This window comes from Heteronotia binoei, chromosome 6 (genome assembly GCF_032191835.1).
Source record: "Heteronotia binoei isolate CCM8104 ecotype False Entrance Well chromosome 6, APGP_CSIRO_Hbin_v1, whole genome shotgun sequence".
NCBI lineage: Eukaryota > Metazoa > Chordata > Lepidosauria > Squamata > Gekkonidae > Heteronotia > Heteronotia binoei.
In genome coordinates this window covers 54,330,780-54,402,868 of record NC_083228.1, presented here as the reverse complement: position 1 = coordinate 54,402,868, position 72,089 = coordinate 54,330,780, and the positions used below count along the sequence as shown (strand labels likewise).

General features: G+C 41.5%; 1 protein-coding gene across 1 annotated transcript; it reads left to right on the top strand.

The window, feature by feature from the left end:
• The first annotated feature begins 14,444 nt into the window (after nucleotides 1–14,444).
• On the top strand, nucleotides 14,445–65,750 carry DMBT1 (deleted in malignant brain tumors 1). Its single transcript, XM_060242665.1, has 10 exons — nucleotides 14,445–14,499; nucleotides 31,268–31,459; nucleotides 33,908–33,931; nucleotides 35,487–35,798; nucleotides 41,242–41,562; nucleotides 41,935–42,243; nucleotides 45,659–45,970; nucleotides 57,544–57,861; nucleotides 59,295–59,603; nucleotides 65,677–65,750. Exons 1-10 carry the CDS (start codon nucleotides 14,445–14,447, stop codon nucleotides 65,748–65,750), a joined length of 2,226 nt encoding a protein of 741 aa, XP_060098648.1.
• The last annotated feature ends 6,339 nt before the right edge of the window (nucleotides 65,751–72,089 follow it).

The following is a 72,089-nucleotide window of genomic DNA, read 5'->3' as shown; positions in this document are numbered from 1 at the left end:
TGGGTGGACTTGGGGCGATGTCATTTCCTTCATTTTCTCTAGGAGTTCTCCTAGATCAATGAACTTTGGAGATTGAGGGAATTCCTAGGCTACTTCCAGGTGGAGAAGTTGCTGGTGACACATCTGGGTGATGCTTTAGGAATTCCTCCAGTCTCTATGGTAAAGACAAAGCTCTATGGTGAAGAATATTTTGAAGACCAGTGTCACCATCTACACTGTAACACCTTCCCCCCAATTTCTTCTCTCACCATTAAAATTAAAAGGGCAAGCCTGACTGAGGGTGGGGTTAGGAGGTTTCCTGCTGTCACCAGGTAAATAGGAAGCCTTTTTACAAATATAGAATAGCAGATTATTATTTATTATATTTTATCCTCCAGTAATGAAAATGTCTTGGGCTGTCTCTGTTATACTAATAGGCAAAGCCTTCCATTTCTGTTCAGATTGGTCAGGCAAATAAAAGAAAAGGAGGGAGTATTCAGGAGGACATACTTTTTAAAAAAGAGTCCCCTATTATTTTGCATTTGCTTACTTCAGTTAATAATCCCACCCACATTCTACACCTGTTAGGTACTGCCAATACTCTGGCAGCCCTTTCCTTCTCCCCCTACTCCCTCTCTATGGTGGCAGTGGCAGTTTCTCTCAATTTCCCATCTTCTTTTTCTTGGCAGCAGCTGTGTCCACAGGTCAGTCAGTCAGTCAGTTTATTGCGGCTCTAGGCCAATCACGTCCACAGGTCTATTTCTTTTACTCCAGATTTTCTTCTCGCCCATGCACTGGACATGGCTAGGTTAGGATGCCTAGTATGAGTTATATGGGTATATGTAGTCCCAGGAATTCTGAAAAAAAGACATCCTAGTGTTTTTAGTGCTTGGTAGAACAAACTACGTTTCAATCTTCTAGGAATCAGAGAAAGGATACAAAACCAGGGATGGGGGGTGGGGTGGGGGGAGGGGTGTTCAGATTGCATCCACCTATCCCATTTTTCCTCATATTGTGCTTCTTATGATCAAGCAACTGGTGGTAGCCATTCAGACTTTGCCTCATAGGTTTCCTCTGTTCTGGGGTGAGTGTCTTTTTTATCAGGTGCTGAAGTATTTGAACATTTCAGCAGCCTCATTTGCTCTGCCTCTCTTCCTTGGAATATGTGGGGAAAGTGCAAAATCCTTACATGCAGATTTATATGAGAGTAGCCCTATTGGCTTTTGTACATTTGGTCTTGTGTCACTCACGGAAGGCTCTCAAACAGCAACTCTGAAGCAGAAAAGATAATTTGTTTGCTCAATCACTTGACCCCTGACATTTAAAACTGAAAACATTGAAAGAATGTAACAATGTAACAAAAAGGAGGGTTTCCCCCACAGGGGAGAAAGGTGTAAAGGGTCAGGAGAGAATCTGGTTGATGAGAGTGTAAAGCCAAAGGAGGACATGATCCTGGCATTTTCAGGCTGTAGAGGAAAGGAAGAGAGACACAGAGAGAAGACCAGACACGCACGCACACACATACACTCAAAGGAAGATGCACCCAATGTGAATGATTGCTTGTTTCTACGCAGACATTTTCCATTGTTGAAACGTTTCTCCATTGGGATGGGAATTAAAAAAAATAAATCCAAACCTATTTCTCTTAGGGGGGCGTGCAAAGTGCTAGAGAAACCAGTTTTATTAGGAACAGGGGGGGAACTGGGGAGGAAATAAAATGGCTGTGAGATGTTTATGAAGTTGTTAGAACACAAGAAAAAAACACAATAACTTCAGGTAATACTTGTAGATTTTTTAAGACAATGTGAAAGAGCCCAGTTGTGTGAGAAAAAAAGCAGAGGCTACCACAACCACTGTCAAGTAAGAGGAGAGGGAGAAAGAAACAGCCAGCCAGTTTGTCACCAGAGTAGCAGTAGGCTAGTAGGAGTTCTTTGTGGCCTTAGTGACGTAAGCATCAGAAGCACTAACTTCACATTTTTATTTATTTATTTGATTTGATTTATATCCTGCCCTCCCCACCGAGGCGGGCTCAGGGTGGCTTACAACATGAAATTCTAAAAATAAGATTAATAAATATTAAAATACATTAAATAATTTACAACAGCTAAAACAATAAAACAAAAATGATCTAACAGTGTGGTGCACCAATTTTAATTGGTGATATTATTTCTCCATCAGTTATCTAAACTTTCTTTGAATGGCCAGTCAAAGCCATAAGAATTCACCTTTAAATAGTTGATCCTAGATCATGAACAAAGTCAGAAATTAATGTTTAGTTGAATAACACTGTTGTTTTCATCCATAAATTAGCACTCTCATGTTCTGGAGGATTCATGGACATATGCATCAGCAGAGTCTACATGCAGCGCTTGGGCTATAGTACATGGGATTTTCATCTCTATCATCCAGACTCTTCCTGTACATGTGAAATTACTTCAGACTGCATTTGCTGCAGGATACCATTTTATGGTTGTGGCACAGTGAGACAAGTAAGAAATGAAGAGGGTTTAAAGTTTGAAACAAAAACATGCCCTGGCTCTTTGGGACACATCTGGCTTCCTCTCCACTATGGATAAAAACACTATGAGGTGACATAGGGAAATGTACATTCCTTATTTCACTCCCACACTCCACTGGAGTTCCTTTCCAACCCCTTCCACCTTGTGCCTTACTTACTGTTAAGAGAAACATCAGCATTGAGCAGGGTTTCAAATCCTGATTGGGGGAGCCCAAGGTAAGGTTGAAGTCACCCTCAACATTTACCTTAACTATAGCTGAATCAGGGAGAAGAAGTTTGTCCTGGAAGGGTGGAAGGAATGTGAGTTCCCCTAACTGTCTTCTGATTTACATGGCTTCAGTTCAGAGGGAGGCAGCATTATGTCTGCAAGAGCCCTGAGTATGCTGTGCATTTTTAAAAATAACAAATGCAATCTTTTTGCGCTACATTTATTTTGTTTGGGTAGAAGGCAAATAATACAGTTTTAACATTTTAAAACCATGAGTTGTATTAAAGAAATCTATATAACTCTAAATTCTATTAGAACGATTTAGAAACTATCATTATATTAGTCTAGTACAATGTAAAAGTTATTTACCTGGCAACATAATACTGATATGCTTTTGTTTTTTTTTTTCCTTGTCCTTTAGCAGAAGAGTAATGGCACTATGATCTATTCCAATGTACTCATGGCATCTGCCTCTGGTTATATCATTACAAGAGACCCAGATGTTGAAATTCATGTTTCATGTGAAATGAATAATGATATTGTTGTTGAGTCAAAATATGTTGCCAAACATTCCACTGACATCACTCAAGTAGCACAAGGAAATTTTGACATTACTATGTCAATATTTAAATCACCATTCTATGATCGCCGAATTCAGAGCAGTCCATACAAGGTTCCTCTCAATAGCTACTTGTATTTCCAAGTCATTCTGAACTGTACTGATACAAACTTGAAATTATTTGTTGATACGTGTGTGGCATCTCCAGATCGCTACTTTGAAACTGTGACCTATGATTTGATCAGGAATGGGTGAGTATGCTGCATCATATTTCTTAAGAAAACTATATTTCTAAGGAAAATTATAGAGACCCGTTTTTGATCCAAAGTATTTGGTATTTAAATAAATGATAAATATGGTATATAGTAGGACAATTCACATCCAAATATTCCTAAACAAAGGGAGGAAAGTTCATGGATGCACTTTGTGGTTGCAATTGAATGGCTTGATCTATTATGTGGATTCATATATCAGTAGTCCTGTCAGATGTCCTTTTAATGTTTTATTTACTTATTTAGCCCACCTTCTTACTGATTCTCCAATTAGATTTCACAAGTTAAAATCAATGTAATAAGAGTATAATAAAAGTGTATTACAAAATTCAAACCTTTTGGAAAATGCAATAAAACAATAAGAAATATACAACAATGCTACAAAAGTGGATTCCATGATCGAAGAAACAATAGTATAAGGTATACAAGCAAAGCAATGAAAGCTGCCATAAAGTCCTTTGATTTCCAGTGCCATTTCTTGGCCTATAGTGATTGCATTGCTTTACTACCCTGGGATCTTCATAACAGGAAAGGGTGAAGTAGAAGGTTGCACTACCCAAGTCCTTCCTATATTTCCTGGAGCAATATTCCTGCAGTCTATGTAACAGTCCTCCTTTCTACTTCTTCTCTGGCCTAGTTGTGGAGCCACTATTTATGCTTCTTCTCCACCCCCACCAATCAGCCCCTGCCCCTATGACCTGAGCCATTATCCTTACCCCAGTCACTTCCTCCATCCTTGCTGGCCTTCCCCCTTTCTCTCACTGGCCAGTTCCTGGAAGGCCTTTAAGGTTGCCAGGTCCTACCTGGTTCTCGTTGGGGAAGTTCTCTCATGTGTCCAAAGCGCATGGTGCAATGATGTCACCAGGAAGTGACATCATCATGCTGGGCATGTACCAGGGATGCTCTAGGGTTTGGGTAAAAACCCTCTATGGTACCATAGAGTTTTTACCCAAATGCTAGAGTACCCCCTTTGTGATATGCCCGGGATGATGATATCACTTCCGAGTGATGTCATTGTGTTGGGCATGATGCAGGCAGGTTGGGGGGCTTCCAAACTGGGGGAAACCCTGCCCCCAATTGGAGCCTGAAAAAGAAAAACTGAGTAGCACAAAACACATATATTCTTAAGGATACAGTACCAATTGCCAAACAAGATCGCCAAGAAATCAATATCATAGAAAAGTCCTGTGTATAGGAAATAAAGTCCTCAATATCCATCGTTCTGATGTGAATCCAGGGAAAATAGCCACCAATGTAGCAAAAAGTTAGTCCACAATACCGGTTTCGGCCATCCCTTTTTCAATTGTAGACCTTTACACCAACCAATGAGTCATGGCTTCTCTGTCATAATGCAAGGACTCAATAATAGTTAAAATTTCCACAACACCACCATTACAAACCCACAACGACAGCACGGCATTCCAATAATACTCACCAATATCAACCATTATTTGTAAGCGGGGAATCCAGTACAAAACTTAAACAGGCACTGCCTTCTAACATTCATATTACTGGTAATGTCCCTTCCCTTTGCTAGGTGGTATCTAGCAAGTTAATTAATTACAGCTGTTACAATTCATTTAAAGGTACATAGAAGACAATTTAAAAAACAATCATGGTTATACAGGTAATTTATATATAGTGTATATACATTTGCGATTCACATTAAGAATAATGTATCCATTCATTCATAGTTCACAGAAATACAGACCAGTCTGGACTCTGGTTTAGTCCCATTGGTGCCATAGTTTTTAATGTGTAAATCCAGTAACATTCACATTTAAAAGGTATTCCTTTTATGTGTTTTGTGCTACTCAATTTCTGTTGTTTTTTCTAATTCATCCTGAGTATCCATTGTTTGTACTATTCCCAGTGGGAGCCTGACAGGCCTAGATGCCTTCAGCCAGCCCTTCCCTACCTATTTCCTCCCATATTCTTGCATGGCTGTGCTCCTTTTCCTTGTCACATCTGGGCTATCATGATTAGGCTGTTGCTGGCTGTCTCCATACTTGCTGGCTGGAATGATGGCCTCTAAGGCTCACCTTTCCCTGGAATTATCTTTGTTTTTCTGCTGCTTGGAGATGACATTAGCAGGTCCATGCCCTGCTGCTGCAGCTATCTGCTGCCTTGGATCATATCCTGGGAGTTCTGGCCAAGCAGATGGTATTTATCAGAGTTCTAAGGGAGGTGGGAGGGTCCCAGTCAGCGCCTGCAACACTGGAGAAGTCCTTGGTTTTGCCACAGGAGCATTGGCTAAAGGTAGGCCAGGTGCTGGCCTGTGACAGCTACCTAAAGACAGTCAGTGTGGTGTATTGACTAAGAGTGGTGCACTCTAATCTGGAGAATCAGGTTTGATTCCCTACTCCTCCGCATGAAGTCAGCTTGGTGACCTTTGGTCAGTTACAGTTCTCTTAGAACTTTCTCAGCCCCATGTACCTCACAGGGTGTCTATTGTGGGGAGAGGGGAGGGAAGGCGATTGTAAGCCACTCCTTCAGGTAAAGAAAGGTAGAGTATGAAAATTTAGAACTCTTCAAAAATTTATATGGCATTAATTTAATGGGGGGGGGGTTTCCCCTCCAGTTTCTCTTTTTTTTTCTTCCTTGTGCTCTTGGCTTTCAAGTTGCTGCCATGGCAGTGGGAATTTTTCTGTCTAGCCAGCTGCAGACTCCCTTCCCCCCACCTTACAGGGTGGAAGTACATAAAGCATAATCCTCAGGGAGTGATGTTCCAGGAAGGAAGTACTGAGGAAATTCAACAAATGCAGAATTAAAGCAAATGATCCAAATCAAAGCCATACCAATTCGACTGCTGGGAAACTATGGAGTGAAAACAGAATGTAAAAACGGCCAAAGACAGACATTCCATTTAAGGAAATAACAAACATACATAGAGTGATATAGTGCCCTCCCCCCCCCCTCCAGTGTCCAGGCAGGCTGAATTGCTCACTCCAGTAGTTTTAATAGCCAACCTGTTTGTTTAGATTTCAGATTTTTCTGCAATCCTGGGGCATTTTCCAGATTCAAAGAAAGATTTCTTCTATCTGTTTACATCTCCAGTCTCTGAGGCATGTGTGATTTCTTTCTTTCCAGATGTCCACGAGATTCTACTTATCAAACTCTAAATCCACCAAGAGACAATATTGCTCGCTTCAAAGTCAAGGCCTTCAAGTTTATTTTTAGTAATAACAACACAGTTTACTTGAAATGCTGGGTTGAAGTTTGCAGATTATATGATTATGCATCCCACTGCTACCAGGGGTGCTCACACAGGAAAAAGAGGGAAGCAGGTGCACTCCAGAACCAGCTGGCTGTAACTGTGGGACCACTTCAACTTCAAACAGAAGATTGAAAACATGGTAATTTCTTGTTACTTTCTCTTGCTGTGACAATAATTAAAATTGGTGCCCCATCCAGAACACTTCCAGTTTCGAGGCTGTGTACCTAGTATTGGGATTGGATTTTGTTTGGGATTCTGTCATGTACTTCTCTCCCTGCTGTCTCTGTGCATAAGTTGAGAGAGGGTAGTGTTGATGATCCCTCAGCTGGTTCGTGCCTCCATGGCAACCATGGGCCTGTCTCAAGTAATAACATTGTTCAGGTCACACTCGTGATCTAATATTTTGTTTTGAGGAAAAGGAAATGGATGGCAGTTCCTTTGTCATAGGCAGATCACTGTTTGCTCAGGTTTTATTATATTATTTATTAAAAACATTTGTAAGCCACATTTTCTTTCTTGTGGAGCTCAAACTGTCTTAGAGATGAGATGTATAGAATAAAATAGGTGAAAAATATAAAACCCAAAATTTAAACTCACAATTCAGGACTACTATTAACTTAACCAAATAAAGTTTTAAAGAAAACCATCTGCAACTGCTTCCTAAAGATTGAAAATGATGGAGCCAGGTGCATATCCCTGGGGAGGTTGTTTCATAATTGTGGGGCTGCTACTGAAAAGGCCCTCTTTCATGTAGCTATCAAATAAGGTTCTTTAATTGATGAGACAGTCATAAAGGTCTCTCGCTGTGATCTTAATTTCTGCGCAGAAGCATATGAGAGAGTCCTGCAGATACCCTGGTCCCAGGCCACATAGAGCTTTAAAGGTCAAAAATAACACCTCTGATTGGGCTTTGGAGTGGATGGTAGCCAGTGTAATTATTGTAATATTGGGGTCACATGCTCCCAATACTTTGGCTCAAATAGTAGTCCAGCTACAGTGTTCTGCACTAGCTGCAAACTCTGAACACTCTTCAAGGTAGCACCAGGTAGAGTGCAAGCCAGTAGTCTACTTTGAGGATAACTAAGGCATAGATCACTGTGGATAGATCTGACTGAGCCAGGAATGGATGCAGTGGATACAGTAGCACTCTTAACCACCATACCAACCTGATTTTCTAAGGTAACTGCTGTGTCAATCAGCACTCCCAAGATGTGAATCTGACTTTTCAAGGGAAGTATAACCTCATCCAAAACAGGAGAGATCTGCAGCCCCAGATCTGTCTTTATACTACACCTCTGTTGTGTCAGGAGTACATTTCAGTTTGTTCTCCCTCATCTAGCCCATCACTCACTCCAAGCACCAGTTCAGATCATCAACAGCATTCTTGGAATTAGGTGGAAAAGATAGGTAGAGCTGGGTAACATCCACATATTGGTGACACTGGTGACCTCTTTCAGGGCCTCACATAGATGTTAAATAGCATTGGGATAAGACTGAAGCCTGTGGAACCCCACAGGTCAACAGCCATGACGCAGAGCAGGAATCCCCCAGCACCACCCTCTGGAACTGTCTTCCCAGTAGGACTTGAACCACCATAACACAGTGCCCCTCAGTTCCAATCATCGCTCTAAGCTGTTGCCATCAAATAATGAACAGACATCTGTGAGAAGATAGTCCAGGTAGCAGACTTGAAGATAGTCCAGGTAGCAGACTTCACAATGCCAATAAATATGTATGTAGATATCAACAAATCATTCCAAACTGTCTTTTTTTTTTTTAATTTACAGAATTGGAGAAGCGTGCAACTCTCACAACAGATGAAGCCATCAGTTCATTTGCTGTTACTACTCTTCTTTTGGCACAATTGTCTTTGTTCTATCTGGCTTTCTTTTGAGCAGTAAATTGTTTGTGGGGGGCATTACCAGATATATACTGATATCAATAGGTCATTGCCATGACCAAGCTATAGCACTTCATTTTGCACTTCCTGCACAAAATCTCAAATTGTAGTTATTGAATATGTCTTCGAAAGTGATTGGTTTCTTCCAAGAAAGATGCCTGAAATTCATGTCCCAATTGTCACAGTATTGGGACATGAACATTTACTCTAATCAAAATAATCAATTTTCCAGTCAGGTTAGTTAGTTGCATTTTGCCTAACTTCTCTTGTGCCTGTCTATATAATTAGATTTAACTGCCACATGGCACATATTCTCATGTGATAGCCATTCTGTAAAAATGCAAACAACAGGCATCAGATATCCATGGTGACCATGTGGTAAACTGCCATGGTTTATTTGTTTCTCAGTAAGAACATATATGGAATGACCTTTTACAATAAATCGTTAACCTTATTCCAGCAGGGATAATTTCCAGTGTTGTGGGTTCTGTACAATTCTTTGACTAGCATGCAATGCCTGTCAGAAATGGGTGGGTGTTTACTTGCAATAAAATGTTTATTTGCAATAAAATTTCTTCAATCTTGCAAATGAATACTCTGTGGTATTTTTTCATTAACTTATCAGCAAACACAACTAATGTTATAAATGTGAATGATAAATGGGGAAAAGTTTTGGATGAAGCGCTTGTCACTTTTGCCTTCTTCTAGTATACCATGCCAAACCTAGGCATTTTGATTTGTATTATTTAAAATATTCTCACTTTCCTAAAATACATTCCTCTCCATTTGAGTCAGAGCTGAAATCTCACAATGTAAGTTAGAACCATTTCTCGTGTCAACACTGAACTTTGGATTTATGAATTAGTAATATGCTCCTATATAGCTGCAACCAATTTCCACATACTACGGATAAGAAAGGAGAACTTTTAATTGTAAAGTAGACCTTCCAAAGAGGCTTGATCTCAGAAGAATCTCCCTGTTTATCAGTGAAGCTGGATCTAATACCAGCAGGAATTCTGAGGAGCACCATGTTACTGTGGTTGCTGCTGTATAATGGGCTGAACGTTACCATGACTACTTCTTCCCAAGAATTTAAAGTGACCTGAAAACTTTAGTAATACTCAATTCACCATGAGACTACAGATACATGCCCTCCACATAGCAAGAGGTGCTGTACACTCAATTGATAATCAAAACAGCAAAACCCTAAGCTGAACAACTTCAAGTTTGTGCATGTGATAGGGCTGCCAAGTCCCTGCTAAGGGCAGGGGCAATCCCCCACCCCAGTTCCTATTAGACGATGAGAGAAAATGATATTTACAAAATCCCTGTTGGTCAATAATATGCCAATTCCAGGGAAACTTGGAAGTGACGTCAGTCTCTCTAGGAATTGCCAGAAACTCTATGGTTTCACAACAGAGTTTTTGGCAGTTTTTAGAAAGGTGTAACATTACTTCCAGGTATGTCATGTTGTCGCCAATAGCCCCTCATGTCCCTGCCCCCCATTCCCGCACTGGTTGCCAGCCTGTGCCTAGAAACCCTAGTATGTGAACCTCAGACGTATATTTCCAGTTTCTTCATGAACTTCCATGCAAATATATACTAACAGAATTCATTAAAAACCCAGAGTTCCATTTGGACACTAAATTAGAATACTTGATTGTTAACACAACAGGTAACCAAAAATTATGTTTAATACTATTTAACCTATTTAACCTGTTTAATACTATTTAACTATATATTCAAATATATTAGAAGTAGGAAACCAGCCAGGGAAGCAGTGGGGCCCTTGGATGACCATGGGGTAAAAGGATTACTGAAGGAGGATGGGGAAATGGCTGAGAAGCTGAATGCATTTTTTGCCTCCGTCTTCACCGTGGAAGATGAGAAGTGTTTGCCCGCCCCAGAACCACTAATATTGGAAGGGGTGTTGAAAGACCTGAGTCAGATTGAGGTGACAAAAGAGGAGGTCCTACAACTGATAGACAAATTAAAAACTAATAAGTCACCGGGTCCGGATGGCATACATCCGAGAGTTCTGAAAGAACTCAAAGTTGAACTTGTGGATCTTCTAACAAAAATCTGTAATCTTTCATTGAAATCTGCCTCTGTTCCTGAGGACTGGAAGGTAGCAAATGTCACCCCCATCTTTAAAAAGGGTTCCAGAGGAGATCCAGGAAATTACAGGCCAGTCAGTCTGACTTCAATACCGGGAAAGTTGGTAGAAACCATTATCAAGGACAGAATGAGTAGGCACATTGATGAACACGGGTTATTGAGGAAGACTCAGCATGGGTTCTGTAAGGGAAGATCTTGCCTCACTAACCTGTTACATTTCTTTGAGGGGGTAAACAAACTTGTGGACAAAGGAGACCCGATAGATGTTGTTTACCTTGACTTCCAGAAAGCTTTTGATAAAGTTCCTCATCAAAGGCTCCTTAGAAAGCTTGAGAGTCATGGAGTAAAAGGACAGGTCCTCTTGTGGATCAAAAACTGGCTGAGTAATAGGAAGCAGAGAGTGAGTATAAATGGGCAGTCTTCGCAGTGGAGGACGGTAAGCAGTGGGGTGCCGCAGGGCTCGGTACTGGGTCCCATGCTCTTTAACTTGTTCATAAATGATTTAGAGTTGGGAGTGAGCAGTGAAGTGGCCAAATTTGCGGATGACACTAAATTGTTCAGGGTGGTGAGAACCAGAGAGGATTGTGAGGAACTCCAAAGGGATCTGTTGAGGCTGGGTGAGTGGGCGTCAACGTGGCAGATGCGGTTCAATGTGGCCAAGTGCAAAGTAATGCACATTGGGGCCAAGAATCCCAGCTATAAATACAAGTTGATGGGGTGTGAACTGGCAGAGACTGACCAAGAGAGAGATCTTGGGGTCGTGGTAGATAATTCACTGAAAATGTCAAGGCAGTGTGCGTTTGCAATAAAAAAGGCCAACGCCATGCTGGGAATTATTAGGAAGGGAATTGAAAACAAATCAGCCAGTATCATAATGCCCCTGTATAAATCGATGGTGCGGTCTCATTTGGAGTACTGTGTGCAGTTCTGGTCGCCGCACCTCAAAAAGGATATTATAGCATTGGAGAAAGTTCAGAAAAGGGCAACTAGAATGATTAAAGGGCTGGAACACCTTCCCTATGAAGAAAGGTTGAAACGCTTAGGGCTCTTTAGCTTGGAGAAACGTCGACTGAGGGGTGACATGATAGAGGTTTACAAGATAATGCATGGGATGGAGAAAGTAGAGAAAGAAGTACTTTTCTCCCTTTCTCACAATACGAGAACTCGTGGGCATTCGATGAAATTGCTGAGCAGACAGGTTAAAACGGATAAAAGGAAGTACTTCTTCACCCAAAGGGTGATTAACATGTGGAATTCACTGCCACAGGAGGTGGTGGCGGCCACAAGCATGGCCACCTTCAAGAGGGGGTTAGATAAAAATATGGAGCAGAGGTCCATCAGTGGCTATTAGCCACAGTGTGTATGTGTGTGTGTGTGTGTGTGTGTGTGTGTGTGTGTATATATATATATATTTGGCCGCTGTGTGACACAGAATGTTGGACTGGATGGGCCATTGGCCTGATCTAACATGGCTTCTCTTATGTTCTTATGTTCTTAACCATTGTTCATCAATATATCTGCAGATATTTAGTTATGTGGATCAGGACCACAACAGAAAAGAGATATTTTTTCATACTCGGGGGACACCCTAAGCTTGCAGAAAAATCTAAGTTCCATACTCTCACTGAAGCAATATAACTGAAACCAGAAACATCAGAATAACCAGAACATCAATGTGCATCTTGGACTTTTAATGACTGTAAAATGTATGGAAATGATTTTATTGCATATTATGTTTTTTTTAATATTTTTATGTTGTTTTTAACTATAGTTAGCCACCCTGAGCCCATCAGGGGAGGGTGGGATATAAATTTGATAAAATAAAACAAATAAAAAATAAATACATGGATGGAAAGGTTTTTAAAAGGTAAAGGTAGTCCCCTGTACAAGCACCAGTCATTTTCAACTCTGGGGTGATGTTGCTTTCACGTTTTCATGGCAGACTTTTTATGCAGGGTGGTTTGCCATTGCCTTCCCCAGTCATCTACACTTTCCTCCCCAGCAAGCTGGGTACTCATTTTACCGACCTCGGAAGGATGGAAGGCTGAGTCAACCTGAAGCTGACTACCTGAACCAGCTTCCACTGGGATCGAACTCAGGTTGTGAGCAGAGGGCTCCAACTGCAGTACTGCAGCTTTACCACAATCCCTCCAAAAGACATGAACACTGTCTGTACACAGGAGGAGCCATCTCAGGGCAAACACACTAAGAAACACAGCATCAATGGCAGCCATGCCACCACTGCTTCTCAAAACAGAACAAACTAACAATAAATTCAAATAAATGTTTGCCAAATGCTACTTGTATATATTTAATAAATAAAGTGCTGAAATCTCTTAGTGTTTGAATTACAATAACAACAGTATAAATATCTATGTATCATTCTAAGAGTAATAATCAATCTTAGAAATAAGTCCATCTCAGTAATAGAAATAAGTCCATCTCAAAAAAATATATAACCAAGAAGTCCCCTATTAATCATGTGGGTATCCAGAGGAGGACATGAATCAATGTTATATAGTCCATAGAATTCCAAATTTATTCACGGAGTCCTCCTTAAATTAATCAAGTCACTGTGCGGGACATTGATCTTTAAGCTTTCAAAACATCATCAAGTCTAAGTTTGATGGATGTTTGATAGCATCCTGTTTGAATCACCTCTTTTTCAAGAGCTGATGATTCTTTCCTCTGAGTGGTCAGTCTCCACTAATTACAGGACACATTCATGATGGAACGCATTCACTTCCTGACTTACAATGTCTCATTAGAGTGTTTCAAGCTGGGCTTCAAGTGGAAGGTCTGCCCCAATGAATTGAACAGGGGGAACCACAGGTTCTGGAAGAATAAATCAATAATTAGGCATGCAAAAAATTTTTTTGAGGATCAGGTTGCCAAAATCATCAGAACCAACCATACATATTTTTAAAAATATATCCAGAGCAGGAAACCAGCCAGAGAACCAGTGAGGCCTTTGGATGACAAAGGAATAAAAGGATTGATAAAGGAAGATGGGGAGATGGCAGAGAAGCTCAATGACTTTTTTTGCTTCTGTGTTTACTGTGGAAAGTGTGGGGCATGTACTCATGACACAGTTTCTGTTTTCCAGAAAGGAGTGTGAAGAACTGGGCCAAATTGAAGTGACCAGAGATGGAATTCTAGACCTACTGGGGAAATTAAAAATCGATAAGTCTCCAGGTGATGGTGGCATACACCTGAGAGTGCTTAAGGAACTCAGACATGAGATTGTTGATCTATTAGCCCATATGTAACCTATCACAAAATTCAGCCACTGTATCAGGAGAGTAACATATGTGACACCAATTTTTAAAAAGGGATTCAGAGGGGAACCGGGAAATTACAGGCAAGCCAGCCTTACCTTTATCCCAGCAAAGTAGTAGAAACCGCAATCAAAGGTAGAATGATTAGGCACATAGAGTGACAAAGCCTGCTGAGGGAAAACCTGCATGGGTTCTGCAAAGGGAAGTCCTGCCTCACCAACTTTTTGGAGATCTTTGAGAAAGTGAAGAAGCATGTATGCAATAGGGAAGTTAACAATGGAGTCTCATAAGGATCAGTGTTGGGGCTTGCACCATTTAACTTATTCATAAAGGATATGGAGCTAGGGGTGAGTAGTGTATTAGCCAAGTTTGCAGGTGACACATAATTATTCAGAATGGTGGAATCCAAGGCTGACTGTAAAGAGATCCAAGAAGACCTCAACAAACTGGGTAAGTGGGCAACGATGCGGAAAGTAAGTTCAATGTTGGTAAGTGTAAGTGATGCACACTGAGACAAATATATCAGACAAGCCTTTATTGGCATGTAGACTGAGACAAAAAATCCCCACACCAAGTATAGGAAGAAGAAGAAGAAGATGATGATGATGATGATGATGATGATGATGATGATGATGATGATGATGATGATGATGATGATGATGATAGTATTGGATTTACATCCCACCCTCCACTCTGAATAAGATCTCAAAGCAGCTCACAATCTCCCCTTTCACAAGGCAGGCAAGCCACCCTAACCAAAGCAGTTCACAAGCTGCCCTTTCACAAGGACAACTTCTGCAAGAGCTATGGCTCACCCAAGGCCATTCCAGCAGCTGCAAGTGGAGGAGTGGGGAATCCGGTTCTCCCAGATGAGAGTCTGTGCACTTAACCACTATACCAAACTGGCTCTGAGATCTGAACTTGCAGATACTGAGAGGGGAAAAGACCTTTGGGACATACGTAGTGGATAGCTCAATGAAAGTGTTAACCCAGTGTACTGCTGCAGGCAAACTCTATGTTAGGGATAGTTAGGAAAGCATTAAAATAAAACAGCAGATGTTGTAATGCCCCTGCATAGATCTATGGTGCAGCCTCAGTTGGAATACTGTATACAATTCTGGACACCATATCTCAAAAAGGACATTGCAGAGCTGGAAAAAGTACAGAGGAGGGCAACCAAGGGGGTTGGAGCATTTTCCCTATAAGGAAAGGCTGAAGAATCTGGGATGTTTCAGTTTGGAAAAGAGACAACTGCGGGGGTGGGAGGCAAGCTAGAAGTTTATAAAATTGTGCAAGGGGTGGAGAGGCAATTCACTTTGAATTTTTTCAAAATACTAGAACTTGAAGGCATCCAATGAAACCGATGGGCAGTAGGTTCAGGATGGACAAAAGGAAATATTACTTTAAACAGAGAGTGATTAAAATGTGGCATTTGCTGCCAGAGGATGTAGTGATAGCCACAGGGCTAGTGCATCCATTAGGTGACCTTGGGCGGTTGCCTAGGGCACAGCCCTGGGGAGCATTGAATTGGATGCCCCCTGGGAGAGTGGGGGCTACCCCTCCCTCCTGGGTGATTTAAATTGTGTGGGAGGGCACCTAGGAGCAGCCATAGCCCTTCTTGCAACCAGGAAAGGTCCTGCCTCCCAGCTGATTGGCAGGGCCTTTAAATCATCCGGGAGGCCAGCACCTGTTCCTAGGTGCTCTCCCAATCATGAGGGAACACTGGCAAAAGCAGCTGAATCGGCCTCCCCCTCCCTTTAAAAAGCCCGCCAACCAGCTGATCAGTAGGGTCTTTAAATTGCACAGGAACGGCAGTGGCTGCTCCTGCTGCTTTTCCCATGTGATTTAAATCACCAGTCAGGGCAGCCTTCAAGCACCTCCGCTGCAGCTTGACGGCTGCCTCCACCCTAACCAGTGATTCAAATCACACAGGAAGAGCCAGTTTGGTGTCGTGGCTAAGTGCGTGGACTCTTATCTGGGAGAACCGGGTTTGATTCCCCACTCCTCCACTTGCACCTGCTGGCATGGCCTTAGGTCAGCCATAGCTCTGGCAGAGGTTGTCCTTGAAAGGGCAGCTGCTGTGAGAACCCTCTCAGCCCCACCCACCTCACAGGGTGTATATTGTGGGGGGAGAAGATATAGGAGATTCTAAACTGTTCTGAGTCTCTGATTCAGGGAGAAGGGCGGGGTATAAATCTGCAATTCTTCTTCTTCAGGAAGAGTGGCAGGAGCAGCCATTGCCATTTCCATGTGATTTAAAGACCTGGCCAACCAGCTGTTCAATGTGCTCTTTAAATGGAGGGGGAGTCCAGCCCGGCTGCTTCTGCTAGTGCTTGCATGATCAGGAGAGTGCCTGAGAACAGGTGCCGGCCTCCTGGGTGCAGGAAGGGCAGCAGCTGCTCCTGGGTGCCCTCCCTCATGTTTTAAACCACCTGGGAGGGAGGGGCAGCCCCTGCCCTCCCAGCCTAGGGCACCAGCAAGCCTGGCACTGACCCTGGATAGCCACAGAAAACAACTTTAAAAGGGGATTAGATATATCTATGGAGGATAAGTCTATCAATAGCTACAAACTATGGTGACTGAGGGGAACCTCCACATTCAGAGGCACTAATCCTCTGAATCCCAGAAACAGGAGGCAACATCAGGGAAAGGCCTTGGCCTCTATGACCTGTTGTTGGCTATCTAGAGGAGATAGTGAGACAGGATGCTGGACTAGATGAACCATTGGTCTGATCCAGCAGGGCTCTTCTTATGTTCTTATCCAGGTCTGAATCCTAACTGTGCCACAGAAGTTTGCAGGTTGACCCTGGCCAGTCACATACACCAGACCTAACATACCTCACAGGGTTGTTGTGATAGTAAAAGGGAACAGAATTATGTAAGCTGCTTTGGGTCCACATTGTGGAGAAAGGTAGGGTACAAATGGAGTAAATAAAAAATAAATATATCTGAAGACTGGTGTAGGGGGTAAGCATAGGTTGGTTGGTGACTGGGAAGGAGAGAAAGAGAAGACTAGGAAATAGGGGGGTTGCAAGGTGGCAGGAAAGAGGAAAGTATATATTTTTTAAAGTGAAACTTAAAAAAATAACAGTGGGTTAACTGACCCCCCCCCATGATATAAGATCACCAGTGAAGTCCTTTTCATGTGAGTCAAGCAACTTCTCCATATCTTATATCTCCTAGTCAAGATTGAGTTCCTTTCCATGTCAGCTATGTTTTCAGTGATATTCTGTGGGGTCTCTTCAGACTCTATAGAACCCGTAACAAAGAGGCAAAGATTTTTTTCCCCAACCCCATTCATGTTGTTCTGTTTGAATTCATGTCAAGACTCCCAGTGTTCTTTACTGCGTCATATATGTTGTAACTCTAGAGTTGCCAATCCCCAGGTGGGGGCAGGGAATCCCCCAGTTTGGAGGCCCTCCCCCCACTTCAGGGTCATAAGAAAGTGGAGGGGGGGGAGGAAATGTCTGCTGGGCACTCCATTATTCCCTATGGAGACTGATTCCCATAGGAGAAAATGGAAAATTGATCCGCTGGTATCTGAAGCTCTGGGGGCCTGTTCTTTGAGGTAGAGACAGCATGGCATCCCATGCCTCATCCCAAAATATCCTCCAAGTTTCAAAAGTCCCATTTCAAAATAATAACAGCCTTTCAAAGATCTTGGGATATGAATTCAAGAAAGTAGCAGAGACTTTTTTATTGGGATTACAAATGGAAAAATTTCCAAAAGAAGATAGAACTTTGATCTGGTACTTGCTTTCAGCGGCTAGAACATTGTATGCGCAGTTATGGAAGCAAGAAAAAATACCAGAAAAATGGGATTGGATTGTAAAAGTTATAACATGGAGTGAGATGGACAAACTAACAAGAATCTTAAGAGACTATGATTTGGAAGTGTATGAAAAGAAGTGGAAAAAGTTTAGATGTTATGTAGAAGAAGAATGGAATATAAAAGGATATGGGACATTTTTTTTTAATAATGATCAAGTACTAGAAAAAAGTAGAATATGAATATAGGTTCTTATGGTTTAAGCGTACCTTTAAATGTTAGTATTTTAAGTATATAACTTCGGTGGGAGTCAAGTAACGGGGGAGGGGGGATTAGAAAATAGCATATGGGATAGATAAAAAGAAGGTATTAATGGATATGGTTACCATATGTTATCAATAAAATTGTGTTTAAATAAAAATAATAACAGCCTTCAACAATCACCAAAGCTGCTCAGGTCTTGTGATTTTCCTTTTACACAACAGGCAGAGAAACATTCATTGTATTAAGGTTTTCTGAAGAGAAGACAAAAAGTGCTTTGATTTTAAAATCTCCAGCAATCTTCTCCCCGGGCAAAAGTCTTAGGTATGTAAAGGCATGATTTCCTCCTCCTTTGAGAAATATTCTCTCAGGTACCCTTTTTCTGCCATGACCTTCACTAAGCTGGCTCTGGACTCCAATTTGGCTGCCTCCAAGGAAGAGCCTTAGGAGTCAGAAATATGGTCTGGGAGAGAGCAAGAAACTCTGAGAAACCACTGCAGGGCAGATGTCCCTAGTCCATCTACTCCAGAACTTGCTCCTGAGGAATTTGCAGAACTTCCCTCTGCCCTGCCCCCACATCCTGGAACAACTAAACACCAGTCCAGGACTTGGTCCACAAGCCCACTGGAATCTGCCTCCACCCAACAGGAAGAAAGAAGGTAGAGGGCTGGGGTCAAGATAGCCCAGCAAAAAGACAGTACCAGGCTTGCAGCCCATGCTCCATCTTCCGGGATAGAGCACAATGGGTACAATCCTTTGCAGGATTCTGACCCCACTTAAGCCTGGCAATACGGGTCCCAGGTGCTGATTTCAGAGCAGGTGGAGCTGCTGTTTAAGCTTTGGGCTAGGAGGGGAGATTTGCTAGATCAACTGGCCCACTGGTGCAAGCCTGTGTTCCTGTTTCAGCTCTTTGCCTCAAGGTTCTGGTTGTCAGTTCCCATAAGTGCTCCCAAGTCTAGTTATCTAAGTCTAAGGGCATTACTCAGAGGAGAACTGACTGGGCCTGCCTGCGGAGCATAGGATAAGTCCAGTTTCATCAGCATTCGATATGTACTGTAGTTTCCCTCCCTAATTTCAGTAGCAGAACTCTCTGTAACCTTTTTCATCAGCACTCTCAACTTCCTATAAACTTTAATGTTGTACATGTTGCCCTGGCTCTAAACCACTCATAAAGCACCACAAAAGGTTCAGCATCATCAGTGCTCTCACTTAAGTTCTTCATTAAACACATGAACCTTCTCACAAACCAACATAAGGCAGATGTGCCCTTTGTGCAGATGTTGGTCCTGAACCATAGCAACCTTTCCATGTAAGTGATGATGCCACTTGTTAAGGTTTTTTTTTTTTTTAGATGTTGCTGACTGCATGGGTGCAGATCTTTTCATATATTCTAAGATTCTGGCTGTGTCTTGATTGCCATGATTTTAGAACTGAAATTCAGCCCTTGTCCTGTATGTGAAGGTTTGTCTCCTTCTTTGAGCATTTTTTAATGTCTAATTTTCACTTTTTAAATTCTCTCTCTTTTTCCTTAATGGCAGCTCATCACTAGCACTGTTCTTATGAATGATATAATTTTTGTATCCTAATCTATCTAGCTGGAGGGCAGATAAAAAGATATTCTTAGCTTCATTCCCAGCACATTATTTTGGTCCCCCTCCCTATACAAACTCCTTTCAAGATCAAACCACATTCCTACACATTCACTGAATCACTGACTGGGTTTCCAGTAGCTGGGACACACACTCCCCGGCCTCCCCACAGAGCAAACACCAAAGTCCATGCATTCACCAGTCTCACCAGCTGGCTTTTGATGGCCCTCCCCAGATAAACAGCAAAACCTATGAGACAGATTCACCACTATGGTCACTGGGGAAGGGGCAATGGCCGAGAGGGCTACCTCTTCTCATCCCCCTCCCCAAGTCCAGCTGGTCTGACCCCAGTGAGTTTTGCTGCCCATGGACTCTTCCAGTGGACTCCAAGTAGCTCATGATAGTGGCTTCCCTGCCTGGTTTGTTTTTCCTGCAGAGCAGATGCTAAAGCATATGTGGTTTCCTGGATCCAGCCAGTTCATTCAGTTTTGCTTCCAGTGCCTGCATGTCATTTCCAGGGACTTCCTGATGCTTTTTGAGTATCAGCTGTTTGTAACTCAGGCAATCACAGCTCAGTGGCTTATTGCATAGAGATCTCCTCCATTTGGATGTTGTGTGCATTTGTAGTTACCAGGAAAAGTGGCCCTGGTTATCTGTCCCAGCACTGGGATAATGCACTGCAAAGTATCACTGAGCTATAACTCTGAATACAGAAGCTTCATTTAATTATTATGGTCAATAGCCATTGTTTAATGCAATGTTTCTTCCTTTGTTTCTATTTGCCATTCTGGGATTTTTTTATTTAGGGTGTTTTTGAGGAAGTGCAAGAATAAAATAATATGAATCATTTAGTCTAAACATTTAGAAGAACACTTTCACAAGGGATTAATATTTCTGCATTAAGTAGCTTCCGTTCTGGCATACTCGAGCAGGGTCATTCTGCAGACTTGCATTACAACAACTGATCTCTTAGGCAAACATGCTTAGGCAATATTTCAATATTGATATAATATAAAGTCTAGTAAATGTCAAAACATTTGAGTAGTGTAATGAATTCAAACATTTCACCATCAAGCAAGGTCTGCAATACAAACAGAAGACAATTTTCAGGGATATTCCCTTCTCTTGACTTCTTCCTGTTAATGAAAGTTCAAATCCAGTATAATAATGTTGTACACATAAATTCAGCATTACTGTGAATCAGTTCAAAACTTGCATAAACTGGGATACTACCTTTCAGTTTAGGGTATCTGTCTCTACTGCAGAGGTGGCCAATGGTAGCTCTCCAGATGTTTTTTGCCTACAACTCCCATCAGCCCTAGTCATTAGCCATGCTGGATTTATGGTTTACTACACAAAGGATGGAAAACAGCAAATAACTTGGTTGCATTCTAAGACAAAGAGACTGAGGCAACTCAGATTAAGGTTTCACATATTTATGGGTTACTAGGAATAAGGCCCGTTGTGGAGAAAAATGCAATGGGCTCTAGAAAGAGGCTCTGGATGAGTGCTCCCCCCAGTCTTGCTGTCTTTCCACCTACACAAGTGAAGGCATTCACTCCCCACACACACACATACACACACCTCAAGGGTGCCATTTGGAGAGCAACTGTAATTCTGAGTGAACTCCAGCCCTCACCTGGACATTGGCAACAGTGGTTGACATTGTATCTGTATGAGGTCCCACCCCTCCTCAAACCCCACCCTCTCCAGGCTCCACCCCTTAAATCTCTAGGAATTTCCTAACCTGGAGTTGGCAACCCTATCTCCTTCCATTTATCTGCCCTTCTGACTGCAGCTGACCATCACCTTTCCTTCCCTGCAGCCTCAGTCAGAGCTCTCTTAGCCCCACCTACTTCACAGGGTGTCTGTTGTGGGGAGAGAAGGGAAGGTGATTGTAAGCCACTCTGTAAGCCACTCTGAGACTCCTGGCAGAACAGCTCCATTTTACAGGCCCTGCGGAAATGTAACAGGTCCTGCATGGTCCTGATCTCAAGTGGGAGCATGTTCTACCAGTTTGGGCCCAAGGACAGAGGCCATTAGAAGATGTTGAACTGCAGAACACAGGTCTTGTTAGAGCCAGTTTGGTGTAGTGTTTAAGACCAGTGGACTCTAATCTGGAAAACTGGGACTGATTTCCCACCCCTCCACATGAAGCCAGCTGGGTGACCTTGGGTCAGTCAAAGTCCTCCTCCTCCTCTTCTCTTTCTTCTCAGTACATAACAAAGAAAGGAAGAAAGCAATTTCTGTTGTAAAGAATGCGACACAACCAAGAGAAGCTCCATCAATGTTGGTTTGAGTTTCTATGTGCAACAATGTTCTGTTTCATCACATGCATGGGGAAAGCAGGGCTGGTCCTGCCACTAGGCAAACTAGGTGATTGCCTTGTAAGGCCAAATGCCCTCAAAACGAGGTTGGGGAATTAGTTTAATAGGCACTTGGCTTTAATAGGAATCTTTTTTATCTATGTATACCAGGCTCAACCATTCAGAGAGTGATGCTCAATAAACTGGACTCTAATTTAATAAAATCAATTGTAATTTATTTGAAATAATAGTTCTTTCACACAAGGTACAAAAACAATCACACATTCACACAGATCTAAAGAAATATAGAGAGATCGATAGGGGTACATATAAGGATGAACATACAGGGTGATACTACCTCTCGCAGACTCCAAGGAAGACTCCGATGGCGACGAATGAGGGAATGGGGGAGGACCCGAAACTGATCAGGAATCGGGGATGTATCTATACAGCGGGATATAGGGGTTGCTGAATAGAGAACACACATGAGTGGAGTTGGGTCAGAGGTTAAATAGACTCTCTTAGACCCCTTAGGTGCTGGGAGGTCTTGGGGAGGAGCAGGGGGAGGCTCTATGATGACCAAGGAGGCTGGACATTAGCACAGCCAATGGTGGGTCCTTTGCTGACACCTAATTGGATGCCAGTTTTGACCAATGAACTTCACCTTAGTCCAGTGAACCTGGAAATTTCCAAGCTGCAATGCTGCCTGGGGCGGCTCCAGGGTATTAGACTAGGGAGAGAATGGGAATGGCTGGATACTTAAGGTTAAATGGGATTATCTGGAAAGGTGACAATAGGGAATCAAATACTGGCCTAGGTATCACCCGGGTTAGACAAAACACTTGGTTGAGACAGGAGATGGTTTTCCTCTTCCTTATCTTCTTCCTGGGCAAGAGTTGCTGTGCAGGATATCACTGAGCAATTAGGATCAACAGTCGAGCTATTAATCCATTCATGAAACAGATGGGTTGCTTGCGGGCTAGGAATGACTCAAGGTGTGTACGTGAGGTTCCCACTAAGAAGGAATGAAGCCCAACCAGGTAGGAAGATGGCTACAAGTGGTGTTAGCGAAACACAGTGGCTTCCATGCTTAGCGCTTCAACACCGGTCGCCTGGACAGCTCCATGGTGGCGTAGCCTCCTCCTCACCATGGCGGACTCCACGCATTAGCGGGGAAACGTCCGTGTGCGTCTGCAGACACTCTGTGCCTGTCTCAAGCACGTATACACTATGCTGTTGGTACACATGAGTCCCTTTTGGTTCCTGAATAGCTCTGCTCGCACTCTCTGGCCAGACGGGTGCAAGCTCACTTCTCCAGGCGCCCTGGCAACCACGTTTGCGACTGCAATATTGGGGAAGGAGGGGTCATTTTCTCACAGCCTAGAGAGCCAGCCTTCTGTGAATGATGAATTGGTTTCCCCCATGAGACTCAGTGACATTATCAGTGCGGGGGGTGGGGAGGCGCCAGAAGTTAGAATTGCCTAGGGTACCAGTCAGTCTAGGGCTGGCCCTGGGGGGAAAGTAACATAGCCACTCCAGTCACATCATCCACTTGCTTCCCCACCTCATATGACACAAGTGATGATGACAGAACACTGACTTCACAGGAAGGGTATCCTGATGAGGGGCTTGGGGATAGGTCGTCCTTATCACTTTACCCTAGGATCTGCACTTCTGTTTGGGAGAGTATAAATGGTAGCCATATTGTAGGTTAAATCCCACTCCATGCTATTCTACTGGAAATTGAAAGTATTTATAAACAGTATTTCAAAATAAGAATCTATTTTTAATTTTTAAAAGTCACGAGACCACATGAGACCTAAGTATTGACTTTGACCCAAGGATTCATTGGCAAGAAAGCTAATCTATCCAGATCTTGAGTATATGAACTATGGAAAAAAATGTTATCACAATAACAACAAAACTGAGATGTTTAATATGAAAGAATTATTCAAACCGTGCTGAAACAATGGGCTGAATTCAGTGCTGAAACTGAGATATTTCATATTTGCTCTCCTAGAGAGAATTCAGGTAATGCAGTACCTTCAGACTTCTGAGTTAATGTTTCAGATAATGCAGTACATTGAGACTTCTGAGATTGTTTAGAAGGCTCATCAGCTAGGACTCAGAATATTCAGGTTCTGAAAGCAATAGCAATGTTCACATTGGTGCTCACGGAGCTTTTTTGGTAGGAAAAGCCCAGCAGGAACTCATTTGCATATTATGCAAGATCCCCTGATGTCACCATTGTTTCACATAGGGCTTTTTTGTAGAAAAAGCTCAGCAGGAATTTATTTACATATTAGGCCACACCCCCTGACAACAAGCCAGACGGAACTGCATTCCTGTACGTTCCTGCTCAAAAAAAGCCCTGGGTGTTTACTTTACCAGAAAATGTCTGCCAATGGTTCTCAAGCCCAGTAACTTTAATGGAATGAAAGAGCTCCTGGCATGTCATAAAGTCTTTAGGGCATGTTCAGACAGCAGGATTAGTGTTTATGCTATAGTACACTTTTCTATATACAAAATCATTCCAGGGAAACACAAACAGATGGCTTCTTCCTCTACAAGAACTACCAACCCAGCCTATCAAAGGCCTTTCCAATATGATGACAATGCCAATAGCGGATTATGCACATGTTGCTAAGCACCATTAAAGTCAACTGTTCCACCAGTATTTTTATTGCACTTGACACAATTGATTCTTATCTTTCCATTCCAAGAAAAAAAATACAAGAAACTTTATTTCTAGAACAGGAAATGGATTTTTAAAAGCTTAAAATAACAAAAATGTAGCTCTAATGTAGCTTTAAATACTGGGGTGGGGGGGGGGATCTCATAGAGTACATCATTTATATTGAGATATCAAATTGCATAGCACACCCCTTCTGATCTTTTGTGCTATATATTGTGAAGTATGTTTCATTAGCTTTGCAGATAAGATAGGGAAAAATGGATTCCATGCTGATTTTTACTTGGTTTTTACTGTTGCAGGAAGGATGTCTATGTACATTAGGTAATATTGATCTACATTTTCTCTTTTTCTTTCTTGTTCTCTCTGTGTTGTTTATAGATGCACACATGCATGCAAGGAGTGTCTAATAAGCTGCTTGTTAAAACTATTGAAAAACTGTTTCAAAAGAGTTTATTGAGGTTAGTGAACATATGTAGGACAAAAACAAATGCCACATATGCAGACAGTGTAGGCACAGCTCATATGTCAGTGCCCTTAAGTGTTCAGTAGTCTGTTTTGCAATGCCATCTGAAACACTTAAAAGCCTGTATCTCTGCTTCAGATGGTACTGCTGAAGGTATAAACTGAATAGTTTTGATAAAGTTAAAAAGGAAAACTAAGACAGCATTATGAAATAGAAGGAAACGCAGAATTTCCCTTGCAATGTGGAAGGTGGGCACTGAGCCCTGAGTACCGACAGAATCCAAACTTTAAGGGAATATTGTCTTTTCTTCTTTTGAATAGATTCACCCTGCTACATGGACAGCCTTTACTATCTATTAAGAATCATACTCATAGCCTACTTTGGTTTGTGGATCAAGTGATGATATTCTTTGGTTCTTATCCTATGATGTATGGTTGAACTGCTTCAGGACCTAGCAATTTCAGTTTTGTATAGCTTATTATGCCAGTTTTAATTTATTTAAGAAACTCTTAACCCCTCCATTTTTGTTTTGGTGGTTTTGTGTGTTTGTTTGTGGTCCCTGTGTGTTTTCTCTGAGGCAGCAGCAGCAGGCAGCGCTTTTGAGTATGTACCAGAACAGCCGTTGTACAAGCAGAGTGCATTTTTTCTTTATGTCCTGTTAAACAGCAAGATTCTCTTCTTTTTATTTTTATTTATTTATTTTTTATTTGGGTAGATGATGCCTTTGTCACACATATATCTGATAAGACATTTGATCTCCTTAACAGACCTTCCACTGGCTGTTGCCTAGGGAAACAGAGGAAAATGCAACAGTCTGATCAGACTTTTTTCAAGTGTTAGAAATAATTCCATTTGGATTATGAGCATTTGTAATAACTACAAGCACTGCTTCTATTATTGAGGGGGGGTTACAACATTGCTGTAGTTGGTATACAAAATTATCAAAGCTCAGGTAACTGAACCATATCTCTTTTCGAGTAATGTGGATGAAACTGGTTCAGAAGTGTCATGGGTGGTAATGGTCATGCTGAGTCCCTGCCCAAGTTGACACTGCCATTGGAGTTACGAGCGTCACTGGAGCTGGAGGCCAACCCCTCTGACTCCTTGGGACTTGACAGCTTGCCGCAGCCAGTGCCTGAGCCATCAACCCCCACACCTGGCCCAGCAGCAGATGATGGGGTGCAGGTGCAAGCAGAAAGTTTGCTTGACTAACCTCTGTGGGTGGCTTGGCTGTGAAAGTGGCTCCACAGGGACTTAGCAATTTGTTGCGCACACTTGTGTGGAAGGTGGGCACTGAGCCCTGAGTACTGACAGAAGCCATGCACCACTGTAAAACCATATAGCCTCTGCTCAGTGTTGGAAGCAACTTGTCACACTCATGCTGACCTTGTGCCCAACCTCGGTACCTGCTTCCTGACCTTGTTTTGACTCAGACTCTCAACTTCCTGACCTCTTGCTTTGCACGACTACACTCTTGAACTCTTAACTCGACTCCTGTTCTGTCTCTCCTGGTTATGACCCCCTGACCAGACCTGAACTCTGCTTCCTGGTCCAGCCCAGCCCATAACAAGAAATATAGTCCAGTAAAAGACCATTTACTTAATAGCAAAGTGAGAAAATCTAGATTAAGCATGTCAAACATAAGGCCCAGGGGCCAGAACCAGGCCATCTAGGACTCTTATCTGGCCCACAAACAACTGGTGCAAGGGAGGGAAGAGGAGACTGCTCAGAGGGGAATGATTGGATCCTACAACCTCCAAATGTAGCTTCAGCTTGGCAGAACAACCTCATCTGCAGCAGTCAAGCAGAATGCCTTACATCAGTGGCAGCCTCATTGGTAATTTGGAAGCCACTGAAGTCACATTCATGCCTGCACAGGGTTCCAAAGCAAGGTCACACACCTTTCTACTTGGCCTGCAGCTCTGAATATGTTGTCCTGGATGGCTGTGGGGATCAGCATTTGCATGTGGTGTGTGTGTGTGTGCAGATGATTGTGTTCTGGGGCCTGTCTGTGATCAGCTCTGCCACCATATTTGCACCCCCCCCCCATGAGGTGGCTGTGCTTTGGCCCATTGGAGACATTCTTTGGCAGTTTCTTACACACATCAGGAGCCTAGTCCAGCCACTGAACATGTGACTTTGTGGCCAGATCTCCTTCCCCCATAGACCACCTGACAACCTTCAGCCATAGGCAGCTGCAACCTTTGGGGGACAGTACCAATGATCTCCTATTATACTGGTTGATGGATGGACCGGGGCCTCTGCCACATGCATGGCCTTGTGCCCGTGGTGCCTGGTCCCCCATCTGATGATCTGACAGCCTTCAGCCTGGGGCAACTGAACATAAGAGAAGCCATGTTGGATCAGGCCAATGGCCCATCCAGTCTAACACTCTGTGTCACATGGTGGCCAAAAAAAACCAGGCACCATCAGAAGGTCCATCAGAGGGGCCAGGACACTAGAAGCCCTCCCACTGTGCTTCCCCACCTCCTCAAGCACCAAGAATACAGACAGAGAGTTCCAACAATACAGTGTGGCTAATAGGCACTGATGGACCTCTGCTCCATATGTTTATCCAATCCCCTCTTGAAGCTATGCTTGTAGCCGCCACCACCTCCTGTGGCAGTGAATTCCATGTGTTAATCACCCTTTGGGTGAAGAAGTACTTCCTTTTAGCATTTCTAACCCACCTGCTCAGCAATTTCATTGAATGTCCACAAGTTTATGTATTGTGAGAAAGGGGGGAAAGTATTCCTTTCTCTACCTTCTCTATCCCATGCATAATCTTGTAAACCTCTATCATGTCACCCCTCACTACTGCTGCATGGGTGTGACATGGGTTGCTGATGATCTCTGACTTTAACCCCCAGGATTGTCCCACCATGGATCACCTGGCAGTCTTAGCTGGAGGCTGCTGCTGCCACACAGGTATCTCTAGCTTATTGAGGTTTACTTGATCTGAGTCCTACAGTCCATGTGGCCTGGAACCTAAGCCACCCTCTGCTTCCGCAGGTGGAGGGTTAGTTTAAATTGTCTTCCCAGTCCACTTCCATGGTGGCTTGGGTGCAGTGGGGAGCTTGCAACACCCAGCTGCTTTGTGTTTTTACTCTAGGCTTGAGCTCACAGCATTGGTCATGGAACTGGACTAGATTATGGGTTTGCTCTCTCCCTCCAGGCAGTGCAGAAGCATTTGCCCAGCACAGCACCACTGGCTTTCCAGTCCACCCATGAGGGTTTTCTTATGCATCTCCCAGCCCATGGTGCCTTGGAGTGAGGACACCTCGGAGCTTACCAACTGCTTCCCTTTATAACTTTTGTATCCTTATGTTTTATGGTACACATGGCCTGGCCCAACAAAGTCACATTTATGTCAGATTCTGCAGCAAATGAGTTCAAAATGTCTGGTCTAGACTATATGCACCTTATTTCTCTTCTAAGTCAGGCAAAACTGACATTCTTAGACTGATTATCACAATGTAAAGCTGGGACAATTTTTCATGTTTGTAGAAATATCTGGCTTCTCTGGTTCATGGTTGCAGTCTCCAGCTTGGCCATTATGAGACTCTGTTATATTTGTATTGGTTATTTTGATTGGATATGAAAGTTCTTATTATGCATTCAGGATCTGTATTATACACACATGAGCGTAGATCTTCCCTTTCTATAGCTGATTATTAAAAAATACTTGAGTCTTTTATAAGGGCATGAGCAACTAAGGAATTAACTTACACTGAAGAGAGATGGTTGATGTCTTGATCTCACTGAGCTCACTATGTATTCTGGCTCAGAAGCCTCAGAAGAACCTCAAGAGCCAAAGACAGCAGGAAACGCTAGAAGACCCCTCCAGGCCAGATGTTCCTGGTTTATCTGCTCCAAAACATGCTCCTGAGAAACCTGCAGTGAGAGAGCCTCAAGAACTTGCTCCTGAGGAGCCCACTGTAGGACCTCTTCTGCCAGAACTTCTTTCTCTCCCCCCCCCCCCGATACTAGAGTAATTAAGCACCAGTCCAGGACTTGGTCTACAACCCCACCAGAATCGACCTCTACTTAGCTGGAGTGGTGGAGGCTGAGGGCTTGGGTCAGGATAGCCCAGCAAAAATGCAGTCCTTGTTCCATCTCCTGGGACAGAGCATAATGGATGCAATCCTTTGAAAAATTCTAACCTCAGTTAAACCTAGCAAGAAGAATGCCAGGTGCTGCATCCAGAACAGATGGTGCTCCTGTCCTCTCAGCCTATATAAATCCTGAATTAGGGTGGGGAAGCTTGCAAGCAGTGTACCCTCTAAGCTGAATTAGCATGAGCTAGCTCACAGATTTTTAGCCTCCATTTTTGTTTTAGCTCAGGAAGGATGATCCCAGAACACACTAATTTATGCAGTAGCTCACAACTTTAATGCTAGTAGCACACAACTTTAATGCCAGGTGGGTAGCCGTGCTGGTCTGAAGCAATAGAACAAAGCAGTAGACAAGTTCACCTTTAAGACCAACTAAGTTTTATTTAGAATGTAAGCTTTCGTATGCTCTAAGCAGACTTCATCAAACAAAAAATGGAACTATATTTAGGACTGCTTGCCATTCCATTTTTGTCTGATGAAGTCTGCTTAGAGCATACGAAAGCTTACATTCTGAATAAAACTTTAATGCCAGTAGCTCACAAAGTAGAATTTTTGCTCACAAGACTCTGCAGTTTAGAGGGAACATTGCTTGCCAGTTCAACTGTGTTCCTGTTCCAGCTCTGGTCAATGTTCAAGACTTGCTATCAAGGCCTAAGAGCTCTACCACTTGAGGATACTTGACTAGCACTGCCTGCAGAATACAGGGCAATTATACAGGGTATTTCAGTACTGTGTACGCTGAGCAGGCCTCAGATTCAGTGGGAGCTCACAGGAGTGCCACTCCGGAACCTTTCTGAGAGTTCCTCCTCCTCCTTCTAAGAGTTCTACCTCCTTGTCCATTGAATAGTAGGTGCAGCTGCATAACAATCCCTGGATGAGCTCCACCACCTATTTTTCTACAAAACGACCCCTGAAACTGAGTGACAATCCATGTAAGATTTCTTACCCATATTTCCAGGGATCCTTTAGTCAGAACTACTAGGAACTGATGCTAGGAACTTCTGCACACAGAATATGTTTCTTTTTCAATGCAAATTTGGAAAGTTAGTGATACAAAATTGCACTGGCTGCATTGGTCCAGCAGTGTGAACATATATGTTAGGCTATGGGATGGAATGGAAGGAAACACAGCTCTGCCATTTCCCCTAGCCTGCCTGGCCATGCCCCAAAAGAGAGAAGGTCAAGAAAGACCCATGCTGTGCCACTTGGACAAGCACCACAGTTGCCAGATGGGCAATGCTGAGTGCCTCCTTTTCTGTGTAGTGCAAGTGAGGCCAAGCTGGGTACATCCTTTGCAGGGTGGGGGTGGGGACATCTTTTGCCATGGTGGGTTGGGTAGGCCAGGCATGTTCTTCATTGTGCCAAATCCTTCCTCACATTTCACAGGATGAGGGTCACTGGCTTGAAGTTTTTACCCACTCAGTCCAGGTAGCCTCAACAAGCAATGGGAGGTCTGTCAAGAACAGTCCTCCAGGCCATTAGCTCATAGAGACTAATAAACTCAGTTTATGGCCTCCAGCAGCTTAATATTGACAAAAAACTGAAATTATGACTGCCTCCTTTGTCTACATAAGTTGAAAGAGAAAGTAGGTCAGGCAGTTTCTAAAGTAAGATTAACTTATGAATATTGACCTATAGTTGAGAATGTATTCATATCAAACAACTTTTTCCCATGGGACAATAAATACCTGGCAATGTTTATTTCTTATTTACCCAATACTGTCAATAGTTTTTTAAAAATCAAATACTGTTTTTAATGGTGGCTTCTATTTTTATGTCTAAATATACACAATACAATGTTCTAAAGATTATTCTCATTAAATAAGATAATAATTGTATTTCATTCCTATTCCAACCAGACAATGAGTTTCTTCCTTATTATTAAGTTTGTCTCTTCATATTGAAACAAAAGGAAATTGTTTTTGTTATATAATTCTTCCCATTTTGTCTTGAAAAGAAAATCAGTTTATGAGAGCACAAATTATCCTTGTAAAAGGAATTATCTGTTTATTGTTCACAGAGGTTCCCTTGAGACTGGTCAATGGATCAAACAGATGTGAAGGTCGACTTGAAGTGTATCATGAAGGAAACTGGGGGACCGTCTGTGATGATGCTTGGGACATAGATGATGCACGTGTTGCATGTAGACAGCTTAACTGTGGACAAGCTCGCTCTGCTCAGATTGCTGCCTATTTTGGCCAAGGCAACAAAAGTATTTTACTGGATAATGTAAACTGCATAGGGAATGAATCCTCTCTTGATCAGTGCTCACACCGAGGATGGGAAATCCATAACTGTGATCATAAAGAAGATGCTGGTGTTATATGCTCAGGTGCTTTTACACACACACACATAGACACACACACACACACACACACACAGTTTTCCTATTCTTTTCAGCAAATTTAAATAATAAATTCAGATAAAGTATCACATATCAGAATCAGCTGATTGTTGACTGACTTGCATCTAATAGAAATTTTAGTTTCAATAGAGGAAAATCAGATGATGATGATACTATTACTCTTGGTAAGATCCATCAATTGTGAAAACACATAGAAGGAGCCTTACTATGGCTTTTAGGAATTCTGAGAAAAATAAAGTAGCTTTGATCTAAAGGACTGCAATTGGGTGTATTTCCCTAGCTATGGAATGGGGATGTATCATTTTCTTTCCATGGCAGATGACAGAGATTCTAAGTGTTTTCTCCAACTTACATTTTTAAAAAGCAGTCATAAAATGGGTGTGATTTAATGCCTTCTCCTGCATTACTGTCTGCGTGCATTGAAACTGTCCCATTCCCAGAACAAAGTTTGAGTTTAGTGACACCTTTAAGACCAACAAAGTTTTATTCAAGGTATAAGCTTTCACAAGCACACATACTTCTTCAGGTACATTGAAATGGAAGTTACCAGTCCATAGATCTAGGTAAAAGTAATTTAAATGTATCTGAAGATGCTTGTACGTCATACAGTTCAATGTATCTGAAGAAGGTTGTAGATTGAATAAAACTTTGTTGGTCTTAAAAGTGCCACTAGACTCAGACTTTGTTCTGCTGCTTCAGACCAACACAGCTACCCTCCTGCATCTGTCCCTTTCCCAGTCAGCCTTTGGCTATGCCAAGCCCATTATCCAAGTTGGCCATTACCCAGATTGAGAGATCTATTTCAGTAGTGCCTTCCAATAGCTTTGCTTGGTTTTGCAGGCTAGTGGATTTGCAAGCTGTCCCTATGAGTTGTCCTTCCTCACTGGCAATGGTGTGCTGAGGAAGAAAAGGGTTCTGCACTTAAAGCCAGAACACATAAGAAATTAAGTACATATGTACAAGAAAGACAAATTCCTGCACTGGGGACTTATTTACAGATTTATCTGACTGAATATATTGTTATTGTTAGACTTGCATAAGCAGTATAAACCAATACTCCAAAAGTGTTTCCACCTAACAGGAAATGGGGAAGTCAAGATAAGCCCTTCTCAGTGGAGAGAAGTACAGGATTGCTGTTCTTATTAAATATACCATCAAAAATGGGCTATAGAGAAACTAAGTGAGACAGAAAAGAACAGGCACAAACATATGTTTACACATTGTTTCCAGGGTATTATTAGGGGTTTGCACCAAGAAAAAAAATCATTATAATTTTGAATCTGGAAAGGGGGGGGGGGGGTGGCTTCTTCTGTAATTTCTGGATTTGAGATAGGAAATTATTCATTCAGGGTTCATATTTCTGTGGTTTGATTTGCTTTTGGGGGGTTCCAGGTTATTGGGACCATTTATTTTCCAGTGTGGAGAAAAACTGAAGGTCTGCGCCAGCTGTTTTTAAAGTGAATGGCAACAAATTTGCTCAATGCACAGGTCTCCCCCTGATCTAAAGATCCCCAAGTTTCACGTAAATTGTACCAAAGGGTCCAATTCTAAAGGCCCCTGAACAAGGTGCCCCCCGTCATCACACTGGCAGAGGGAAAAAGGGAAGGAAGGAGTCAGTCAGAACCACAGTTCTTCTACCATTCCTTATGGAGGGCAAGGAAGCCAAAATGGGAATTTTTCAACCAAATGATTCCACCTGTCTACTAAAGTCCACCCCCCCCCCCCTCAAGTTGCAAGTGAATTTTTTTTCCCTGAAAAAAGTGCCTCACCATCCTACTTGCAGGGGGAAAAGGGCTCTGCCTCCCCAAAGGAGGGAGGGAAGGAGAAGAAGCCAGCCAGACTCACAGCTCTGCCCAGCCCTGAGGCTAGCTTGTGCTGGCTGGGAGTCATCTTACCCAGGCCACTGCCTGGGAAATTTGAATAATTCGTGTGTGTGAGTGCATGTCTGCATGTGCACACACAGCTACTGCTGATGGTAAACCCCAGAAATGAAAAACTACATTTTTTAGGCTTTTGCCTAAAAATCCTGGTTTTGGATAACCATTCTGGAAAATTACAAAAGATCAATTTTTGTGTGTGCTTGGTTTGGGAATTCCAGAATGTACACCCCTAGTTATTGTAGTTGGAAATGTGGATTCAGAAGCTACTTTATGTAGGACTGAAGATGTGACATTCTGGGTGCTGACTAGCAGTACATAATTGTGCATCCTGACTCAGTGCTCTGCACAGGCATAGTTGAATTGAGGCATTTATTTTTCTCAATATATAACAATATTATATATGCGTTATTTACAGGTGACAAAGGACAGAAAGGTTCTGGTAAGTTTATATTCTTAGCTTACTATTTAAATAGTTACAGTGGGCAAAGACAATTTCTTTTATAGCCTGGTTAATGGTTATTAAATATTGGCTAGCAACATCTAGAGAATAAGAAATCATTAGTTTTGTTGTCAGTATTAGTGTCAAGCATGCGGGTTCAATGACGAGTCGAAGTTGATACAAAGACTACGTTTATTGATAGAGGAATACTTTCTGTGTAACAGGTCCTTGAGAGTAATGCTGCCAATACATTGATACAATACTTTTAAGGCTTACTTCAAAAGGATTCCAAAGGATGGGGGTGCGGGGTAGCTCTCACACATAAACTATCATAAATGTCTACATTCTCATAATGTTATCAGGACTATGTCCTTGCTTTCCCCAGATGTGTTACACTCCCTTTCAGGAATGTATGGGAAGGTGCTGATTACTTCTTCTCAAGTTAATTTCAGTTCTCACTACTTCTGCTTTTCAAGCAATAAAGCAAGAAGGAGGAAGGGAAAGAATAACAAAGTTAACTAAGCTGGGTCCTCCATGATACTTCACAGACCAGAGTTAGGCAGGACCCTATAACAATCAATCACCAATGGAACTTTACCATGCTTGACAATTAGATTCTTTTAAACCTGGATGGGTCCACCTTCTCATAGATAAGCTGAACTCACCTGATTTGAATTATGACTCTCTTCTGGCCTTAAGGAAGACTAGTGCTTATAGTTTGGTTAGCCACCTTTTGAAGTAAGCATGGCATAATCTCCAAGAAGGGAAGTGACACGTGTGTTCACCCATGTACCTTGGATATTCATATTTTAATCCATACCAGTTACTATATGATTTCTGTAGCTTTACAGTATCATGCTACCAGAGCTTGTTCCCTCCCGCCCCCCCCCCCCATCCCAAATCCTTCCTCACATTTCACAGGATGAGGGTCACTGGCTTGCAGATTTTACCCACTCAGTCCAGGTAGCCTCAACAAGCAATGGGAGGTCTGTCAAGAACAGTCCTCCAGGCCATTAGCTCACAGAGACTAATAAACTCAGTTTATGGACTCCAGCGGCTTAATATTGACAAAAACCTGAAATTATGACTGCCTCCTCTTTCTACATAAGTTGAAAGAGAAAGTAGGTCAGGCAGTTTCTAAAGTAAGATTAACTTATGAATATTGACCTATAGTTGAGAATGTATTCATATCAAACAACTTTTTCCCATGGGACAATAAATACCTGGCAATGTTTATTTCTTATTTACCCAATACTGTCAATAGTTTTTTAAAAATCAAATACTGTTTTTAATGGTGGCTTCTATTTTTATGTCTAAATATACACAATACAATGTTCTAAAGATTATTCTCATTAAATAAGATAATAATTGTATTTCATTCCTATTCCAACCAGACAATGAGTTTCTTCCTTATTATTAAGTTTGTCTCTTCATATTGAAACAAAAGGAAATTGTTTTTGTTATATAATTCTTCCCATTTTGTCTTGAAAAGAAAATCAGTTTATGAGAGCACAAATTATCCTTGTAAAAGGAATTATCTGTTTATTGTTCACAGAGGTTCCCTTGAGACTGGTCAATGGATCAAACAGATGTGAAGGTCGACTTGAAGTGTATCATGAAGGAAACTGGGGGACCGTCTGTGATGATGCTTGGGACATAGATGATGCACGTGTTGCATGTAGACAGCTTAACTGTGGACAAGCTCACTCTGCTCAGATTGCTGCCTATTTTGGCCAAGGCAACAAAAGTATTTTACTGGATAATGTAAACTGCATAGGGAATGAATCCTCTCTTGATCAGTGCTCACACCGAGGATGGGAAATCCATAACTGTGATCATAAAGAAGATGCTGGTGTTATATGCTCAGGTGCTTTTACACACACACAGTTTTCCTGTTCTTTTCAGCCAATTTAAATGATGAATTCAGATAAAGTATCACATATCAGAATCAGTTGATTGTTGACTGACTTACATCTAATAGAAATTTTAGTTTCAATAGAGGAAAATCAGATGATGATGATACTATTACTCTTGGTAAGATCCATCCATGGTGAAAACACATAGAAGAAGCCTTACTATGGCTTTTAGGAATTCTGAGAAAAATAAAATAGCTGTGATCTAAATGACTGCAATTGGGTGGATTTCCCTAGCTATGGAGTGGGCAAGTATCATTTTCTTTCCATGGCAGATGACAGAGATTCTAAGTGTTTTTTCCAACTTACATTCTTAAAAAACAGTCATAAAATGGGTGTGATTTAATGCCTTCTCCTGCATTACTGTCTGCGTGCATTGAAACTGTCCCATTCCCAGAACAAAGTTGGAGTCTAGTGACACCTTTAAGACCAACAAAGTTTTATTCAAGGTATAAGCTTTCACAAGCACACATACTTCTTCAGGTACATTGAAATGGAAGTTACCAGTCCATAGATCTAGGTAAAAGTAATTTAAATGTATCTGAAGATGCTTGTACGTCATACAGTTCAATGTATCTGAAGAAGGTTGTAGATTGAATAAAACTTTGTTGGTCTTAAAAGTGCCACTAGACTCAGACTTTGTTCTGCTGCTTCAGACCAACACAGCTACCCTCCTGCATCTGTCCCTTTCCCAGTCAGCCTTTGGCTATGCCAAGCCCATTATCCAAGTTGGCCATTACCCAGATTGAGAGATCTATTTCAGTAGTGCCTTCCAATAGCTTTGCTTGGTTTTGCAGGCTAGTGGATTTGCAAGCTGTCCCTATGAGTTGTCCTTCCTCACTGGCAATGGTGTGCTGAGGAAGAAAAGGGTTCTGCACTTAAAGCCAGAACACATAAGAAATTAAGTACATATGTACAAGAAAGACAAATTCCTGCACTGGGGACTTATTTACAGATTTATCTGACTGAATATATTGTTATTGTTAGACTTGCATAAGCAGTATAAACCAATACTCCAAAAGTGTTTCCACCTAACAGGAAATGGGGAAGTCAAGATAAGCCCTTTTCAGTGGAGAGAAGTACAGGATTGCTGTTCTTATTAAATATACCATCAAAAATGGGCTATAGAGAAACTAAATGAGACAGAAAAGAACAGGCACAAACATATGTTTACACATTGTTTCCAGGGTATTATTAGGGGTTTGCACCAAGAAAAAAAATCATTATAATTTTGAATCTGGAAAGGGGGGGGGTGGCTTCTTCTGTAATTTCTGGATTTGAGATAGGAAATTATTCATTCAGGGTTCATATTTCTGTGGTTTGATTTGCTTTTGGGGGGTTCCAGGTTATTGGGACCATTTATTTTCCAGTGTGGAGTAAAACTGAAGGTCTGCGCCAGCTGTTTTTAAAGTGAATGGCACCAAATTTGCTCAATGCACAGGTCTCCCCCTGATCTAAAGATCCCCAAGTTTCAAGAAAATTGTACCAAAGGGTCCAATTCTAAAGGCCCCTGAACAAGGTGCCCCCAGTCATCCCACTGGCAGAGGGAAAAGGGGATGGAAGGAGTCAGTCAGAACCACAGTTCTGCTTCCATTCCTTATGGAGGGCAAGGAAGCCTAAATGGGTGTTTTTCAACCAAATGATTCCACCTGTCTACTAAAGTCCACCCCCCCCCTCAAGTTGCAAGTGAATTTTTTCCCCTGAAAAAAGTGCCTCACCATCCTACTTGCAGGGGGAAAAGGGCTCTGCCTCCCCAAAGGAGGGAGGGAAGGAGAAGAAGCCAGCCAGACTCACAGCTTTGCCCAGCCCTGAGCCTAGCTTGTGCTGGCTAGGAGTCATCTTACCCAGGCCACTGCCTGGGAAATTTGAATAATTCGTGTGTGAGAGTGCATGTGTGCATGCACACACACAGCTACTGCTGATGGTAAACCCCAGACATGAAAAACTACATTAATTTTTTTTGGGAGGGGGCGGGAGGAGGCTTTTGCCTAAAAATCCTGGTTTTGGAAAATTACAAAAGATCAATTTTCGTGTGTGCTTGGTTTGGGAATTCCAGAATGTACATCCCTAGTTATTGTAGTTGGAAATGTGGATTCATAAGCTACTTTATGTATGACTGTAGATGTAACATTCTGGGTGCTGACTAGCAGTACATAATTGTGCATCCTGACTCAGTGCTCTGCACAGGCATAGTTGAACTGAGGCATTTATTTTTCTCAATATATAACAATATTATATATGTGTTATTTACAGGTGACAAAGGACAGAAAGGGTCTGGTAAGTTTATATTCTTAGCTTACTATTTAAATAGTTACAGTGGGCAGAAGACAATTTCTCTTATAGCCTGGTTAATGGTTATTAAATATTGGCTAGCAACATCTAAAGAATAACAAATCATTAGTTTTGTTGTCAGTATTAGTGTCAAGCATGCGGGTTCAATGACGAGTCGAAGTTGATACAAAGACTACGTTTATTGATAGACCGATACTTTCTGTGTAACAAGTTCTTGAGAGTAATGCTGCCAATACATTGATACAATACTTTTAAGGCTTACTTCAAAAGGATTCCAAAGGATGGGGGTGCGGGGTAGCTCTCACACATAAACTATCATAAATGTCTACATTCTCATAGTGTTATCAGGACTATGCCCTTGCTTTCCCCAGATGTGTTACACTCCCTTTCAGGAATGTATGGGAAGGTGCTGATTACTTCTTCTCAAGTTAATTTCAGTTCTCACTACTTCTGCTTTTCAAGCAATAAAGCAAGAAGGGGGAAGGGAAAGAATAACAAAGTTAACTAAGCTGGGTCCTACATGATACTTCACAGACTAGAGTTAGGCAGGACCCTATAACAATCAATCACCAATGGAATTTTACCATGCTTGACAATTAGATTCTTTTAAACCTGGATGGGTCCACCTTCTCATAGATAAGCTGAACTCACCTGATTTGAATTATGATTCTCTTCTGGCCTTAAGGAAGACTAGTACTTATAGTTTGGTTAGCCACCTTTTGAAGTAAGCATGGCATAATCTCCAAGAAGGGAAGTGACACGTGTGTTCACCCATGTACCTTGGATATTCATATTTTAATCCATACCAGTTACCATATGGTTTCTGTAGCTTTATAGTATCATGCTACCAGAGCTTGTCCCCCCTCCCCCCCCCCCCCCCCCACCCATGCAAGAAAGAATTCATTTCCACTTGCTGTCTTACATTGATGATCTACAGGCCAAGAATGGGTTCTAGAGTTTGTATCTGTGATAGGTCTTCAGTAGAAACTACTGGGCATTTCTTCTTTTTCTGTGTAATTTATTTAGATCTGAGAAGAAAATTTCTGGATTCTCATCTGAGTAAGAAACATATTTGCTCTTCTAACTATCATTTAATGACTCTGTTAGTGGACCTGGACTTACATAATTTCTTTTTAATGAAAATTGAACCACAATAAGTTTTTTTTTTGTTATATTGCTTTTTTTTCTGGTTGAACATCCTATTTGCTTTAAGACCTTGAGGGGGAATGAGAAATAGTAAAAGAAAAACTGGTCAAAAAGTAAACCTGCTGCCAAAATTGCCTTCCTCCCAGACTTCACTATATTTCTCTTGGTACCCCACTTCTTAGAGGTGGCGGCAGAGCCATGACCTCATTTCCCCCTCATTTGTTGTTCATTTTGGCACATGAAACTGCAAAACCCCATATCCATAATGTCTTCCCAGTATCACAAAATGACATGTGGTCAGAGCTCTTCTTATTTATCATTCATCTCCTTATTCATCAGTTGCAGGTGTGCACCCATGTCATGGGGACTTTTTGTTTTCTCAGCAGTGATATCTGGGGACTTCCAATTATGAATTTCAGACTAGGGTTCAAGGAAGAGTACCCTTGTATAGCATGACTGTGTGTGCAAACAATCAAGGGGGGGAGGTCTGTTCTCTCTTGTTTGCTTATTTATGGAACCCACTCCTGTGCAATCTAGTTCTCATGTCATCTCAGCAGTTGTGTTATCTTAACTCAGTTGGCAAAGTTAAGATTCTAGTAGACACACCAGTTTCTGGCTTCTTTCTACTGAATCGTCAGATTTTGTCAAAGCTATTGGAGCAATTCTACAAAGTAGGATAAAAACCCCAGCAATCCATGCTTTTCCTTACTCCATAGAGTTATGTAGGGTCAAGGACAAAACCGGTGGAAGCTATTGCACAGCTGCTGGCAACTGCCCACCTCCCATTCCCTTGGATGAAATCACAAGCGTGGGGGAGAGCCTATTCGGGCTCAGCGCAGGAGAGTTGACCAATCAGGAAGGGGCTGGCCAGTCGGGGCTGGCTGCCGCTGCCATCCCTGATCATTCTGGTCTAGTAGGAGCTACCCACCCACCCTCTTGCTAAATTTATGTGGGATTAACTAGTCGCCAGTTATGGGACTGCATGGACCTGCTCTGCATGGTCAGAGAGGGTGAGGCATAAATAGGCCTGGTAACACTGGTTAGGTCCTAACTGGCATGGCAGGAAAAGCATGGGTTGGAGGCATTTCAAGCTGGCGAGCACCCCAAGATATCAGCGATGGGAGGGGGGGTCCTCAATTGGGCTACCTAGAGGCTTCGCAGTCTGGGTGGCCTGGTTGGGGGCCTCTTCGGGGTCACGGGAGTATATGACCAGCCTTAAGGCTTCGCAGTCATGGGCTGGGGTATGCTCTCCCATCCCCTCTATGCACTGACATGCGTGCAGTGACAGCTAGGGTCTGGAAGCTTCCAGACCCTGTCCTGAGCTGGGGTGGGTTTCCCCTGTTAGGAAGCTTGCTTTGCAAGCTCACTGCAACCCATGTTTTAAGATGTATGTAATGGTGCAGATCAGCTTATGTGTAAATAAAATTCCCAGTTTAACCCATAACTTGTGTAGTGTTTCATTCGAGGAGTAGGTGGGCAACAGAGGGTAGGACTTAGTTTTCATCATCTGTTCAACTCCCACATCCATCTAATGAGAACAATCTGCAGTTTATCTGTGAGAATTATACAAGCATAGCATGGAGCATAGTCTTAAGTTTATTAACAGTGTTCATGTGGCTTACTTACTCCAGGCATCACTACAAAATTCCTATAGTAGAAATATAGGCCTTCTTCTGAAGACTTTTTTTTCTACAAAGGCTTTAAACAGAATTGAAATTTATTATGGGACTAGTGTTTTTCTGAACTGATTCTGTTTTATTATTTTAATATTATATAGTGTTTAATTAAATCCTTCTGTTTTAACCTATCTTATAGCTGCCTTTTGAATCCATTGGATGGGAAGGCAACCCATAAATAAATCAATATAAAATCAACAGTCTGAAAAATTAGCATGCAAGAGCACTAAACAAAAATGTTAATGCCATTCCCAATGACAATTTCCCATGTATTATCAAATAGACTCCATGGAGCTGCCATTACAATTGATCAATGGGAGTAACAGATGTGAGGGTCGCCTCGAAGTATATCATGCTGGCAATTGGGGAACAGTTTGCGATGATTTCTGGGACATGAATGGTGCACAGGTTGTATGCAAACAGCTTGGATGTGGACCAGCAGTTTCAGCACCAGTAAAAGCCTACTTTGGTCAAGGCTCAGGCAATATTGTCCTGGATGATGTTCGCTGCAAAGGATCTGAAGAAACTCTCCATCAGTGCAACCATACATCTTGGGGTAAACATAACTGTGCACATAGTGAAGATGCTGGTGTCATCTGCTCAGGTATTCCCACACTACATCAAATTGTTATGAACTGAATGTCACTGTGAGTCTTTATATGATGCTGCATATATATAGAGAGAGATGCAAGCAGAATGTTTTTCAAATATAATATGTTTTCTTAAACATGACTTTGACCTAATTAGTAGGTTTGAGATTCACAAGACTGATAACAAGATTCACTTTGAGTAAATGTTGATCTCCATCCTAGCCAACAGGATCAATAGGAATAGTTTGGCTTCAGATTTAGTGTTAAACTACCAGTGCTCAAAACAAAGAAATGTAGGCTTTACAGTGACTAGGCCACTGTGAGAAAATAAAGAATCCTGGTTTTTTTAATATAAATATATATTTCTTCAATTATATTTCCCAAAGAGATGTTAAGGCTAGTTAATGGAGCCAACAAATGCCAAGGTCGCCTTGAGGTATATCATAATGGCACATGGGGAACTGTCTGTGATGATGGCTGGGGCATGAATGAAGCACAGGTTGTATGCAAACAGCTTGGATGTGGACCTGCACAATCAGCACCTGGAAATGCCCACTTTGGTCAAGGCTCAGGCAATATTGTCCTGGATGATGTTCGCTGCAATGCATCTGAAGAAACTCTCCGTCAGTGCAACCATACATCTTGGGGTAGACATAACTGTATGCATAGTGAAGATGCTGGTGTCATCTGCTCAGGTATTCCCGCACTACATCAAATTGTTATGAACTGAATGTTACTGTGAGTTTTTATATTATATATATATATAGAGAGAGAGAGAGAGAGAGAGAGAGAGAGAGATGCAAGCAGAATGTTTTTCAAATATAATATATTTTCTTAAACATGACTTTGACCTAATTAGTATATTTGAGATTCACAAGACTGATAACAAGTTTCACTTTGAGTAAATGTTGATCTCCATCCTAGCCAACAGGATCAATAGGAATAGTTTGGCTTCAGATTTAGTGTTAAACTACCACAGTTCAAAACAACGAAATGTAGGCTATACAGTGACTAGGCCACTGTGAGAAAATAAAGAATCCTGGTTTTATATATATATATATATATATATATATATATATATATTTCTTTTCTTATATTTCCCAAAGAAATGTTAAGGCTAGTTAATGGAGCCAACAAATGCCAAGGTCTTGAGGTATATCCTAATGGCACATGGGGAACTGTCTGTGATGATGGCTGGGGCATGAATGAAGCACAGGTTGTATGCCAAGAGCTTGGATGTGGACCTGCACAATCAGCACCTGGAAATGCCCACTTTGGTCAAGGCTCAGGCGATATTTCTCTGGATGATTTATTTTTTATTTATTTCACATTTATATCCCGCCCTCCCCGCCAAAGCAAACTCAGGGCGGCTAACAACATTGGAAATCAACAATAGAACAATAAAACCATAAAACAATAAAAACAGTTACAATAATCAGTTAAAATCAAACAATTTGCAATTTAAATTATTAATACAATTTTAAAACAACAGTTTTGGTGCTAGTACTATGATGTCAACTTTGGTTGAAGGCCATTCAAAATAAACTTATTTTGCAAGCCTTGCAGAATTGGGCTAGATCCCGCAAGGCTCTAACATCATCTGAGAGCTGGTTCCACCAGTGGGGGGCCACAATGGAGAAGGCTCGTTCCCTGGTAGCCTTCAATCTTGCCTCCCTCAGCCCAGGGATTTCTAACAGGTTTTGTGATCCAGATCTAAGTACCCTCTGGGGAATATATGGGGAGATGTTCACTGCAGTGTAAACGAAGATTCTCTGTAGAAGTGCAATCATAGTACATAACTGTGCTCCTAGGGAAGATGCTGGTGTGATATGTGCAGGTATTCCTTCACTACTGCAACATTGTTTATTAATTGAATGACATTATGAATTTTCTACTATTAATTGCAAAAGAGAATGTAGAACAAGCCATGACAAATTTTCTTTGAATCTTAGAGCCCATCCTAACATTTAGGAGTCCAGTTAATTTTCAGCCTTTAGAGCTTCACATTTCAATTAACCCATTTTGTACCCCCTAACACCTTTAAATGTTGCATGTACACTGCACAGAACACATGATCTTAGTAGGGACATTGTCTTCGGTGAGAGAGAATGAATGGACTTCTTTTACAATGGTGCCTTCCACAAGTTTTGTTTTTAATAGACACATGATTTTTAAAAACTTTGCTACCAAATTAAAAGTATACACTACCACTTTTAATTTGGTAGCAAAGTCTTTGTGTAGTTTGTTACCAAAGAAAGTATAAGCTTACACAACTACATACTGAAATTTTAATTGTTAAAAATGCCTGCACTCAATTATTTAAAAAAACACCTGTCTTGTAAATAAAGTTTAATTTCTCCCATTTTACCTTAAACCCTGCACATATTTCTGATTATCAGAACTTAGTTTTTCCCAAGACTTCTTCTGGCATATAAATGTGCATCACAAATTTGTTTATGGTGTGCAGAAATTTAGATAGAGAGATGCCCTGCTTAGCAAACAGAGAAAAGTCTTCAGTATCAGATTTAGTTTCACATTAACAAGGATCTATATAAACAAATACCAGATTTTGCCCCCCCAAGTCGGAATAAAGAGGTGGACACAATTAGATTGGTAAAATGATGGGCCACTTTATTAAATAACACAGCAACGGCAAGGGCAATCGAACTGCGGCCAGGTCAGGGCCAGGGGTCTCCTCAGACCCCTCCCCTGCCTGTATCAGTGGGTGAGAGACCTGCCCCCCCAGCCGGAGCTGTGTGTCAAAGCTCCCGTCAGGCAGGCCCAGCAGGGAGGCTCGCACCGGAGGGCCCAGACACCAGACACGAGTCTCAGCGAAAGGCACCCATCCAATCGAGTCTCCAGGACAGTCTGCATTCACACACCTCAGGCCACACCTAAAGGTTGATCCTGCCAGACCCCAAGCCTGCTTCGGCGGGGAGGGCGGGATACAAATTAAAGTTTATTATTATTATTATTCATCAGACAATAGTGTGGGATGGAATTAGCAGTCCTACATATATAGTATAAAGAGTGGGCAGTGAATTAGTATGCAAAATTTTTATTATTTTTATTTTGTTAACTTGTATTCTACCCTTTCCTGTGAATGGGCCCAGGGCAGATAACAACAGAGCAATTAAAAATTACAAACTAAAACCACAAGAAGACAACAAAAACAGCATATATGTAATAGGCGGCAGTTTTCCATTTGGCACATTCTATAAATCAGTACAGCTGTAGGCCCAAAGATGTAATAATAAATTAATACAGAATTCAGATAAGATAGCATCATGACAGGCAAGGGAAGCCAAGTAGATGGAATAAGGACATCCATTGCCTCAACCAAAGGCCCAGCAGAATAGCTCCGTCTTTCAGGCCCTATGAAATCGTAGTAAATCAGCTAGGACCCAGAACTCCACAAGCAGCTGATTCCAACAGGCCAGGGCCAAGGCCAAAAAGACCCTGGCATTGGTCGAGACAAATCAAACATCCTTAGCGACCTTTGTACTAATTCTTGATGGGACTTTGAAAGTCAGTGGTGCCAATAGTTGCTGTCCCATCTCCTTTAGAGATAAGGAAGAACTGTGTTTTGCCTTCTGATACAAGTTACAGACTGAGTGCCATACTTTGTCTGAGCAGCTAAGAGCTTTTTAGCCTGAGTGCAATACCTATCTGACAATATGGTGTTCAAAGAAGAAATAAATAGATAAGGAGGTTGTAATTAGCGAATCACATGGGGAGTAACCTGAACACGAGTGGTGATGCTAGAGCCTCAGAAGCTGTGTGGTTATTGCAGACAATGTTTGTTGCCTTTCCCTGTGCCACTGGCCCAATGGCATTGCCAGCAAAACAGGACATCACCTATGATTTTAGGCCAGAAACTGCTCACCAAACAACATGAGCTGGTTTTGCCTGTTCTTTTATATGCACTCAATATATACACCTTGCTGTTGTGGAGAATTAATATTCCTTTTAATATCCATCTTTACACAAATAAGTAAATATGTTTATATGTAGGCTTTCTTATACTTTGTAATTTTTTCTCATTCACAGCCCATTTGATGACACAAAGCATTTTTTTCTGTGACAGTTTTTTTTTATTATTTCCCAAAGTAACTTTCTTGAGGCTAGTTAACGGAGCCAACCAATGTGAAGGTCGTGTTGAAGTACATCATGATGGCAGTTGGGGAACAGTTTGTGATGACGGCTGGGCTATAAATGATGCAAAGGTTGTATGCAGCCAGCTTGGATGTGGACCAGCAATTTCAGCACCTGGAAATGCCCACTTTGGTCAGGGCTCAGGCAGTATTTTTCTGGATAATGTTCAATGCATTGGAAATGAAAGCACCCTGGATCAGTGCAAAAAGGCCCCTTGGGGCACACACAACTGTGTTCACAGAGAAGATGCTGGTGTCGTATGTGAAGGTATTAATACACTGCAACCACTTCATTTCTGAAGTGTTTTCTGTACCTTTAAAAAACAGTGTCTATTTGCATTAAGTTACAAAAAGTTAAATTTATCTTAAATTGACTACATTTTTTGGGTCATCACCTCCTAGGTGAGTGGAAATAAGTTTTTTTCATAGGGGAGTCTGGAGATATAAAAATTAGCTTATCAGTCAATCAGTCAGAACTTTTATTAGGTATTAATTACAATCATATATAAACAGTAGAATAAGATTTAAAAAGGTCAGGAAGTTAGAATAACTAGGATAGTATAACAAAGGGGGAAATAATTTATCTGGAATTTTTTCCAGTTTGTTCCTGTGACCTCAGGAAATTTAAAGGAAACTTAGCAATTTGGCTACTGATAAAAGGAATTTCAGTCAGATAAAAGAGAAGAGACAAGCCAGTTGTCATAGCGACCAATAAATTTATGAATGAGCAAGCTAAGTAAGATTCCTCTGCTCTAGATGATGGTGATAGTAGAGTAAACCATGAAATATGGTTTCAGGTACTCAAGCCCAGCTTGGCTGGAGCCTTTTGGCATGAGGCATCCACAAATATCTGACATAGAGAACTGCAGTAGGCAAGATGCCAAACCTGGCTAGCATGAAGGCTCTACAGATTTGAGGAGCTCTGAGATGGAAGATATATGCAGCCAAAGATCCATAGTCAGGGATGATATCTAAGGCCAACGGAGAGCAAGTTCTATTTGCTACTGCATACAGGGGCAGCTTATCAATATTCTTTAACCTCTAGCACATCAAGCAAAAGGCTTGATGTCTCCTGTCCCTATAGATCAAATCAAATGGTACTCCAAATGATTTAATTTTATTTAAAATTTGATATGACCAATTGCTGGGAGAGAGCATAGTATATAGGGAGACAGGGTATTCTAATAAAAGATGGATGCACAGCCAGAACCTTAAGATCTGGAGCCAGGCCTTTGTCTTTAGGCACATGGCTGCATATCCAACACAATTTGGAATCCTCGGGGTATGGTGTAGGAATATTACTCGACTCATTTCAACTCTCTGATTAAAAGTGGCAATCCAGATAGGAATTTTATGTAGCAGTTTAGCATTAAAGGCACAAACAGTAGCAGGAACATATTGGCCCCCATGGATGTAAAAGAAGTGGACCAAAGCCAACATACTGCACGTTGCTAGATTAAGGAATGGCTTTTAATGATATGTCCGTTTGTTGTTGTATTGAAAGGTGATCCCTAAATATCTATAGAGTTTCACTTGTTTAATGTGCCCTTTATATTCCAACTCATAGAATCATAGAGTTGGAAGGGACCTCCAAGGTCATCTAGTCCAACCCCCTGCATAATGCAGGAAACTCACAAACACCTCCCCCTAAATTCACAGGATCTTCATTGCTGTCAGATGGCCATCTAGCCTCTGTTTAAAAACATCCAAGGAAGGAGAGCCCACCACCTCCCGAGAAAGCTGTTCCACTGAGGAATTGCTCTAACGGTCAGGAAGTTCTTTTTAATGTTGAGCCAGAAACTCTTTTGATTTAATTTCAACCCATTGGTTCTGGTCCTACCTTCTGGGGCCACAGAAAACAATTCCACACCATCCTCTATATGACAGCCTTTCAAGTACTTGAAGATGGTGATCGTATCATCTCTCAGCCGCCTCCTCTCCAGGCTAAACATCTCCAGGTCCTTCAACCTTTCTTCATAGGACTCAGTCTCAGGCCCCTCACCACCTTTGTCGCCCTCCTCTGGACCCGTTCCAGCTTGTCTATATCTTTCTTAAAATGCAGGGCCGAAAACTGAACACAATACTCCAGGTGAGGTCTTACAAGAGCAGAGTAAAACAATACCATCACTTCAAGTGATCTTCTGTTAATACAGCCCAAAATTTCATTTACCTTTTTAGCCACCTCATCACACTGTTGACTCATGTTCAGCGTGTTATCCACCAAGACCCCTAGATCCTGTTTGCACATACTACTGCTAAGACAAGTCTTCCCCATCCTATAACCTTGCATTGGATTTTTCCTACCTAAATGCAGAACTTTACATTTATCCCTGTTAAAATTCATTTATTGGTTTTAGCCCATTTTTCCAGCCTATCAAGTTCATCCTGTATTCTGTTTCTGTCTTCTACTGCATTCGCAACCCCTCCCAATTTAGTATCATCGCAAATTTGATAAGCATTCCCTCTATTCCTTCATCCAAATCGTTTACAAAGATGTTGAACAAAACAGGTCCCAGGACAGATCCTTGAGGCACTCCACTTGTCACTCCTCTCCAAGAGGATGAGGAACCATTCACAAGCACTCTTTGGGTGCGATCTGACAACCAGTAACAGATCCACCTAACAGTAACAGGATCCAAACCACATTTTGCCAACTTGTCAACAAGGATAGTATGTGGAATCTTATCAAAAGCCTTACTGAAATCAACATAAACAATGTCTACAGCATTCCCCTGATCCAGGTAGTCACTTTCTCAAAAAAAGAGATCAGGTTAGTCTGACATGACTTGTTCTTGAGAAACCCATGCTGGTTCTTAGTAATCACATCCATTCTTTCTAAATGTTCCAGGACTGACTGTTTGATGATTTGTTTCAAACTTTTCCTGGTATAGACGTCAAGTTGATGGATGGGTAGTTACCCGGATCCTCTTTTTCCCCCCTTCTTGAAGATGGGGACAACATTCGCCCAACTCCAATCTTTCAGCACCTCTCCTCTTCTCCAAGAATTCTCAAAAATAATAGCCAGAGGCTCAGAAATTACATCTGCACACTCTTTCAAAACCCTTGGATGCAATTCATCTGGCCCTGAGGACTTAGTTTCATTTAAAGAAACTAGGTGTTTATGTACTACCCCAATGCTGATCCTAGGTTGGAACTTCATACCCTCCTTATATGTTCTGTTTTTGCCATGTTGAGCACCATTTCCCTCAGAAGAGAAGACAGGAAAAGTAGGAACTGAGCAGTTCCACCCTCTCTTCGTTACCTGTTAAAATTTCACTTTCTTGCCCTCGCAATGGGCCTACGATGTCCTTGTTCTTTTTCTTACTCTGAACATATGAAAAGAACCCTTTTTTGTTGTTTTTAGCATCTTTGGCCAGCCTAAACTCATACTGAGCTTTAGCTTTCCTAACTTTTTCTCTACGAGCACTGGTGATTTGTTTATATTCATCCTTGGTTATATGGCCCTGCTTCCAATTCCTAAAGGAGTCTTTTTTTATTTCTCAAATCTTTAGAGAGCTGTTTATGGAACCAACACGGCTTCTTTAGGCTTTTTCCATTTTTTCTTCTCATAGGAATCATCTGTGATTGCGCTTTCAGTATTTTGCTTTTAAGAAACTCCCACCCCTCCTGAACCCCCTTCTTCCTAAGTATTTCCGGCCATGCAATTTTACCCAGCATAGTTCTAAGTTTATCAAAGTTTGCCTTTCTGAAGTCCAACCTATAAGTCTGACTGCATATAGTTTTTTCCTTCCCTAAGACTGTAAATTTCATAATCTCATGGTCACTACTGCCCAGGGTACCCACTATTTCCACTTCTTCCACATGTAAACTGTGCCCTTTACATTCGAACTGTGACATCAAGTGTTGGAAAAGACCATGATTTTCAATTTTTCAAAAATGTCATAGAATAGATTGGCATACCAATAGTCTGCAGCTATAGTCAAAAGGTGCTTGAGTCCAGTTGGGTGTGGGATAGTACCATGGCATTGTCTGTGTAGAGTAGAAGAGGAGTGTTCTGGCAACCAAGTTTAGGAAGATGGCCATTCACAGTCTTCAAGGTGGTTCTAGGCCATTCATAAAGTGATTGGACAACTAAAGGTTCATTACAAATGCTTGTTTAACTTCCAGTTGGTGGGGAACTCTCTGGTTAAATCAACCTGGCCACTGCAGTGCACCTGGCAGCTAGTTAAAGAATGTCATTTGTAAATAAGAAAAAGCAGTCCTTGAGAACCTTATCCAGTTTGATTCACAATAAAATTTTGGATATTGAGCCAAAGACCCCCTTCAAGTCAATGAAAGAACAGTACAATTCCCCCCACCGCACCTCCATATTTCTCCACTAGTTGGGCAATCATAACACAATGATCAAGTGTAGATCTATCAGAGCAGAACCCAATCTGATCAGGACCCATTTTTTTTTTATTATGAAGCAAAGAGGATAGTTTATCCAGCAGGTGGTTCATGTAGAGTTTGCCAACAATCAAGAGAAGACTTATTGGGTGATAATTCCCAGGATTTTCAATGTTGCCCTTTAAAAAAAAGAATGGGACTCCCTATAGCCTCAGTCCAGGATTCAGGTATTCTTCCAGTTTTGTTTTTGAGAGTAAAGAGGGTAGCTAAAGGAGAGGCCCACCATTCCACATGTTCCTTAAATAATTTGGGGGAGGGGAAAGTCCATTAGGGCCTGGAGCTTTTCCATTTTGCAGTCTACAAATTAGAGATTTAATTTTCTTTCAAGTGACAAAAGGCCATTTGAGGAAATCTTGAAGCACAATGTTTCTGTGATCCAAAGTGTTTACTGATGGATCATATAACAGATTTGAAAAAATGGGCAATCCATGCTTGGAGAGGAACTGGAGAATCAAGAGTGCAGCCTGTTAGAGACAGCATCCATGACTAGGGCCCAAAACTGTTTATTGTTATTAGCTAGTGAGGCACTAATTAGGAGATTCCATTTTTTATTCAGCTGCAGTCTCAATGCTATCATTATCAAGGATAGCATACTGAAGTTGTTTTTAGATCAAAATAACCGGCAGGTAGTGAAACTGTATGAAAATTAAAGAGGGTCCAAAGTTGGATTTTCTGTTTCCAACAGTCACTGTCAAACCAATAGTCTAATTTATTTTTAGTGTATTTATGTCTGCAGGCAGTAGATTGCCAGGCAAATAAAGTTTTAATGATATTAGTAAGTCCCCCAAATGCCTCAGACACTTTCTGGGTGTTAGTCAATTGTTGGTTCAGATTGGTTTTGGAGTTGAGTATCTTCGTGATCTCCACATCCATCTTCTGATTCAGCTAATCCTTTTATAGGAAGATAGGCTTTCAAATATGTTGTTCATGGTTATGTTCAAGATTTGTCTTATTCAAGGACTTTGAGTAGTGGGAAGGGGTTGATCTGGATGTGATCATTTATATATAAATCCCTAACTAGCCTTCTTAAGTAGGATGATACGATGATGTAATCAAGCTTCAGTCATGTGATGAACTAAAAGTAAATTCATCTGGAAAGTCATGAGGAGAGATCTGTTAAGATCTATCTGGCAGTAGACATAAGAAAATTTGCTACGAAGTGACCCGCTGGGTTTATCCATATATTCATCCATATATCATGTTTCTTGGAATAAAATAGTACTGAAGTCATACAAAAAAGGTCATAAAATCATCATCATCATCATCAATCATCAGACAGCCTTTATTGGCATGAAAGGTCATAAAATCAAATTGCCCACTTTCCTTTTCTATCCAGCAAAGTTCCAATAATTTTTTTTAGAATGAAACCATTATGGATTCCACTACCTCAATTTATCTGTTCAGATGCCCAGCAGAGTCAAGGAAGGCAGTATCATTGCTATAATTTAAATCCACGGAACCTATTTGATTTAAGTAGTCTACATGGGTGTCCTCAAGATTTCTCTTGGACAGGATTTATTGGTAGTCATAGCGATGGGGCTTTCAGGTTTGGGATCAGTGGAGGACTGTTCAGTGCCAAGGACAGTTGACTTAGGTGTCTCAGTTATTGTACAATCTGCATGGATGGTGTGATCCAAATTAACATCCGGCAAGCAATCTTGCAGTTATTCATGAAAGGTTTCAGCATCCAGCATTTCCAGAAAATCATGTAGTGATGAAAAACTTTCTGGGCAGAAATGAATCATTTGATCATTGAGGTCATCTGATTTTGGTTAGTTCATGCAGTTGGATTGGGCTGTTCTCTACAGCAGCGATAATCAGAGGTTCCCTGAGTTGCAGCAGCTACCGTAAATTGTCTAGAACCTGCAGGATAGAATGTGTAGCATCCAAGCTGTTCTCTACAGTGAGAGAAGCAGAAACAAGATCCAATAAATTGTCAGTTTTTTATTGTAGGCTCAGCAGTAGACAGCACAACTCTGTTCTGGAGTTCAGACAGCTATGGTCAAAGGGGCTCCTCACAAAAAATCTAGTTGCAAACAACGCTCCCTCTAAGCTGTAGAGACTTGTGAACAAAAATTCTAGTTTGTGAGCTACTGGCATTAAAGTTGTGCATAAATTAATTTGCACTAGGGCCATTTTTCCTGAGCTGAGACAAAAATGTGTGAGCTGGAGGCTAAAAAATTGTGAACTAGCTCACACTAACTCAGCTTAGGGAGAACATTGGTTGCAAAGATATCAAAAAAGAATAATATTGTTCATAGTTTAAGAAGGCATGAGGAAAACAGAGTTGACAAAGGTTAGCAAAATTCTCAAGCTGTCTTTGAAAGGGGAAAATGCTTGACATGAGCAAGATCAATATGGTGAACTTCACTTCTAAGTATTATTTTATGTTAAATTTCTATCCCGCCCTCTCTGCAAGCAGACCCAAGGCAGCTAACAATCACTTCTATAATACAATTTAAAACCAATAAAATACAATTTAAAACATTTTGTGGTGCTATACAGCTTTGATATGGCAGGATCTTTCTTTTTTGCTGTTGGTGACCCTATAATATTTGTAGCTCCTCAGTGGTATAAGGTTTCAGTTCTCTCCCAGTTTAGGTGTTGAAGGCTTGTCAGAACAATTCAGTTCTGCAGGCCCAGTGGAATTGAGAAAGATTCCGAAGGGCCCTTATGGCCTCTGGGAGGGCATTCCACATTTCTGGTGCTGCCACCGAAAAGGCCCTGGCCTGTGTGGAACACAGCCTGGCTTCCTTTGGTCCAGAGATGGACAATAGGTTTTTGGTCCGGCTTCCTTTGGTCCAGGGATGGCCAATAGATTCCCCAGTGCTCTCTGGGGAACATGCGGAGAAAGGTCGTCCTGTAGATAGGCAGGCCCCCAACCATAAAGGGCGTTAAATGTCAAAACCAACACCTTGAAACGGACTCGGAACACAATTGGCAGCCAGTGCAGCTCTTTCAGCACTAGCTGAATGTGCTCCCATCTAGGGAGTCCCATTAACAGCCGTGCTGCAGTGTTCTGCACTAGCTGTAGTCTCCGAGTCAGGGTCAAGGGTAGCCCCATGTAGAAAGCATTACTGTGATCTATTCTCGAGGTGACCATAGCATGGATCACCATAGCTAAGACATCATGTTCCAGAAAAGGGGCCAGCTGCCGTACCTGCTGAAGATGAAAAAAGGCAGATTTGGTAGTGGCTGCTACCTGGGCCTCCACTGTCAGAGAGTACTCCAGGAGCACTCCCAAGCTCTTGACCTTAGGGGCCAGTATCAGTGGCACCCCGTCAAGAGCCGGCAAAGGGATCTCCCTTCCTGGGCCACCCTGGCGCAGATAGAGGACCTCCGTCTTTGTCGGATTCAGCTTCAACGGACTCAGCCTGAGCCAAGATGCTGTGGCTTGAAGAGCCAGGTTTAGATTTTCTGGGGTATAGTCAGAGTGGCCACCCATCAATAGATAGAGCTGGGTGTCGTCTGCATATTGGTGACATCCAAGCCTATACTCCTGACAATCTGGGCAAAGGGGCACATATAGATGTTAAATGACATCGGGGACAGAACCGTACTCTGTGGTACACCACATATATGTGGGTGCCTTCTTCCCCTATCACCACCCTTTGTCCCCGACCTTGGAGAAAAGAGGCCAACCATTGCAAGGCAGACCCCGGATCTTGACTCAAGGAAGAGTCACACCCCATTCCAAAGATTATGTATGATATAGAGTGCAATCTGAATGCTCATAAGTCAGTGTGTAAAGCCAGTTTTAATAGTTTCCACTCCTCTCACACCCAGTGCTTGTACTGAGCACTTTTTCTGAGGTCAGATCTACTGGAGTTGAGCTGTCATATGGAGCAACTTTTGCATTATAATAATAATAATAAAATTTTATTTATACTCCGCCCTCCCCGCCAAGGCAGGCTCAGGGCGGCTTACAGGTATGGCAAAGCCATTGAACAATAAAACAGTTATACAATTCAATAAAATTACAATTTACTGTTAAATTTTTACATAATCTAAAACAATCTAAAAACAGTCTAAAATAATCTCTACTCACTGTTATCTCAGTTATTAGTATTTGTGATGGCGTGATGTTTATTTCAAGCTCCATCTTGAAAGGCTAGCCGGAAGAGGGTGGTTTTGCACGCCCTACGGAATTGACTAAGGTCCCGTAGGGCCCGCACCTCTTCCGGCAGCTGGTTCCACCATTGGGGTGCTTTTATAGAGAAGGCCTGTTCTCTAGCTATTTTTAGTTTGGCCTCCTTTGGCCCAGGTACTTCCAGGAGATTTTGTGAGCTAGATCGTAGAGCTCTCTGGGGAACATATGGAGAACATTAGGGCTATATGTACTCACAGATGGACAATGCAGTAGACAAGTAAGCTTTTGAGAGAAGTCATACTTGAGAAAATCCAGTATGCTAGAAATGTAATTCAGTTGTTGGAAAATGGCTATCACAATTTCCCTGTGAGAAGGCAATGGTCCCCAATGAATTCCAAGAGGAAGTTCTTTTGTGAGATGTGTAGTTCTTAACCTGAACTCTCACAACCATGGTTTGCACTTATGCCTGATTTGATCCTCTTAGTTCTCTGGGTTCTTTAATAATTCACAGAGTTTGATTCAGAGTACAAGAGCTCAAGGCTTTAATCTGGTCTGATCAAGGCTCTGGTCTAATCCCTTACCAGCTATTTCAAACTGATCCACAATGGCAGACCACAGTTCTGGCTCCAATTTTCATTCAAATTGACATCAGTGGACAAATCCCTGAATTATGGAACCACTCTGTTTTTAGATAATGGAATGGTGATAATTATAATAATAATAATTGAATAAAATAAGGGGTCCAGAAGTGATCTATCCTGTTATTGGTCAATCAGTCTTCTTTCTTCTGTAGGAAAGCTATATTCTGCTTATCTACTAAAGAAGCTCCAGGACTGGATGAAATTAAAAACCTTATTGGGTTATGATCAGATAGGATTTAGGTGAGTTTCTTTGAGATATGACCACTGCCTAGTTCTTTACCAACTGGTTGCGAAATATTAAGGAGGCATCTATATGTGGTTTTTATTGACCTCAAGGAGGACTTCGGTTCTATAAAGCACCCCATATATGACAAAGCAATAATCTTTAATGACTGAAACCATGCACCAAAATTAGGTGAGATTGAGGTGCCTATTTTCCTTTATGCAAATGATGCCATGATCTTGCCCCAAACTGAGGTCAGACTCTAAAAGGCCTGACAATCTTTTTTAAATTGTTGCTCTCAAGAAAGCCTGGTGATTAACTATTCAAAATCAAAGATCCTAGTTTTCACCAAGACCTGAAAATGGGATCCATCTCAATGGTCTATCAATGGGTCAAATATTGAGCAAGGCAAGGCCTTCTCTTATTTGGGAATTTTATTTTCAGCAAATCTATCTAAGACCCCTTAATTTAGAAGAGCACTTAATAAAGCTAAAAATACACACAAGCACCATAAATAGGTTATTCCTTGATAAGGGAACAAGAAGTATTTTCCTGAAGCTTTTAATTTGGAAGTGGTTCCCATCATCCTATACGGCTCAGCTATTTGGGTTAAAGCTATCTCCAATAATACTGACCAACTTTTAGCCCAATTTTTAAGGAAAATACTAAATATTCAGCTGATGCAGAGTTTTGAGCTGGATTGTCACCAGTATGCTGATGATACACAGCTGTATCTGTTGATTGACGTTTGGTTTTATCTGTTGATAAATGGATGGATGCCACCAGGGCCAGCGCTAGGATTTCTGGTGCCCTAGGTCCCACTCCTGCCCCAGCATCAAGCAAACCCAGGAAGGCAAGAGTGGTTGAGGATGCAGCGGCATGTGCAGTCCTCAGAGCCCATCTTCCCTTGCAAGGGAAGGAGGGCTCCAAGGAGCATACGCACTGCTGCACTGCCGCACTGCTCTTGCCTTCCTGGGTCTACACAGATCCAGAAAGGAAAGAGCGATGGGGCAACAGGTGTACTCTTTAGACCCTGCCTGCCCTTGCAAAGGAAGGCAGGATCTGAGGAGAGCACATACCACCACACCACCTTGCCGCTCTTGCCTTCCTGGGTCTGTGCAGGCCTGGGAAGGTAAGAGTGGCAGGGCAGGGGGAGGGAGCGCCTGGCACTCCATTAGGCCAGGTGGCACGCTAAGTGGCTACCTATCTAGCCTACTTCTATGTGCTGGCCCTCGATGCCACCCTAGAAAATCTGGCAAGAGGACTGGAAACTGTGGCTGAATATTTGAAACAAAGCCAGCTGAAACTAAATCCACTGAAGATGGAGGTCCTGTGACTGAGGAATGGAAGCTTAGAATTAAGTATCCAGCTCTTGACTCTGGACAACATTCTGTTAATAGCGGTACCAGTGGTGAAGAGTCTCTAGGAAGTACCTATGAATTTGAAAGGCTGTCATTCAAAATCAAAATGCTTCCATATAATGTGGGGACTGCAGACTCCATTCTCAGCTTTCCATAGAAAATATTCTTTTTTGACATAGGAAGGGCAACAAAAATTTGAATAATCAAATTAGCTTCATTAACATTTCCAAGACTGCAAAAAAGGTCATCTATTTGCAGTTGTTGGCAGTAGCCAATGATCTCTGCCATTCCATTGTGAAAAAGACTCACACTTCACCAGATAAGGGTTATAAACAGTTATAACAATCCAATCTGTTCAAGTTGATCAGGCTATTAAGGCTGTTCAAACTGATCAAGCTAGTCAACAGTCTTTCCTCAGGTGAAGGTTATAACAGCCAAGAATCTTGTTTTAATTAGCAGGAGTCTTTCATTAATTTACTCAGCAGAACTGAGAAGTAGTTCACAATACTCACACCAAAAGGGTTTTCAATGCTTTGCGGCTCATCAGGTCATTCAATCATACCAGGATGGTAAAAGATAAAACAGAGCTGTTTCAGCTTTTACATTGACTAATTATGGTTTGTTATCTTTCAATAGCACTTTATCTTTCACCTAAGATAACAAATAACAATAGTAACCTCCTTTTCAGTGGTTTTTTTAAAGGAGAGTTATAAGATTTAGCTATCTGTAACAGGAGCATTAAGGGTGGGTGTCTCACAACACCTGCCATCTCAGATAATGTGCCACATGAGTTTATCTCAAACTATCCCCCTTTTTTGTCCATCTATCCAGCTACATACAGAAAATTTTATCATAGCTTTTTGTGTGTGTGTGTGGTTCATTATCACTTTGTTCCAGCTGGTATTTCTGGGATTTCCCAGATTCAAACTGAAGGTAAAATTTTGATGTCAACTATAGCACTAGCACTGCTGGAAATTGGTTTCAGATTTAATTTACACTGCCAAGGATAAAGACAAACAAATACAAGTCTTTATACATTGACCAGACCACTTTGATAAAATGATGAATCATGTTTTCTTAAAAAAAATAAAAAATCTGTGTTTGCATTTATCAAAGAAACTCCCCCACTAGTGCGACTTACTAATGGAACCGACAGATGCCAAGGTCGTGTTGAAGTCTATCATAAAGGCCACTGGGGAACAGTCTGTGATGATCACTGGAGTATTACCAATGCACAGGTTGTGTGCAAAGAGCTTCACTGTGGACCAGCAAAAGCAGCACCTGGAGGAGCCCATTTTGGTAAAGGATTAGACCCCATTTTCTTGGATGAGGTTCAGTGCAGGGATAATGACTCCTCCTTGTTTCAGTGCCCTCACGCACCTTGGGGCACACATGACTGTAGTCATTATGAAGATGCTGGTGTCATCTGTGAAGGTATGCCTACACCACACTAATTTTCCTCATAACTTGAATTATATTTTTAATTTTTATAGCTCTCTTCAAGAAGGTTATTAAAGAATAAAATAAAATACATGCTACAAGGTACAATTTTAATTTGCATTAAAAACAAATGCCACAGCTGAGTCTTTGAAGTAGGAATGGGGACAAATTGTTCACTTTGGTGGGTCATGTGGCCCCCCAAACCAAACCAAGCCAAATGGGTCCCACCCAAACCAATCTGGGAAGTTTGGTTCCCTGTTTCTCTTGGCTACAGTTTGCCATGACCAGGAGAAAGGGGGAAATCACCTGAGAAAGAACTTTCTTTCCCCCTTTCTGCTGCCTACAGCTTGCTGCTGCTGGGAGAAAGGGGGTGGGGATTCCCTGGGAAGGGTTAAATGGCTGCCAGTCATTTAAACCTAATAGTGGAGCAGCGGACCCCTGTCCACTGTTAGGTTTAAATGGCTGGCCCCAAACAGCCAAAAAGAACTGGCCAATAGCTTGGTAAATGTTTGAGGAATGTACTTTCCACTAACATGAGTTCCTGAGCTCTGAACTGGCCTAAGTTTGGTCTGGAATTTGGCTAATGAACAGGTTCGTACTCATTCCTACTTTGAACTGCTGTTTTGGAAATTAGTATGGAGTATCTAAATCAAATATCTACTACAATGTCTACCTTTTTATGCTTAGATTCTGTTGTAAATCTGTTATAAAATTTTCACTGTGTTTACCATTTCTGTTTCAAAACTATAAACTATTTCTATAAACTATTTCTAAACATATAGTATGAAGTACTAGTCATCATGAATGGTAACATTTTGGTATCTGCGATAACTGAATTTACAATATAGATAGAGAGATTCCCTTGTATTCAGTACTGTTAAGGGAACTGATAGTGTAAAAAATGTCAAAAGAATACATGAGTAAAGATTATAGTGCAGTCCTAAACAGTTACTTTCTTCTAAGCCCATTGGCTTCTGTGGATTTAGAAGCGTTTATTTCTGTTTAGGATTGTGCTGTTACATACTGCTATGCAAGTTCTTTTAGCTAATCATATTAAAGCTGTTCTTAACCATTCCTCATTCCGCTAGTCTTATCTGTAGACCCAGAAGTGTTACAGAATCCCTGTATTCTTATTGAACAGTTTGGCACATATTTGTGAATTTTAGCTCATTGTTCTGAAACTTTAATGTATCCTTGGACAGATATTTGTTTAAGTTTGCCAGTTTTTGAAACTCAAAATAATTTGGAGATAACCCATATTATCCACCAAGAATTCATTTTGAAATTAACTTTATACAAACTGTTGAAGGTAACTTTAATGCTATTGAAGGAATGATTTAGCATCAATATTCAAATTTAATTAGCCTTATCTTGACCATTTCAGCAAAATGAAGTATCATTTTTTAAAAAAAATATTCCCAATGCAGCTTCCTTGAGACTGGTGAATGGAGCCAACAGATGTGAAGGTCGTGTTGAAGTATACTACAATGGCACATGGGGAACAGTCTGTGATGATGGCTGGACCCTGAAAAATGCACAGGTTGTATGCCGGCATCTTAGATGTGGATGGCCAAAATCAGCACTTGGAGGTGCCCGTTTTGGTCAAGGCACAGGAATTATTTTATTGGATGAGGTTATGTGCAAGGGAGATGAAATGTTCTTGTCTCAGTGCCCTCATGCATCTTGGGGAACACATAACTGTGGACATCATGAAGATGTCAGTGTGAAGTGCTCAGGTATGTCTAGACTAAAATGACTCACCTTCTAAGCAAATAAATTTAAAATTTTGGAGATGATTTGGGTAAATTTATTACAGAATGGCTATAGCCAAAATCTAGTACAGTAGTTGGCAAAGTATTATAAAATTTTAATGACCTTTGTAATTACTGTATAGCATGAGGCGAGAGTTAGAACTGTGATTATATGCTGGATTTGAAAGCTACATTGTATATAGAGAATTTGGATGTGAATTGCCTGAATTAGAGCTATGAATTGCCTGTTTCAGTTAACAGCCAGACAATACTAAAGCTGGTACCACCGGCAATTTAATTTCGCATTGAAGTGGGAGAATTTTTTTTTTCCTTCACATAAATTTAAATCTTCCAGATGATAAAAAGTAGCATGAAGGAAGAGCATGCTTTATGAAGTCCCTGTATAACTTTTGACTAGCTGGGTTTGGAAGTTTCCTGGAGATTTTTCAAGAACGTTAGGGATACCACAGTTGTTGGGTGTGTTTTTTTAATGGCTCTGGAGTTCCCCCAGAGTTTTCTGAAGCATGACAAAGCACCTTAGGGAGAGGTTTGCTTTATCCGAGCTGTCATTGGTTTCTCTGCATTGAACAAAACAGCTCATGTTGTGCAAAGTATCATGTTACACTAGCCGGTGTAGAAGATGTAGGTGTAGGCATAGAAGGTGTTCTTGGATATTCTATTCAGTTAATAACACATCTGATGAATGTGAACTATGCATGTTAGTATGTTGAGCACTGAGGAATTTAGTGCAATATTTGTAATGACTTGGGAAAAGTCACACACAGATTCCTTGGATGTCAAGGAGATTCCTTCATTGGCCAAAACTCTAGAAACACTGAATTTCAATTAGACTCAGAAGGATATAACTTTGCTTAGGATGGCACTGTAAATTGCTAGTATAAATCTTGTGTGATAATCTTCTATATTTGCTCAGGATCTTTTCTATATTTTTACCTATAATCCTTTGATTTTTTTTTCTACTTCATATAGAATTTGGTACTCACTAAAAATTAACATGTGAATTTCTGAGGGCATCTAATCCCCTGATCTCCTCTGATCATACTTCTCCTCCTCATCACCACCACCACCACCACCTTCTGATCATGGGTATATCTGAACATATGATACCTGCAGAACATGTTGACTCTTCTTCGGAATAACTAAACTTTGCACTTAATAGGCAACTTTTCTAATAATCACACTGTACTAAGCTCTGAACATGTTGATTTTGTAATCAAATATCTTTAAATAAAGGCCTTGCAGAATTAAACATTGCAACTTTTTGTAACGTGAGATGATTTTGCTTCATATTTATAACTATAGCTTGCAGCTGTGTTTGTTATTGTTAATTTAGTACAACATAAAGAAGTTTTTATATTTGTCATCTTATAATAACCATGTTAATTGAGCTTGTTACCTAAAGGACACAGTCTCCATTTAGTTTGGGGGATGTGCTTAGAGATGGAGCAAGAGGTGAGTAACTGGGATATCCAATTATGTATAGGGAGTAGTAGCCAGCCAGCCGCCCTGACTCACCTCTTGGAAACTGCTTTCCCAGACCTCAGCCTGCCTGGCATTCATCTTGGTCGACTTTTGTCCAAGCAGTGCCCTCCACATAAGATATTAGGCTGATGTATGTTTCTGACTTTTTAGCCTATAAACTGCCCCTCAGTGGGAGGATGGGTTTGGCTGCTAATTTATTTATCTATTTATCAAATTTATATCCCACTCCCTCTCTTCCAAAAGGAACTCAGGATGCCTAGAAGCAAATAAAACACACCAATAAAAAAAATATGAAGTTATGATAAATAATCCTTAAAATATAACACAGTTAAAAATCTATCCCTATTAAAATCTATCCACTGTCAGGCAGGGAAGGATGTGTGGATGGTGAAGACACAGATGAAGTATACCAGCAGCCTGGTGCATCACAATCACTCCCTGAAAACCTGAAAACCAACAGTCTAGGGATGTCCCACAAGGTACTCACTTCTTTGGACATCCTGGTTCCACAGGATGGGGGTCACTACTGCGAATGCCTTTGCCCTTGTTGACACAAGGTGGGCAGTTTGTGGACCAGGGACCTTCAATAAATTCTGAGGTGACATTCAGAGAACAAGTTAACAAGTTCAGTTGAGACATAAGCACCAGCATTCGGCAGAGCAGGGATTGAGAGACTTGGTAACGAACCTTCAAATGTAACACTCCTCTGCTTTAATCAGTTACATTCTTTCAACTAAACCACATAAAGCAAGAACCATGCATGCAGCCTGAGCTCCTAACATAAAGAGCAGGCAGGCAAATAGATATTTAGAGTCAGTTCTTCCAAAGCAGATGTCACCAAAAGCATTCCATTGTATCTGGGTTCAAGCCAGTTTTATTAATTGAAGTTCAGGGAAAGATTTCTGTGAGAACAAGAATACAAAAATATAAGGAAGCCAAGAAAGATAGTAGCATAATTTCTTTGGCACAATGATTTTGGCAGATGTACGTTGTTTTCATTGAAGAAACAAATTCTTAGGCCTCAAAAATTAAATCCTCATGTTCATTGTCAGTGAACCTAAATGTAACACAGATACAAATAAATCAAAAGAACTGACAATGCAGTAAACTGAATGTGCACAGTGCCTTGAACCAAATTCTGATATACATTTGGAATAATTGGGGATTCTTAAGTTTGTTCATTTCCATCATAAACAAGATCAGGTGGAGATGAATTGCAGGAAACCATTTCTTCTGAAAACAATAGTAAATATTTATTAAAAAGCAATTAACAAAGACAAACCTGCTGTGACCTTTATCATAATTCCTTCTTTCATGAATCAGGGACATTACCTGATACTTTTTCCTGTTTTTAAAAGAGTTAAATCTATTCAACAGTGCATTTTATTCTATTGGATTGTACCTGATGCACTAAATGAATTCATGAAATGAATTCACAGAGCAAACAGAACTAGCCATGAGTAAGATTGTTAGGAGTATGTCTGACATTCCATAATAGTATGTCTGACATAAAGAAGCTTACAGTGCAATCCTGAGCAGTATTACAATCTAAGCCTGTAGACTTTGTAGAGTGTAACAGAGTTCTAATCAACTGCTCAGTCGAAAACAGTCTTCATTTGGCTAGGTCAGGTCTTTGTGCTCCTGGGAAAGAAACCCATTGTGCAACAGATGTCAAACCATCAGCGTTGAAAATAAGATATTACCAGAGCTCATAATAGCATAGAGATTGAATGATCTGGTTGGGTAATATCATTGTAAACAAAACTCTCTATAGGTAGGGCATGCTTGTTCCATTCAGGTCTACACAATCCTTTTAAGCTGTTCAAAAGAAAAGTCAATAAATACAGGATGTTAATATTTTAACAACATGTGACATCTCCAATTACATAGTCTTCTTACGTGATGTGAAATACCAGTGGGAAAATTGTTTGTGTTACCTTTTATCCTCAGATCTTTCCAATGAGGATCACTTCAAACATAGGATGGGAAGTCAATCTGTTGAAAACTGCTTCCCCATGAGGGTAGTTTAGGACTGCCAAGCCCCCAGTTGGAATAAGTGAATTCCCTGCCCCAAGTTCCTGTTCTCTGTCACAGCTTGGAGCAGTGGGGAGAGTGTAAAATATTTAAAATGTTAAAAATTCTACCACCATTGCAAACACAATAATGTCACTTCTGGGGAATATCTGGAAGTGCTGGCAGTGGCATTAGAAATCACCAGAAACTATGATAAAACCATTGAGTTTTCAGCAATTCCTAGAGTACTGCTGTTGCTTCTGGGTATTCCCCATGAGTGACATCAACATGCACATGATGCCACCCATTCTCCTGCTGCTTGCTAGTCTTGGCCTGGCATCTCTAGGGTGGGTCCATGAGGAGACTATAATATCTGAAAACTGCTTTCTACATGAACATAAGAAGAGGTCTTCTGGATCAGACCAGGGATCTAGTTTGTTCAGTGTACTGTTACAGTGGCAAACAAGATGATCCCAGTAAATCCCACTAGGAGGGGATTTAATCCTAGAGTCCTCCAAAGTCCTAGAGATGCTTCCCAGAAATTGACTCTGAACACACAAATTCCACTTATAGACTCCATGAATTTGTTTGATCCAGTTACAAAGCCATCTAAACAACTGGTCATCACATCTTGTGGAAGCAAAAATGCTATACATGAATTGTGTACTTTATTTTCTTCATTCTAAATGTACTGTGCCAATGACTTTCACTGGGTGACACCAAGTTTCATTATTACTAGAGAAGGATTTAAAGCCCTCTTTATTTACTTTTATTAGTTTGCCTCTATGGCAGGGTTGTCAAACTCATTTGTTAGGAGGCCTGGATGTGACATAAATGGGACTTTGTGGGGCCGAGCCATCCATGTCCTAAAATGTAATGCCAGAGAGAGGAGATGTACACTTTATAAAGGACACAGGCAAAAACAATTAAAGATATTATTTTTAACTTAATATACAAACATGCTTAAAATTCTTGCAAAATTTTTTTTAAAACAGAAAGCTAGGGGAATGGTGGGATTTTGCAATGCAATTTAAAAAATAAAACATCAAGAAAAAGCACAAGGATCACACAGCAGAAAACTAAAAAAAAGGAAATGCGCTCAGGCTGGGAAAACATGAAATGGCAAGGCACGGCATTGCAAGCTCCCCCCCACACCCCGGTCTACTCAGATTAGCAATGGCTCTTCAGTGTACTATCCCCTTTGGTTGTGACCTCCCAATCACTAGGCACTAGTTCTCATTCCATTTGAGAAGAGATGAAGCTGACTCAGAGCATCCATGCTTGATCTGCAAGGACCCAACTCCAGGAAGCTTCAGCTAGCCATAGGAACACTGGGAAGTTAAATCTCTCCATTGAAACAGTTACAAGGAAAATGTAGTGAATTTCCCATTCCAGTCTGCTCTGTCCTGAGTGGGAAATCTATTCCACATTTTATTTGCAGCTTCACTTCTGTTTTAGCCTCTGCAAAGAGAAGGCAGAAGGAGCTGGGAATGTCTGAAGCCTCCAAGCTTTACAGGGTGAGGATGGGAAGGGGGAGGGGGAGAAGAGAGCTCCACAGGCCTGATTGAAGCCCTCCGGGGGCTGGTTTGGCTCACAGGCCACATGTTTGATACCCCTGCTCTATGGAAAATCTTCATGCCAAGCTTCCTGGAAGCTGTACTGCTCTAGACATTCTCCAAGAGACTGGGCTAATCATCCACAAAGTTGATATATCCCCCAACTGGATTCATAATGGTCTGGGACTAATTTTTGATGGCTTATACTCACATTAAATATGCTGAATTTGGAAGATCAATAGAAGTATAAAAACTGGAAGTTTTGAAGCTATATTTAAAAGAAGCTGTTTATTAATTCTAAAAAAGAAAATATTTCATAGGAATTTGTGGACAGTTGTCTCCAAAATTTTCCATTGGAAAACCTGGGAGGAAAGTAATTTTAAAAAAACCTTTTTCTAATTTTTTCCAGATTTTTATTTTCTGGGCCTTCACTTCCCTAATCAAGGGATCTTGATATTTATACTTTTTTAAAAAAAGTTGCAGTTGATTGCTTTGCTTTTAGTAATACTGGATGGATGGATGAATCAATATAGATTGATTTTTTTTTTTTTAGAAATAATAAAAGACTTCCCCCACCAGAAACAAACACCCAAGGAAGAACATGTGTGTAAACAGTGACATGGAGAAGTCTCTTTCAACTTTGATGGTCTTTGAACTCTATGCATCAGATGAAGAAAGTCTTGACCTTAAAAAGTTTATGATGGAATACATTTTGTTTGTCTATAACGTGCCATTGGATTCCTGTTTTATTTTGCTGCAACAGACTAAATGGCTAACAATTTTACTTGGAAAGCGTGAGTTGTACTGTGAGATCAATCCTTCCACATAGGTAATGTTCATAGTGCACTCAGCTGATGATAGTGGTGAATATTTTGCAAGTTACATGAAGTGGATTAGCTCTGGATGACTATGCTGACCAGTCCTCCATTCTTTCCCATACCTCCTTACATTGTTTGCTAGCATAATTTGCATTGTTATGCCTGCAGAAATTGACTACACTGGTCAGACAAGAGAATTCAGTTGTGATCCTGTCCCTGACCCTGACTGTTCTTCAAGCTAAGTGGTTGCAGTGCTGTTTTGTTTTAAATGTTTGGAATCTTTTCCATCAGTTCTCCTATATATTTTAATGTTAAACATGGATGCTTTTCATTCCCTTCAAAAGGGGAAGAGGCTTTATTTTATCTGTCTGAAGTTTGGCAGCGTGGTATCCTTGGTGAATACAATAATCACCCTGGTTTTTGTCTGATTTGGATGGGAAAATATAAAGGTAAAAACCCAATAAAGAAAGAGGGTGTCTTCCATTGAAATGCATGGGAATAATAACGAGAATTAGGGAAGAAGAAGAAGAAGAAGAAGAAGAAGAAGAAGAAGAAGAAGAAGAAGAAGAAGAAGAAGAAGAAGAAGAAGAAGAAGAAGAAGAAGAAGAAGAAGAAGAAGAAGAAGAAGAAATTGAATTCATATAAGAACATAAGAGAAGCCATATTGGATCAGGCCAATGGCCCATCCAGTCCAACACTCTGTGTCACACAGTGGCCAAAAAAACCCAAGTGCCATCAGGAGGTTCACAAGTGGGGCTAGAAGCCCTTCCACTTTGCCCCCCAGCCAAGCACCAAGAATACAGAGCATCACTGCCCCAGACAATTCCAAAAGTATGCTGTGGCTAATAGCTACTGATGGACCTCTGCTCCATATTTTTATCCAATCCTCTCTTGAAGCTGGCTATGCTTGTAGCTGCCACCACCTTCTGTGGCAGTGAATTCCATATGTTAATCACCCTCTGGGATTTTTATCCATTCTTACCCAACTGCTCAGCAATTTCATTGAATGCCCACAAGTTCTTGTATTGTGAGAAAGGGAGAAATTCCCTTCCTAATAATTCCCAGCATGGCGTTGGCCTTTTTTATTGCAGTTGCACACTGTCTTGACATTTTCAGTGAGTTATCTACCATGACCCCAAGATCTCTCTCTTGGTCAGTCTCTGCCAGTTCACATCCCATCACTCTGAATCTCAGAGGGCTCACAATCTCCTTTATCTTCCTCCCCCACAACAAACACTCTGTGAAGTGGGTGAGACTGAGAGGACTCTCACAGCAGCTGCACTTTCAAGGACAACCTCTACCAGAGCTATGGGTGACCCAAGGCCATTCCAGCAGGTGCAAGTGGAGGCGTGGGGAATCAAACCCGGTTCTCCCAGATAAGAGTCCGTGCAGTTAACCACTACACCAAACTGGCCACAACAATAGCAAAACAAACAACACTAAAACAAATCTATATGAAACAATCCAATAACAAAATAATTCACATTGGAATTAATGACAAAAATGAAAGAAATGAAACAAGCTTCCATACACAGATCTAATGCCTTCCAGGTTTCCCACAGAAATGGAAATTTTGACATACATTAAACTGATGAATCTACTGGTTTTGGGTACTGGTGCTTTAACCTTTTCATCAGATTCTTAAGAAATGGTGCTAAGGCTGAATGTGTTGGAAACATTGCACGAAGAACAGATAGCAGTGGCATCCATTTAGTTTAAATGAAAGAGTTTCATTCATAACTATAAAGAACAATAAACAGTAGACAGTTGTGGTTGCTATCACTGGGCCTTAGATTCAATTGAAAATAAAGTAGATTAGGCACTATAATAGAAAGATTAACTTGAATCAGCAGAAGTGGAAAACAGAACAAGTGATATTAAGGATGACCTTTGTAATCTTGGCCATGATGGTAAGCATATATCCTATAAAAACATCTCCTTTCAAAATATCCATCAGACTCTTGGTGAAACAAAGGAAGCATGGTTTAACTGACTGGCAAGCATGTATTGCTGACGATCAGAAGTTCTAGAAGTACTTGTCCTTTCTTTCCTGTCAACACTTTACATTAAACACATTTTGTGAATTGGAAAAGAAATACAGTTGCTAGCAGGTATATAAATAATTGCTTTTTGGTATATAAATCATAGCTTTGCATTTTTGCAAATTCATCATATCAAAGTATGACATTCCAAACTGTTCAGTTATATAACTCTTTATGACCGTTAGTGGATAATTGTGTATGATCCGAGCATATGAATGGTCTTGACTAAAAAAAGAATATCACTGGGTGTAGAAATTTGGTAACTCAGAAACACAATCAATTTTAACCTACTTGCAGTGCAACAATCTATGCCCAAATTTTATGACTGGTCAGGGACAGATCCATGTTGGGTTCATTTTATTCTATAACTTCATTTTCTTTTAAAGTCTTTTAACATTAAATATATAATATTCATTAATTTGTTGCAAGGGATCATAGATCCATGGCAGAATCCATTTTAATGGGTGCTACAATTGTTCTCCCTCCTGACTTTTTGATAACTCTAACAGATTTATTAGCACATAGATAATTGCTGGATTAGAATTTAACAATGAACCTAATTTAAAAATCAGATTTTAACAACAACAAAAATGTTCCAGCTGCTTTGAATCTTGTATTTCTGACTTTTGCAAAGAAATGTCATACTCTTAACTTCTTGCATTTAGTGGTATTCTAACCCTCTGCAGATAGTTCTCTCTGTATCAATTTGTGTAGCAGTTTCTGCTGATTAAGGGCTCTGTTTCATGTGCATCTGATGTATTAGTCTCTAGCCTTGAAATCTATGCTACAATTAATCTGTAATTCTTCAAAGTGGTATAAAACCGTTTTGGAGCAGACCTGTAATATATTGCCTTCCCACACATTTAATTATTCAAAAGCAAGTTGCTTCTGTGCATGGGCTTAGTCAGGACTTTCAGATACAAGGGCTAGATCTATTACACTTTTTCTTCAGTGGGAGAAAAAAACCCTCCACTTCTGATTTTCTGTCTCCCTAATCCCTTCCATTGCCAGCTGGCACCTCAAAGGTCATGAGAGCAGGGGGGGTGCTGGTGTCATGCAGGCACACAATGTCACTTCCAGCAAAAACTGTAAATCACCTCATAATCTCAGGGTCAACGCTGTATTATTTGATCATAGAGTTTGCAGCCCCAGCACCAAGGAGAGGGTGTGGGGGCGGTCTCCCTATATTTTCCATGACTCATTAACCCATTTATTACTCAGGTTTGAATAGCACACATACAACTTGGGTTGGAATAAATTGGCCACAACTTTATCAATTACAGCTGTAAGAAGCCTTGGCAGAGCATGGAGAACTGGATCCTGTGCATCGATTGCCCTGCCAGTGAATCGATGATCTCTTGCCCACTCCAGCCAGTACCATAGTACCATAGGATAACAGGTTGCTAGATGTCACAGGGATGACCACCACTAAGTGGTCTCCCCTGTCACTTGAGCATGAGGATAGCCCTTGCAGCCACCAAGCAAGGCACACTCCTTGAATCCCTGATACAGATGGATGGATGGATGGATGGATGGATGGATGGATGGATGGATGGATAGTAGATAGATAGATAGATAGATAGATAGATAGATAGATAGATAGATAGATAGATAGATAGATAGATAGATAGATAGATAACCAGAGGCCAAGAAAAGGCCTCTGATGGCTCAGCAGGTTATGTGTGGGACAGAGGAGCAGCCCTGATTTGTATGGGTGGGGACCATCAAGGAGCCCAGGGCTACTGTGCAATGAAGGCAATGGCAAACCACCTAGAAATGTCTCTTGCCTTGAAAAACCTGTGAAATTATAATAAATCAGCTGTGACTAGACAGCACTGTCCACCACCATCAAGCTTAATTATTCAATGTGCAATACATACTTATTGAACATATGAAGCTGCCTTATACTGAATCAGACCCTTGGTCCATCAAAGTCAGTATTGTCTTCTCAGACTGGCAGCGGCTCTCCAGGGTCTCAAGCTGAGGTTTTCCACACCAATTTGCCTGGACCCTTTTTTGGAGATGCCAGGGATTGAACCTGGGACCTTCTGCTTCCCAAGCAGATGATCTACCACTGAGCCACCATCCTTCCCCACCACCATCCTTCCCCAGTTTATTGACATAGAACAGATGGAAAGGGAGTTGGGTCAAAGAAATATAGATGGTGCTATGCAGGGCTTTTTTTGTAGCAGAAACTCATTTGCATATTAGGCCACACACCCCTGATGTAGCTAATCCTCCAAGAGCTTACAGGGCTCTTAGTACAGGGCCTGCTGTAAGCTCCAGGAGGACTGGCTACATCAGGGGTGTGTGGCCTAATAGGAAAAGGAGTTCCTGCTAAAAAAAAAAAAAAAAAGACCAGGTGCTATGTCAATTACAGTCCCCAAAGCTAGCTGGAGCTCATCCCATCTCAAAGGCTAAGTGAGGTTAGCCCTTGGGGTATTGGGAAAGGACCCCAATCATAGTGTGGGGTCCCTCATGGTTTACCAGTGGCTGATCAGGGAGATGTTATTACTATAGCTTGCAGCCAGCCATTGGTTCATGGGCATATGTTCTCTGATTTGGTCTGGTTTCCAAGGCTAGCTTAATCACATCAGATCATGGAAGCTAAGCAAGGTGGGCCCAGGGCAGTATTGGGAAAGGATCCCAATTGAACCCTGAGATCCCCTGCAGTTTATCAGTAGCTGGTTGGGTGCTGCTGCTATTTACAGCCTACAGCCAAGCTTTGGTTCTGGTGCATTCATTTTCTAATTAATAGACTTTTTTTAGTACAGTGCAGGATGCCTCCAACAGCCATCAGTTCAATGCCAACAACTGTTCTTGTTGGTCCAGCACATCAAACAACAAGGAAGTGTGCAGGACAGGCAGAAGCCAAAGCTGGGGAGGGGGGGGCAAGAGTAAAAAAATTTCATCCCTCACACGCAACCGGCAGCATAGATTCAATGTGAGGCGTTGCCCATAGAATGAGTAGGACCAGGTCCCACTAGTGAATGAATGTCTATGAAATTGGAGGAGAAATGCGCAGTGATGTGTGGTGCAACTCGTGACTGAGGAAGGCGTGGCCGAAACCAGTCTCCTATTATTCCTTTTCTGAAGATTTGTTTCCATGAAAAACAGTATTCTAAGTACTGGAGTCTGGACTGTATCAGAGAATTTTGAACACTGGGACTTTTTGCATTCTTTATGTAATTTTGTTGCATTGTATCTTTAAATAATATTTCTTTAAGAATCTTGTATGTGCTACTAGGATACATTGCAATTTTTTGCCAAATATTTACCGGGTATCCTCTATATTTACGAAACCCACCTGGGGATTGGCAACCCTACCTTAAGGGAGGGGAAAGGGTTTCTTTTCTCTTCCCTCCTGCACACTGCCCACCCCTCTTCCTCGCCAGCAGGGCTTCCAAAACGAGGCTGGGCTGGGCACACACCCTGCGTGCCCCTGAGTCCAGGTTAGATGCCAGTGGCCGCCGCCAACTCGCATCCCAGCGCTGTGCAGCTGCACCAGCAGCAGCCGCCCAACTGCCACCCCTTCGCTGCCTCTGCCTGCCTGTGGGACCCTTCCAAGCCAGGGGCCGGGGCCGTGGAATGCCCCAAGCCCCACCGCCATGGCCAGGCTGGTGGCCAGGGCAGGCAGAGAAGGCAGAGCTGCAGCGGCTCCTTCCGGCACCCCTGCTTTGCCTTCAGTCCACACACATAACCATTACACTAAACTGGCTCTCTGGTGGGGTATCAGGTATATATAGGGGTCCTGATGGTGGCCTTTCCTAACAGGGGGTGCCACTTAAATAACTACTTGGGCAACAGGCTTAAGGCCAGGGCACTGGCCAGGGGGGTGGATGCACTGGAGTATGATGCAGCCTTCTGAAAGTGGGTATCACACAGTGAGAAGGCTCAGTGGGACCTGTGGCATGATCAGACATGGTTGGTCGTGGTGGGATCCAACATGAAAGGGAAATCTGATTTGTCCAATTTAGCCATGTGCCCTGTTTGATGGGTATGCTGGGAGCTTGATCGGGGTGTTACCAGAAAGCATGCTGAAAATTTGACTACAATTGTGAGCTGTGCTTAGGGTACCATCCAAGGGTGTCCTGACTCCTGTCCATGCTCAGCAAGTGCTTGGTAGCTCCTTCAACGCCCCTCCATTGCCTTACCTCAGGCTCTCCCCTTTAGGGGTTGTACCCAAAAGGCACTGGGCAACTTTGGACTCATCCATCACTACTCATGCCTGTAGGGAACCTCAATTATGTTCCAGGGGTTATGGTACATAGACAAAGCCATACCCATGGGCTGCAGGGTAGCATTTGCAGCCACTGAATCATTTAGTGCCTTCCTAGAATAGGCAGAAAAGGCCAGGGCTAACACCCAATGTAGCACCAATTGTTTAGATGACTTTTTTTTTGGCCCAGCAGGTAGATGTTCTAGGCCCTGGCCAGGGAGCTGGGAGTTCCACTGGCTCATAATGAGATGGAGGGTCCCTCAACACAGTTAAGCTATTTGCTTATGGTGGAAGGGACTTCCCACCTTCCCGAAGACAAG

Excerpts from the sequence above, each read along its gene's own strand:
- DMBT1 (XM_060242665.1), top strand. The coding sequence starts at position 14,445 with ATGGTGGAATCCAAGGCTGACTGTAAAGAGATCCAAGAAGACCTCAAC. Across the intron at positions 35,799-41,241 it reads TGCTGGTGTTATATGCTCAG|ACTCCATGGAGCTGCCATTA; the intron begins GTGCTTTTACAC and ends ATTATCAAATAG. Across the intron at positions 42,244-45,658 it reads TGCTGGTGTCATCTGCTCAG|TAACTTTCTTGAGGCTAGTT; the intron begins GTATTCCCGCAC and ends TATTTCCCAAAG.